At 30.6% G+C, this 72089-nt stretch overlaps 3 protein-coding genes and 1 pseudogene across 3 annotated transcripts in view; all 4 read left to right on the forward strand.

Moving 5' to 3' along the window:
* The first annotated feature begins 14327 nt into the window (after positions 1-14327).
* On the forward strand, positions 14328-21460 carry LOC126847661 (zinc finger MYM-type protein 1-like; annotated as a pseudogene).
* A 4069-nt stretch (positions 21461-25529) lies between these two features.
* On the forward strand, positions 25530-33348 carry LOC126847662 (major facilitator superfamily domain-containing protein 6-B-like). Its single transcript, XM_050588043.1, has 7 exons — positions 25530-25596; positions 25890-26123; positions 26906-27096; positions 29436-29569; positions 29802-29923; positions 29980-30222; positions 33248-33348. Exons 1-7 carry the CDS (start codon positions 25530-25532, stop codon positions 33346-33348), a joined length of 1092 nt encoding a protein of 363 aa, XP_050444000.1.
* Positions 33349-38865: 5517 nt separating this feature from the next.
* Positions 38866-50216, forward strand: LOC126847678 (uncharacterized). The gene is made up of 14 exons (XM_050588056.1): positions 38866-39024; positions 43665-43734; positions 43814-43843; positions 43939-43983; positions 44575-44628; positions 45079-45108; positions 45197-45232; positions 45345-45398; positions 45661-45687; positions 45912-46001; positions 46315-46344; positions 47959-48006; positions 48510-48599; positions 49912-50216. Exons 2-14 carry the CDS (start codon positions 43671-43673, stop codon positions 50214-50216), a joined length of 903 nt encoding a protein of 300 aa, XP_050444013.1. The 5' UTR covers positions 38866-39024; positions 43665-43670.
* A 20620-nt stretch (positions 50217-70836) lies between these two features.
* Positions 70837-72089, forward strand: part of LOC126847663 (uncharacterized) — a 1430-nt gene continuing 177 nt past the window's right edge. The window contains exons 1-3 of the mRNA XM_050588045.1: positions 70837-70920; positions 71002-71193; positions 71922-72089. The exon at positions 71922-72089 is cut by the window's right edge and continues 177 nt beyond it. Coding sequence (XP_050444002.1) covers positions 70837-70920; positions 71002-71193; positions 71922-72089 — 444 coding nt within the window. The remainder of the gene's footprint in view (positions 70921-71001; positions 71194-71921) is intronic.

Raw genomic sequence — 72089 nt, forward strand, 5'->3', positions numbered from 1 at the left:
TTTAGAAGGTAGATGATCTCTATGTTTATTATGTAATACTTATTTTATGTAATAACAATGGATTTACAATAAAGAAAAATATATCCGCAGGTTGCGGGTTTGTCCCCATTCCTTTCGTCTTATTTGTAAATTCTGTCTCTTCAGTCCTTTGCCTCGCTAAACTCCTTATTTTCGCTGATGACATGATGTTCCTCAACCACTTACTTGCATCTCATCGCCCATTTATTATTTCTACTATATGCACAATATTCCTGTCGTATCCGCTGGTGATTCCATCCGTGACTTACGGTTTACACTTCGCAATCTCTCTCCAAACAAACATATAAAAGAGATATGTTATAAGACACTCTAAGTTTTTCGGTTCATTAATTACCGGCAGAAAGCTTTTGGTGAATGTAAAGTTAGGGCAAACTCTTTAATTTCTTTTGTATAGCGAAAACTTGTACCTTTTTTACGGTTTTAAATAAGTCCAATATAGTACCTATTAGGTCAGCATAAGATATAAGCAATCCATTAGTATTAAATTTGTAAATTCCTGCAAAGAAGTACTTAAAAGCAGAAAAAGCAAGCAGTATATTTTATTAACAAATTTTTAAATATTGGTATTTACCGCCATCAATTAAGCCTTTACTTTTATAACTTTGTCTTTTCTTTTTAACTTTTGATATAAAGTTCTTATTTTTTTTTCAATAACAGTTCACCGGTGAAAATTTTAGCTGTTTGAACTTCCTTATTATTGGTAGTAGGAACTATTTCATCAGAGGTTCCAACTTTATCGTCACCTAATAGAATGTAATTTTCTGCTAGATTTGAATTAAATAATTTTTCCATTTGGTTTGTGTAAACTGCTTTCTTTTTATAGCTGCAATCCATTTTTTATTTAGATCACCATTGGCTAAAGGAAATCTATAATATTCAAAATATCTATATTAAAAAAAAATATTCTCAGATACACGAATTATGTATACAAGTAACCTATTAGTAATAACTAATAATAAATGAACCTACCGAAAAAATGAATTATCTGACCAGGTATCTATTTGTACATCCATTCGTAACGCATGACACTAGCATAATTCAATTTATAATATGAAGTACAATAAGTAAATCAATATAATAATTGTGTTTTAAAGAAATAAGAATCAAAAAAATGGTAAATTAACACCGCACATTCATAAAACCATATAATCATAACGATTATTCAAAATGTTTCCAACCATGAAATTGGCGGTAACGCATTATTACTGTTTGTTAGGTTCACACGATAACGCGAGTATCTTATCTAGTATAATTATAGATAATAGATTAATAATTACAACATAGGTAGTAGTATATCGCTATTATATACTATATTTTTACTTAATAAAAATATTTATTCATTCCTAAAAAGAGTATAAGTTTTGTGAACTTCTTTCTTACTGATCCTAACGAACATAATGTTACCGAACTATCAAATTTAATGTTAATGCTAAATAAATAATAACTACTTATATTATTCTAGTAATAAATAATTTCTGTTTTTTTCTTTTAATTTTTCAGACCTGACGTTAAATAATTCAGGTAACCGACCGGTTGCCGTAACCGCAGCAATGGACAAATGTTGTGAATTAATCACGGAATTCCCGGAAGACATCGAATGTGACGTGAGTCTTACTATAATTCACTTAGACGGTGTTTTTTATACACTAAAACCCTTTTTTTTAAATTTTTATATTCATATATTGTGTAGTAAAATCAACTTGTTCTTAGCACTTTCCAATTAAGTGAAAATAAACAACCAAACCCCAGATTTAAAAACAAAATTGTAATGTAACAGTTCATAAATTTCTTTTTACGTTATTTTGTGTAAAGATAAAAAAAACGTACCTTGTTTTATAAAATAATAATCTAATAAAATATCTTAGAACGTATACTCGTTTTATTAGGTTTTATGTTTATATTGGTTCGGTATTCCAGCATATTAAATTAACCGAAAGCGCCTTGGAGTTGCAAGCAACAAGCGTGAAAAATATAACGCTATTATATCAGAATATCGTAAGTATAAATTTTAAAATGCAATAAAGTACCAACTTAAACCACACGACACACTTTAATATTGGTGTTAAATGCAACTGAACGAAAATGAATGATACTTGTTAAGCCGAAATAAAGGTATATTAGTATAATAATTCTTGTGTAGGTATATGATTTTAATTATTGAAAAACATGTGTGATTTTTCTGAACTATTAGTAATATTTGACTACAATTGGATTATTATTTGTTTTTTCCCTGTACTTGTAGGTATTTAGGTATAAATCTACTTTACCGGACACCTTTTTTTTAATTTTTTCACGAACCGATAGTATTTTTCATTCTGATTAAGAATCTGCAAAAAAATTGAGCCGCTCGCACTTAGTTTGGAACTTATACATTTGAGGATCGTGCAATATTCTGATAACATGCGTGCGCTGTGCGCTCACTCTACATTAATACGGTTACTGCTGACGCTCCCGCCACGCCCTTTGTGTAACTTTTCTTTTTTTTTGGACAGAATGAGTAAATACCGATAATGCGTGTGGGTTGCATTTGTCCGGTGAAGTGCACAGTGCACTTGTTCGTCCCGTCTTATTGATTTAAACTTTTTTAAAGCTGTTACCTCCTCCTAGACTGTAGCCTGCAAACCTAGGATAATTTTGATTTAGCGGAGAAAAGCGACCGAGCCGAGCAAGCAAAACGAGCGAGTGCCTAACACTCGGTGACCTGCCGTCTGTGTCTCGCGCGCTGCATTATACTGGTGCAGCGTTGTTATATGGGTGATATTAAAATGTCTATAACTTTCAAACCAAGTGCGAGCGGCTCAAAATGTTTGTAGATTCGTAATTACCATGAAAAATACTATCGGTTCGTAACAAACAGGTGTCTGAATCAAAGTAAATTTGTTCCATGTCAATTTATTCCAGGAAGTCTATAGACCAGAAATTGTTCTGTTCCAAATTAGTGTTAAATATTGTTTAACTAAAAAATATCCTAAACTGTTTCGCCTAGAACGGGCAGGAACTTTTTCTTTGTTTCACTGTTGTTTAGGTTAGGTTTTAGAACTAAAGGTAAATCTAGTACGGGACTGTACCATTTACAATTTTCTCAAAAAGCTACATTTTTTTATTAAGGAAAAACCAAAAAAATTGGGAAATTACACTGACCTTTTCGGTACCCAAAAATCACAGTAACACGAAATAGACTGCAGCGATTATTAGATACCTAAATAATTAATTGATTGATTTTACCCTGTTATAACAGTATCCATACAATCGCCGAGGCAAGTGCGATGTTCGCATCTATGTGATATTTAGTAACGCTCCAAATTTAGAATCCAACTACCTGAGGTCCATTGAGTTCAATACGTTTCTTAAGCGAGAAAATGTAATTGGAATACGGAAAGGTAAATTGTGTCATTTTTAAGTTATTATGTATGTATACATATATTAAATTATCAAAAATAGTTTTAAAATTTGATGTAAAAATATTAAGTGTAGTATTAGATGGTATTTTCTAATACAGACAAATCAGGTGTGTTTCTTCAGAAAAGTCCAAGATGAAAGACAAATGTTGTTCAAGGAACTATTACCTATTTTACTTTTAATTGTATCACAGCCGTCTTTTTGATAAGTCTTAACAGAAATTCCAAATAATTAAAAATAAGATATCATTATAAACTCATAAAATATCGTTTTAGGGAAATAAAATTTAAAATGGGTATTTTATTAGATCCTACAATTTTTGCAATTCTTTTATTTTACTAAATTCTTATTATTATGATTATTATTATTATGTAAATAAAAGTATTTTTTAAAAAAATATTTCATAAACTTTTGAACATATATGTTTAGTAAAGAAAAAACTCATATGCGATAACCCAGATGAAGATATTTTAGATTCGTGTCTTCCTGTCAATTGTCACATGAAATATTCTGGAATAAGAGGCTACTATAGTATAATGGATAAAAAATGTATACCTATTCCGTTGTGTCAGCCGTTTAAGAGCATGGTAAGTAGACGGATAGTTGTGTGTTTTCAAATTGAAAATTGAATTAATATTATATAACAAATTACATACTTTTAAAAGCTTTTCTGTCGAAGGTAATACTTTTTTCACCACAGGCCTATATGTGGACTACAAACCAATGTATAAATATTTCTAGTAAAATGATGGAGAAGGATGTTCAAGACATTATGTTCGGCGTAGAAGAAGAACAGGCAGACAAAGAGGATTCATCAATACGTTCGTTCCCCTCCAATCAAGTATGATGTGTATTCAGTATTGTGATCCTATTCAGTATACCTAATAATTTAAGACCATAAACCTGATGCCTAAATTGTGACCTCAAGTCAAGTGTTCCGCTCTTCAAGTGGAGTATATAAAACATAGAATTAGCTTATGCTACCTTTCTTCCTTATTTAAGTATGGAAAGTTCGATAGTTATGATCTATTTTACCTCAATATAACCTAAACCTACCTAATTATTTAGTTTCGTTAGGTTTTTTGGCAAACTTTTCTTCACAAAAGCATATTCTACAATGAATGTAATGGTAGTACTATTAACTGCTTTGCATTACAAACGGTATATTTGTAATCTTTCATTCGAGGATCACTTTAAGCCATTCATCTGTTAATTGTAATAGAAGTGATAAAAATGAATCGTTAAAATTGGATATCGACAGTATATTTTATTGATTCTCACTAATCCATGTACAGTTCTAGTTAAATATTTACAGTTAATTCGGTGTCACAGTGGCAAGTACAACGACTCGACCGGGCTATGTGATTGTGATAGTGGTTGGAGCAGTTCAGACGATATAGACTGGAATAATTTGACACCATCGACCTTGCCATTACACATGTGCACAATATTCAAAGAACATACATTAAAGAAGTTCTTCCTATCCGAAGAATTTACATTTACCGTATTAGTATCCTTTTCGCTTCGTTAATTAACTGTAAATAAGTTTCACGACCTAGAATGACTGTTGCAGTTTTCCTCTTTTCTTTGCAATTGATGGGATAAAGTTAAAGTCAAAGATGCAAAGTAATTTTCTGAAATGTCTACCGAACTCTGTTCTACAGCTGAGAAATAAATAAGAAACTTTCTTTAAGTTATTCTGGAACACTGCGAAAGTCATTCAAGTATAAGCTGTATATGAATATCATATTATACACAAGTTACAATCGTATTTTTTCCAAAACGTACAATACTATTTAGATAATAATATGTATAATTATCAATATTGTAATAATGACGGCGGTGACAGTTGTCTGGGTATATTGTGTTGAAAGATGTTCTTCATAAATCAAAGGTGGACATTGATTAATATCGTATAATGTAAAAACTATACTACGTAAAGAATATGTATTATTTGCAAATTGTATCGTATTCATATTGCAATTATATAATATGCATAAAGATTGAATAATCCCTAATTATGATACTTATTTATAATTGTCATTATATTATTGTAGTTTATTTATTTCTTTATACTAATTCATATATGTATTATTACTGTTGTTATTATTTTTGTTTATTGTATATAATTTATTTTTCTTTACACCAATACCATGCCATATTAAGTAAAAAAAAAATACTTTTTAATCGAAATGGCTCAGAGTAAATCTTGAAAGGATCTCTCATCTCGGTAATCTACAAAAATCTGAAGGATAATTTTTAATTATTTATAAGTACCTATTTATTTCAGATCCATTTTGTGACAGCAGCCAATCTTGCTTTTTCATCGACAGCAGAAATTATTAGTTGGCCATCTGGTTTGACACCAAGTCTATCTATTGTGTTATTTTTCATTTTTATTGTATATATTATATTCTTTATTTACTTGTAATATGGACGCTTCGCCATGGACGATTTTGTTCAGAGCATCTTCGACAGTGGAATCTGGTCGTTCCCTAAAATCATTTATTGTCTCGTGGTCGGAAATACCTTTTCCAGAAGAGGTTGTTTCAAGATGTTTAACTTTATTCTTTAGAGTAGATACCCTATCACGAAGTAGTTCGTTCTCTTTGATCATTTTTGGAATTAGTTAATTGGCTTTTAAGAGAAGACAGACTAATACAGACGTCACATTTCCAATTTGTTCAACTGATTAGTTTGTGAGAGGCAACTAGAATGAGTTGTAGACTTTTTGCAGTTGGCACAGGCAATAGATGCAGAATTACGGTTGATGGTTAATTTACAGATGTTACATACTAATCCGGAAGGCATTTTATCAAAAGTAAAGTTGCAGTAAAATTATACAAGGGAAAGTGAGTTGAGATCGTTAATTTAATAACAGTATGATATATATTAATAAAAACGCATACCCAGCATATGACGAACAGGTAATAAGTAGTTAAACATTCGCACGTGAAGCCCGACAGAGATAATAATAACGACGTCCGAATAATGGTCGCTGATAAGGGAGCGACCAGCACGCACACACGTAATAAACGCACAACAGACTGTACTTTTCTTACTTATTTTTTTCTCTCTTGTTTATCCTGTTTCCTTCACACCAGAAATCCAAGACTATTAACCTGCGTTACCACACTTTCCCCTGGAATTACTTTACAATCCTTACACTGCTTTACACTCCCTCTCCTCTACATTATACAATCTATTTGTGATCTATTTCTTCCACTCTTGTAAGTTACATAATGCTCTTCTCTCTTCTTATAAAAAGTATTCACAACTGCCAACGTATGTGCCTGCGTAAAATCAAGTACTCTCTCGCCCATATCATTTCTGATGTCCATTCATATCTCCACCGATCAAAATTTCCTCTTGTCCTGGTATTCCTTGCACCACCTCATCCATCTCTTGCTAAAATTCTTCCTTCAAACGTTCTTCGCATCCTACTTGCTGGGCGTATGCACTTCCTACATTTAATACCTTACTCCCTAAAATTAATTTTACTATTATTACTCTGTCACTTTTTCTTACAACTCCTACCACGTTTGCTTTCATCCCCTCATCCACTATCACTCCCACACTATTCCTCGTACTAGTCTTCCCTGAATATATTATCTTATACACCTCCCCTATCTCCTTTCCGCCTAGTTTCCTGCACCAAGATTCCACTTCCTATTCTTCAATACTTCTACCAACTCCCTACTTCTACCTGTCAATGTTCCTAAATTCCATGTACCTACTCTCACTTTGTATATTTCACCCACTAGTTGGCGTAATTTCAAATATTTAAATAACTTTTGACAAAAAAAAACAAGTTTTAGGAGATTCCCTCAAGTATAAGTTGGGCAAGTTAAATGACTTACAAAAATTAAGTTACAGAGTTTAAAAATTGTTCATGAAATTTCCTAAAGAATGAATAAATTTTGAAGTATATTGTTAATAAATATAAGGTAACCTATATCCACTTTTCAAAGAAGTTCATAAGATATTGTCAAAGATAAAAAAAATGTCAGCCAAGGTCAATGTTCCAAAAATCTTTCTCGTTGTTCAAGTTGAACGCACGCCTTGCATTTTGGTACCATATACTTTTATTGTATAAGTATTTATTGATTATTATCGTTAAAAATAAAGTCGTTTTAAATTTTATCCACGAATAATTAGTTAAAATTTGTTTGCATAACCAAAGTTAAAACACTACATAACAATTTCATTAAAAAAGTTATAAAAATAATTTTCAGTTTCAGTTTCGGTTGTGACCAATCAGCTGTAACTTTTAACAGGCTTATTCGTATGTTAAGTATTTTTGTTTCATTCAAAGTTTTAGTTGAGGTGAATTGGCGTCTGGAGTTGATATATATTCAAGCATCGTAGACCGAAGAACATTGAGATTCATCGTCAGAGTCACTTGGACAGTCAATAACGATTATGTGCCCGTTATGGTTTATGTAGGTACATCCGTGTTGTCTGTAGTATTCTTCAATAAGCGCACAAGTACAGAGAGGCTGATCTTCAGTGTATCCTAGAGAGTTGGCCGTCTCAGACTCATCCTCAGTCCCTTCGAGTCGTTTTTCCATTTCTTTTTCGTACTTTGTACGAAACTGAAATTCTTCGGCCGGAAACGGTTTCATGTTTGGATCGGACCGTCGTTTTCGACGCACCGCCGACTGGCCGAAATTATTATTGGGCAGTCCGAGTCCGGTGGCGTTCAAGGGTCGTGCGGGACCCACGGTCAAGGCCCTTGGATCCTTAAAGTTATCCCTGTATTCTGTGGACGTGGCCGCACCCGCATATTTCATTTGGTTCTTTTTAACGTTCACGCTACCGGTCTGTCGGTTTAATTTCCTCTGACCGAAGCTCGCTTTGGCCATGTTTTTGCCTGCGTTCCGTTGTTGCTGTAACAAATGACAGGCGTCGCTCTCGCACACGTAATTCGGGTCGTCTAGCTTCAAATTGATCTCATCGATAAGACGGGCCACGGTGTTCAGCTTGCCGTCGATCGAGCTGTCGCCGCGGACCGACGTGGCCTGCGCCTCGTCTCGCAACTTAGTGAAGTCTCTGAGGGCATCGTAATAATTCTCTTTAAGGTCGTCTAAAGGCGAGGGCTCGTACAACGGGCACATGGACAAATGTCTGACTTTTGACTTGGTCGCCGGTTTGCGAGCAGGGACGGCGGCTGCCGGTTTGGTTTGTTTTTTATCGGCCATTTGGTGTTCGACGGGCGCGGATGCCGACGGTAGTTGATCTTCGTTAGCCACATACTTATAATTATTATCCTCGTTGGCCACAACGTCAAACGACCTGATGTCATCCACTGGGCGACCTCCTGCCTGAGCCGAACGTTGAACGGGCCCGTCATCGGGCGACCGGTTGGCCGCTATCGACGATTGTTGTTGCTGGGCCACGTAGGAACTGATGGCGGCTCGCATTGAGTCTAGCGTGCGCGTGACTTCCACCAGCAAGTTGTTTAAATCTCGCGCCTGTTGATCGTTATTGCTTTTGACGGTCGGTTGAGTTTGCAGTCGTTGCACATCTACAAATGGCGTTTCTCGTTTTTCTTGCGTTTGGTGAATACTAGTGCGGTCATTTTGAGATTCTACCGGTGCATTGTACTTGGTAGTATTGGGTACCGAGCTGATGTTGTGATGTTCTTTGTTTTTCGAATGATCTATCACCCTGGACTGTGGAGATTGTTCCAATCTATCTTCCAACGTGGAATTTAAAAGTTCTTCAGAAATCGCTGTAGATTCAGCAACAGTTTTTTTTGAGCCGGCGTCCGTTTCTATGGATGCCATAAAACTTTTATTGTCTGAACTTAAATTTTCATCCTTTCCCGAGTTAGACGTTTTTGATACCACGTTTTCCATTTTAAACGGCAATTAGTGTTTTATGTTATAGTTTACTGTCTGAAATAATAAATACAACGTCAAATACCTTGTGGCCATTTGATTTGCTTTGGCATACATAGTGAAAACGTCGAGTAAAAATTAATATAAAATAGGTTTGCTCAGAATCATTGTGAGAAACAATTCACAAATTTCGTAAAACACAAATGAGATTGTTAACTCTTCGTGGACAAGGTGGGGCGAATGCAACCCCAGAAATTGACGGGGTCGCAGGGTTAAAAATAGTCACATTTATCTGAACTTACCGAGTAGATTAAACTGTGTAAATTTCATGGCAAATATTTGTATTAGTTAGTTCGTTTCCCCTAACAACGATTTAGCAGTCTATTCTAATAGAAATGTATAAATAATACAAAATATAAAAATCTGTATTATTTTCAATCACCTAAAAAAAAAAGGAGAATATATTTTATTGCAGAATACGAAAGGAGGAATGGTCAAATTTATTTGTTCATTAGCTATGACTTTGTTAAGATACTACATTTTCTCTTAATAATTATCATGTTTCTTCGGTTTTCCAAAACCGGTAGCACATAAAGTCATATTTATGTTCGCATTGTCCATTTGGCGATAACACTCTAACAAAAACCAAAAAGTTTTTCAGCCGAGTCTGCAACCACGATAGATCATTTTCATGTCTCGTTGAAGTACCGAATAAATATAGATTAGTTATGGAATTATAATTAGAAAAAAAAAATTACATGAAGCTTCCAGTTACAGCATAAGGCCAAGGAGATAAAAAAATTATGTACAATCAAGTTTCTGGCTAAAATTGTAGTGTTTATTATCTGGCCAAAAGTAACTTAACATAAAGAATTAAATTATTTTGAATTTATTATTTAGTTCTAATTTGAACGTTGAACATACAACATATTTCTTATCTCCCACCCCCTATCTCCTATCTCATATCTCCCACCCCTGTAACGGCTTTGTAACGCTTTTGTAACGATCGTTTTTGTAACAAACGCTTTTTTGATAACACTTTTTTCGTTACGCTTTTTTCGGTTATGTGCCAGAGCTAAGACATGAAAATGTCAAAAAGTCACTGGTAGATTACCTATTCCAACACAAGTACCAACCTGTTGGTTTTACAAACCCACTTTATCAAATTATTTTAATAATTTGTTGTAATAAAATTACTCTTCTTTGTAGTAACGATTAAAAATATTAAGAAACACAGTTGAAAAATCAAATCTTTATAAAGTCATAACAAATGAACAAATAAATGAAAATTCAAAATTCAAACGCTAAAATTTTTTTTTATTTTTTGTCTACAAATGTATGTAATTAAAAACATATGTTGCCATTTAAAAAAAACTAAAATTCCCTTTTTTGATCCTTATCAAGGATTGATGATAAAAATGTTTAAAATATTGAAAAATATAGTACAATGTGTACCAAAGAATTGTTATTATTTGATTATTAGTTCATACTTCGTCCGTTTTAATAAAACTCTTATTACAAGATCCATATATTTATTACTTTGGTCTCTCTGCACTTTCATTATCACTATCATTATAGCTGATACCTTGTTTCTAGTATTAAAATGGAAAACAAAGATTATTAGTACTCAGCCAATAATAACATATTTATTTAAAAGTTTTTTTTTACCAAGTGTTAAATAATTATATTTCTCTAACTTAAATTTGTATCAAAATAAATATCAATACGGTCCAGTTTAGTCGGAACTGGTTTAAACTGGACCAATTCTATTTGATTCGATCCATTTCAATTTAGTTTCAGTCTAGTCTAATCCTCAAAAATAAATTTCCCTTTGATCCGGTATTCAATCTTTTTTACAAAAAAAAACGGTCTTGTCTAGTTCGGTCTCATAATTATATTTATTCATCCGGCGTTCCCTCCATCCAAAGTACCGTTTCCGGGACTTTCAAGGAACAATTTAAGCACAAAATTGCAGTTAATAAACAAGACAAAACCAAAAGACACAACAAATAATGCGAGAGAAAAATCAAATACCAGAATCAAGTTACGGTATACAACCTACACCCGTCGAAACAAATTCCTAAGTCAGGCAAACACGGTACGATCAACGTCGAACCACAGCCCTGAAGATGGAACTTGCTCCGAAACGTTAGCAGACAATTCAATCTGTTCAAGTAGGAGTAACCAAAAAATATGTAAATAGTTTACATTGTATATATAGCCATGTAAAATTTGAATGAAATAAAAACAACTTTCTATACAAAAAAAACCTAATATAACTTATAAAATTTAAATTCATTATAAAATAAAAACTTTCTCAGAAGTTGCTTGTTTCTTTTCAATGACATCACATTAAAACGTGGTTCTGTTAAGTGTTACGCGAACCTCTAAGTAGTCAATCATTTGACTTGTTGCCATATCGTCAAAGTTGCAACCATCCTTTTGACGGACAAAATTATGTAAAATACAACATGCTTATTATTAGACGCTGCCATCATCTAGCGATTAATGGCAAACATATTAGGATTTGGCATTTCACTACTTCAGATTATTCTTCTTTTTGATTAAAAAACACCTTTTTTTACACCCCCCGATGAGTTTTTTAGTCGATACATTGACACTGAGTTGCCCCCGAATCGGCACATTAGCCAGGTCGGCAATATTAAATAATATATTGATTTATATTATAATACTAGCCAATTTTTCATCTTTCGAAAACTGATGTACAGAGAATAACGAATTAAACACCACAAAAGAACAATAAATTGTTGTTGTTACTAATGTTACTATTCTAATAATATTACGTTTTTAGCAATAATAACTAATGTAGCCATAATGTATGATATAGGTAGATATAGTATAATAGACAGTTAAGTATATAAGTGTATGTGTATATATATATATATCGATTCACATTGCATGAAAGTATCAAAATATGAATTAAAAAAAATATAATAATTTAAATATAAGTATTTTTGGAACATGCATGTGATTCGAGTTTAATTGTGTCAGGTATGTTTGATAACTTGGAAAACCTTTATGTATTTTTTTCAGCTAGCAATAAAAGATATAGTGTATTAAATAAACAAATGATGGATTTAGATAACACATTAAAACTAAGAAATTCATCCAAAACAAGGTGGGCAGCTCATGCAGAGTCCATTAAAGCTGTGTGGTTTTCATTTGAAGCTATATGTTACACCCTGAAACATTTAATAAAAATACAAGAACAAAAGCATTTGGTATTAAAAAAAAGATGCATTATTTTGACTTCATTGTATCTTTGATATTCATAAAAAACATATGATGTTTAAAATGAAATCATTAACTTTGAGACTCTGGAAACAAAAAGTGTGTGCGTAAGTGATGCTGCTGTTTTAATAGAAGCCAGATTCAGAGAAAATTAATGATTTGATTGATAGTGCGACTTCCTTTGCATCAAATCTTGGTGTAGATTCAGAATATGATTTTAAACTTCATCGCTGATTAAGAAAAAAGCCAACTCGGTTAGATCAAAATGCAGGCACTCAAGCTGATATAACCTTTCATACATTTTATAAAAAATAATTTATATTTATACTCTCTACACTCATAAATTTGTCAAAAGACAATTTTAAAATATTTATTCATACAATAATGCCACTTTATAAAATCTTTTCATTCCCATTCAAGAAAGAAAATATAAACCTTAAAAATATACAAAACGCCTTGTTAATATTTCCCCCCAAAAGTGATTTTTCAAAGTGCAAAGACTTTGAAGCCATTCAAGCCGAGTTAGAAATATTAGAAACAATGTGCAAAAATGTAAGTTACTTTCCTCAGTATTATTGAAAAATGTAAAGAAGTAAAACAAATTCTACCATCAGCAAATAGTCTTTGTAGATCAGCATTGACTGCGCCGGTAAGTGTTGCGACTAATGAACGGCCATTCAGCAAACTAAAACTTATTAAAAATTATCTTAGGTCAACAATGAGTGATGATAGGTTAGATTCTTTAATGCTTTTAGGCATTGAAAAAGATATAGTAGACGAAGTTGATAAAAATAAATTAGGAACAGTGGTTTAATTTAAAACATCGAAGAATATTATTTTAAATATTATATATTTGTATGTTGTTTAATAGTTAATTTTACTGTTCTGTAAAAAAAATGTAATCAGTTATTAAAGTATTTAATTCTATGGTTGTATCCAAAATTGAATTATTTTACTTTATTTAGAGTGCATTTGCTATATTTTTAGCAATTCAAGACTATGATCATTCAATAGTAGTGCGTAAATTATATGTATCACTAGTTTATGATTTTCATCAAACATTTTTACCTTAAAAAGTTTGACCTAACCAGCAATTGAGGCTGACTCATTAATGGCATTGAATAATAAAATAATTTGTTCTAGCTTTATATGTGGATAAAATTAATAAATTTGAGATACACATTCTTATAATGTTATCAACAAAAATTTGAGCGTAGCGTGAAAAATTGTTTGAGTTGGCAAATTAATGAATCTAGCCCCCCTATGATTTATCCTTCAGGACGAGGGCCGTCTAATCGAGCAGGGCGCTCGTGCTCGGAGAATAACCGAAATCTCTTTTAACCACATAAATCGCAGAAGCCATTCAAGCTATGTACTTTCATATTTTTACTATCAACTCATTTACTTATTATACTGAACATGTTGTATAAATTGTACATAGTATATTAAATTCATTTAAAAAAAAATTGCAAAAGCGACATGTTTCTTCCATGTATAAGTAACACATTGTTGGTATCAGTGTACCGGTTAAGTAAAATTACTATACTGGCTGGTCACAGTTTGTAAATTTATTGTTTCGGTTAGGCTAGTTACATTCAATTTAAATATTATATTTATTTTTGCATGCACGATATCGTATAATTGTTTTTCGGTCCGATGTTCCGGAGTTTCTTTTTGAATGTATTATAAAAGTTGGTAAATAGCGTTTTATTGATTGCAAAGTATGGCTGCCCAAAGTTACCTGCTAACCTACTGTGTCAAGTGCCGCAGAAAGACGAATTGGATGGGAGCGGCATGCTTGAAAGTCACCAAAAACAAAAAGTATGGACTACGTGGAAAGTGCTGCAGATGTCAAAGTAACAAATTCTCATTTGTTACTTGCAGTTTTTACCGCGCCCAAATAGAGAGTACGGATCATTGGCAATTAATCAAATAGATATATATCATACATAAACGTATAACCGTTTGGTAATTTTATTTCACAGGCAAACGTAGAAAGAGCTAAATAAATGTACTTGAGTCGAAGTCGAATCTAAAGTCGAAGTTAAATTAACAAAACAACTGCTTCTAAAACACTGTTGATAGTATTTTAAATTCTAATAAAAATATAAATACATAATATTGTAGTAGTACATCTCTTCTACATTGACGCAACTAGAGGGAGGACTAGGAAAGTTCAAATCCTTCTAAACTTGTTCAGACTCTAAAAATTTCTGAACTTCGTTAGCTCCCCTCTAGTTGCACCAATGCACTTCTATTTATTTTTAATCTATTATAATTTCCAATAAAGAGCAAATATTTTTTAATTAGATGCACAACATAGTTAACCAAAAAATAGTTGTATTGTTCACACACGTACTTCGGTACCTATTAATTTTTATATTGTTTAAAATTGCATTTATAGGAAAATCAAGAGAAGAATTCCAATGCAAATGGAATTAGCTGTGGTGCATAACCGAAAAAAAGTGTTACCAAAAAAGCGTAACGAAAAAAGTGTTACGCTGTTATCTGATATGAGATATGAGATAGGGGTAGGGGATAGGGGTGAGTGATAGGGACGGAAGATAGTGGGTAGGGGATAAGGGTAAGATATAGATAAGAGATATGTTGTACGTTCAACGTTCAAATTAGAACTAAATAATAAATTCAAAATAGTTTAATTCTCCATATATTAAACTATGTTAAGTTACTTTTGGCCAGATAATAAACACTAAAATTTTAGCCAAAAACATGATATTACATAATTTTTTAATGTCCTTGGCCTTATGCTGTAACTGGAAGCTCCATGTAATTTTTTTATTTTTTATTATAATTCCATAACTAATCTATATTTATTCGGTACTTCAACGGGACATGAAAATGCTCTTTCGTGGTTGCAGACTCGGCTGAAAAACTTTTTTCGTTACGCTTTTGTAACGAACGCTTTTTTCGGTTATGTGCCAAAGCTAAAACATGAAAATGTCAATATAATACCTCATTCCAGAAACATCGCTAATGTAATGCATACAGACCTAAAAAATAGTTAAATAAGTTATACTTAAAATGACTTACTTTTCCGATAACCATAGTAAGCATCATATTAAAATTAATAGTTTCAAAATCTGATTTAAATGGTTCTAAAGCATTGATTTGTTGATTTATATATCCCTCTTCTATTATTGAAATCTGTTCAGTTTCAGGTTGTAATTGATATTTTATAGGTCGACAAAATTTAGTTGACGAGATTATGGATTTTTCCATACAATTTTATTGTTCGTAGTTTGAACTAAGCGAATTGTTATTTACGAAGAAACAAAGAAACGACCGAAAAAATGTATTCGAAGGACCAAAATAATGATTTATACAAAACAAAAAAAAATATTGAGTTGCCCCCCCGAGTCGGTCCCGGATAGGCAACCGAACTCACAACCTCAACGGGCTATGCGCAGTGTGTAGGAACGACAGCACATAGGGAGAAGAGTACAAGGATGAAAGAAAGGGAATCAGTTTATACGAAGGGAAAAAGAATATTACAGTTTAATTTATGCGACGATGGGTGTGGGAAAAAGTTTTAAAGGTTATGCCACATAATAAAACAAGAAAAATATGGTACATTTGATAGTGTGAGCGTGAATGGGGCTATGGAGAGCACGGGAAGGAGGGACGCGCCCAGTGCCGCAACTACCGGGGGGGCGAACAGGGCGACGCCCTGATAAAAGGGCACTATAAGATGAATTTTGGGGCATAATTTCTAACTTAGATACCCTCAGTCTCGGTCCTGATTTAAGAACAAAAGCAGTTATTAAAATAAAAAATTTAAAAGATTTATCTATTTGTCAAACAATTCTTATCGATTTTATAATAGTAGATATTTATAGTAGTTCTCTGAAAATCGATAGGCAGCCTATTAACACTGTTATTACTTATTAGTAATTGCTCTGTAGTTTAATAACCATGGTTACAGTATTTAAAACTGTTAAGATTAACTAATAAAGTTATAATAGCGGAAGTATAAAGTCAGTCTATCACGAAATTTGTTTGTTTTTCCGTTAACGAATTTCGAGGAACTAAATTCTGACTATTCTTATAAATAATTATTATAAAAATTAAAAACATGTCAACTAAACCTAAACAGCTCAGTGGTCATCAAAAACAAAAAGTAAAAAAAAAATAAAAAATAATCCTGAATTTAAAAATTGAAAAGATCGTTGGATGCATTTGTAAAAAAAAAAATTTAGATAATATCGGTATGTACTATATAGTATATTACTATATTCATAACTTGAATAAAAATGGAGTCTTTTAATGTGTGTTAATGTTTTGTTTATGGGAAAGCGTATTACGACCATTGCATGGGGTGTCAAAACTTTTACAACAACATAATATGGATCTTCATAATGCACGCGATAAATTAGCTGAATCGTTTTCATCAATAAAAAATCTTAGAAATGACTACATTAATATTGTGAAATATGCAAAAGAGTTTTGTGCAAAATGAGGCATACCATTAAATAGTTTATAAACTAGACAACGACTTGCAAAAACAATTTCTGATGAAGTGGATGGTGACCGTAGGTTAAATATCACAGAAAATAATTTTAAAATAAAAATATTTTTTCCCCTTATTGATACTGTATTGGTGCAGCTTAAATCACGATTTGAAAGTTTTCGAGATGTTTGTGATACATTCGAATTTTTAAGGCCAGAATCAATTATTAAATCTGAAGAAACTGAAACAATTAAAAGGAGTTATAATTTTGTTCAAAATTACAAGTCAGATGTTGGTTCCGAGTTAACATGTCAAATTCTCTTAAAGAAATAGTAAAAAATAAAAAATTGTGGTCTATTCGTGATTTAACATTATTTATTTTAGAAAATGATTTGTCTTGTAGCTATTCTGAAGTTTTAGGAGCTTGTATTATTTTTTTGTCTTGGCCAGTCACAGTTGCTACTGCCGAGAGACCTTTCTCTAAACTAAAAATAATTAAAAATTATTTAAGAAACTCAATGGGCCAGGACCGACTATTAAATATTGCAGTTTTAAACATTGAACAACAACGTACAAAAGAATTATCCTTAGATAAAATTATAACAGACTTCTCAAATTTAAAGGCAAAGAGGATAAAGTTTTAATTTAAATATAAATAATATGTAATTAATAATTATTCTGTTAATAGTTATGTTTTATTTTAAATTAATTTACTTATTTGTTTTTTATTATTATACTAGGTAAGTAATTGGTAATTACTAATACAATTTATTTCTAATGACACATTTTGTGTATTTTATGTTTTTTTGTACTGTTTAATAAACACTGATGTAAAAAAATATGAGAAATCATTCTAAGAAACACCACGGTTAAAGTATAATAATTGTGGTAGGGTTGAAAGCAATTTATTACAGGAGGGAAGATAATATGATGTATGAACAATGGGGGCAAAAAAAACTTCTGCTGCCCTGGGGCCCAAAATACTTAGTTGCGGCACTGGAAGCAGAGCCGATTACTGATAACGCAACGCGGACAAGCGTAAACAAACTGTTTATTCATAAAACAACCTAAAATCTTTAATGTTATTTTATCTTCATCATTAAATTTTAAAGCTTCTTTAATAAAATTCATAGTACAGGATTTTTTATCGTCATCTTTTCGTCTACAATTTTATTCAAACATTAACCGTGTAACTTTTAAGAATGCCATTTAAAAAAAAACAATTGCTTTTTAATCTTATATAGTGAATTTTCTGGAAATATACTATAAATGGGGTGTTAACCACATTAATGGCTTAACGAACAAATTAAAAAAAAAATAAACACGTAGGTATAAATAATTTAAACATAAATTGGTAAACTAATAAAATTATATAACTATAAAAAAACCCTAACCACAATAAAAATATACTTATCAAACTAAACGCATGACAATATTTGACTTTCCCGAAGTAAAACACATGCTAGTAAAATTAAAAGTTCCTAATATTATTACAGACCAACCACGATTAAGATCAACCCCTTTTAAGTACCACCTAAAAATATAACTGTACAACAAAGAGCCTATTATATCGCCTCCTCTCATCTGCAAATAAAATTATTGATAATGATTTTTTTTATGTACTACAACAGTTTAAAATTAAAGTTGATAATTTGTCATTGTAATTTTTTTTTTTTGCAATGCCGTTGTATTTTATGTTCCGTCTTGATATCCGTATCCTTATACCTATTACCTATATTATGTACCTAAATGTACGTTTATACACCTCACCCTTTGAGTGTCAATAAATAAATAAAATCCTATATAAAAATTTGGAGAATTGGCTGAGTGGGTAAGGCGGCAGTGTGTTAGCAATCGTCCAGTGAAAAAGAATAGCGAATCCTTCTAGAAACCATCATCTCATGATGGCAACATTGGGCCTTAAAGGCCCATTAAGCTTAATGATGTATAAAACCACAAGGGTATTACAAGGCTATCCAGTACTTTATATTTGAACTAGGAAAATTTATTTGTGGATAATGCATACTAATAATTGCAACGATTGAAATGATCAAAACTAACACTGATGATTTTTTTTATACAGTAGGTATACGTACAAAAATTTTATCAATCTACAAAATTTCATCAAAATATTTTATAATCTAATAAAACATGAGTATTGAAAAAGACCATAGCATTTAAGAGATTCGTTACAAACTAATAATGACAGTATTTATTTTTATTTCATAATAGTCTTAGCATTTAACAACATTATGAACACAATTCAAAATATCGCAAAACGCATACAATTACGTCCAGATTTTAGTTGTACTACCAACCCTAAAACAGATTCGGTGTTATTACGTAATAAAAACGAAGGCATTAAATTGACACGTATAAATTTGCTGACACTAGAAATCATATCAAATTGTACTAAAGCATATTCAGCTGAGCGTTTAAATAAGTTGTATCAAAAATCTTTAAACGATATATATCTATAGGTACTGATGTTAGTTGCTACGAAAATGCATTGTTTATACATCAAATTATAAATTAAATTATGCAAGAACTATAGTATAACTTCAAAATAGGAAAAATAATATTTTTGAGAGAGGGAAAACGCATACAAGTCGACTATTAAAATGTTTCGCTCGTTCAAGTTATGAAATAGTTGTCTTGAAGTGTCTTCCCATTTAGAATGCTGCTCGTGTCAATAGCGCTGTTTGTTAAAATACATAATTATTGAAGCAAGCAAAAATAGTATTTAAATATTAAAATAAAACTTAGAAAATTATATTTCGGTTGCAATTGTAAAAACGCAAAATCTCTGTCGTTCGAAACGCTTATAAATAAAATAATAACCTGAGTGTCCGAGGGTTATTTTAACCAAAGTATTTTTAATCTTATTATATTATATTAATGTGATTTTATCCGAGAGGACTAGAACAGTGGGGTCGAGGCATAATGGAATCAAAACATAGAGGGAACAGTGAGGTCATAGGTCTATTATTATTCATAAAAGTGATGAAATTACTTTTAAATAAACGCTTTGATGCTGATTTGTAAATACTGCACCTAACTATAATTCTTTTTTACTATGCTGGTTTATACTGTGCTTGTTTGGACTTTACTGGTTTGAAAATACTATCTACTGATTCGCATCCAAGCGTTTCTTTAAAAATAATTTTATCACTTTCAGTTGTAATACTTCATATAAACCTGTGACCTCCTTGTCCCCACTATGCCCCGATACCACTGTACTGGCTTTTTAGGATTTAAGGTGTATATTATGTTAAAAAATACGAAATTTGCAAAAAACACAGTTTTCCGACAACCAAAAAAAAACTGAAGTACCAACATTTTTCTTCGTTTAATATATAATGGATACATATGAGTTCTAACTACTGACAAAATTTCAACTTAAAGGACCTAAAAAACTTGCTCCCCTTGGAGGGAAGGTAAATGGGTATTTTTAAAAAAAAATTGTATTGTAAATCCATTGTTATTACATAAAATAAGTATTAAATAAATAACAATGAGATAATCTACCTTCTAAAAGCAAGCTTGTGTTGAAGGTAGAGAGCGACAGTTTACTTACAAATAATAATGGAATAATAATGAAATAAAAATAAAATACTAAGGTGTACATGATAACTACTTGTAAACCTATACATAACTTATTCTAAGTTCAATAATAACCGGTTATTAATAGTTATTTTAACATTTTTATGTTTATCGATTATATTCTTTTTAATAATAACAGGCATAGAATTAAAATAAGTAGGACTCAGGTAGTCCACGAATTTTTGACTAAAAGCTTTTTTAAAATACATCACTTTAACGTCGTATGCTAAATGCTCCCTTTTTGTTTTTTTCATTATTTATATTTCTCTAATTACCTATCTATATTTTTACCTACCCATAAAATGGAAGTATTTTTAAATAGAAATTCCACAGATAATACATTAAATAATTTTAAAGTTTTGACTTGTTAAACCTTCAAGAGTAGGTTTCTGTAAACATATTCGAACAATTTGTCTTTGTTGGATTAATAAAAATTTTAGGGAATTAGCAGAAAGGCCTCCCCAAATAAGTAGACCATATTGCATTAATGCTAAATATAATGCTAGATATACTGTTCGAACCACTTGCATTGGTACTACTCATAGTACGTTGATGCATTACTAAATTGTTCACATGCAGATTCCATCTTAGATTCTTGTCAAAAATTAGACCCAGATAACGAATACTAGAGACTCTTATTAACGTTTTGCATTTTATATCATTTTACATCATAGAATTCGAAGTAATGACTGGGCTCAAACAAGGTGATGCACTATCACCAATATTGTTCAACATAACATTAGAGAAAGTGATACGCAGTGTACAAAGTAATAAACTAGGAATTAATATTGGCAAAACCACGCTCGATGTGTTGGAATTTGCAGACGATTTGAATTTAGTAGGAGAAAATAAGTAAATGATAGTGCGAAACACAAAAACACTCATACATGAAGCTAAAAAGATTGGCCTAGAAATAAATGAAGAGAAAACAAAAGTAATGGAAACGTTGGCGGGTAGAGGTGGGGAAGACCTCACGGTAGATAACTATGTGTTCGAGAAAACCCAGAGCTTCTAGTATTTAAGAGTAACAATAACTGGTAACAACGACTGGAGTGCTGAAAAACCAGTCGCTTACTCAAAGCGGAAAGGGCTTTTTTTGCACTAATCAAATATTTTAAATCAAAACTATTCTCTAGAGGAACAAAAGTACGTCTATACGTAAGTATTGTGAGACCAACATTAACTTATGGGAGTGAAGTATGGTCGATGACAATGCAAATTGAACAAAAGCTAAGAAGCTTCGAGAATAAAGTACTAAGAACAATATGTGGGCCAGTGTTCGACACCACAATAAATAGATGGCGTATAAGAAAAAACGCAGAAAAAAGGGAAATCACCAAAGTACCCTATATAATAAGTTGCGCGAAGGGTCAGAGAATTCAGTGGTTTGGGCACACAATGAGAAGAGATGAGACAAATGAAGTTAGGGCGTCAATTGAATATAAACCTACAGGAAGAAGAATCAGAGGCAGACCCAAGAAACGATGGATGGATGGAGTCCGTCAAGATCTAGAGAGACTAGAAGTAACGGATTGGGAGGAAAGAATCCAGGATCGTAATTATTGGAGGTCGGTGACAGTGGCAGCCAAAAACTCTTACCGAGTTGTGAGGCTACATGATGATGATGATGATTTTATATCATGAGTTAGCATGAGTTATTATTATCGCAGACATGAAATTTTAATGTATCAAAATTATCTTCTCTATCATTAATCATGAAATTCATAAACATAGTTTTATTATAATTTATCGATCGTTTTCTATGATTTAGAAAATCGACTACTCTTTTAAAACCTTTAATAGCTTTAATACGTACATCCACCCATGAATTTCCTGAGAAAAGTAAGCACGTATCATCAGCATATGTAGTAATAAGTCCTTTAATTTTTGATTTACAAACACTATTTATGTATAGGATAAACAGAATGGGACCCAGAACTACCTTGTGGTACTCCGCAGTTTATTATCATTTCATTACCGATAAAGCTATTTATTCGCACTATTTGCCTTCTGTCTTCCAAATAACTCTTAAACCAATCTAAACTTGATGTAATAATACCAAATTCAGGCAAAATATTTAAAAGTGCTGAGTGATTAACTGTGTCGAACGCTTTAGCTAAATCTAAAAATATTGCCATTACTTTCTTTTTATCATCAAGTGCAGATTTAATAAATCGCATTTTCCGTACCTAGTCCTGGTCTGAAACCAAGTTGATTTTTAGACAGAAGTTCGAATTTTTCTAAAAATATGATGAGTCTATTTTTTCAAATATTTTTGAGAAATTACTTGCATAGAAATGGGTCTATAGTTGTTTATACATGTTTTATCCCCATTTTTGAATAGAGGTTTAATTATTGCCATATAAATTTCTCTGGAAAAATACTGTTTTTAATACTTAAATTAAAAATATGTGTTAAAGGACTTATTATTTTATTAGCCACATGTTTAATGATTTTAACCGAGATTCCATCAAAACCAGCAGCTGTTTCATCTTTTAAGTGAGTGAAGACTTTTAGAACATCAGATTCATAAATAATTTCCGTTAAGAAATTATTAAAAGAAACTGAACAAGCGTCTTTTTTATACGTCAAAGTCGATTTTACAATATTATTGGATAGATTTCTACCTACATTAGTAAAAAAGTTGTTGAAAGTGTTTGATACCAAGTGAGGATTATCGCAGGTATCTATTATTCTATCGTTTATCTTAATTTTTTTAATATCATCATTTTTTGTGTTCTTCATGTCTGTGATTTCTCTTATCACATTTTAAGTATGTTTAGGGCTAGAAGATACTTTATTAAATTTATTTTGACATTATTTTTGGTAATTGTTTCTTTTTATTCATTTTCAATAGACATAATTGTAGAAATGTGATCTGTGATGTTAGTTTGAAGTACCCCTGCCTCATTTTACACTCATTTACATTTTTAATAAATATGTGATCCAAACAAGACGGTCTCATACCTATCGGCATTCTGGTAAATACATTAATGAAAGATTTAAAATCGTTTTCCGATAAAATATCTAAATATTCGTTATCAACACAATTATTACCTATGATGTTTAAGTTCATATACCCGATAGTTATGACTTTTCCAGTAAAATTTTTAACTGAGGTAAATATACTATTTAAACTGGTCAAAAATTCGTTTCTATCACATGAAGGTGTCCTATAAATACACAAAATGCATAAAGATGTATTATTACTTTTTAAAACAATATTTAAAATATTGGCATTAACATATTCATATTTAAAAAAAAACAATCTAAACATAGTTGATCTTTCACATATATCATAACACCATCATTTAGGTTTTTTTTTCATTTTAGAAAAATATAGTTAATAACCTGGGATTAAAAAATTACAGTAGTTTACATCATGCTTGTTTCTGTTACGACAATTACAGTGGGTAAAAAAAGTATCTGTACACTGTTGTCAAATTTGTTCAAAAACATAAAATGATAATTCAAAAGTTGATTAACTTCATATTTTTGACACACATTTATTCAGAAACATATTAATATTTGTTTTTAAAAAAATAGAGCATATATATTAATTAGTTTATTTTATACATGTATGTATGTACAACAACTTTGGAAAATAACAGCAAAAAAGTCTCCGTACATTTATCGATGTGTATGAATAACAGATAAAAATAGTAGAATAGGGAAAACCCGTATGGACTGAGAGCTCTACATATCAACGAGCATGTTATCATTGTTTTAGTAGCCATTAAGAACGATAAACATACGCTTAGTCCGTTTTATTCAATTCACATACATTGAACAACGGAGATACCAATTGCTATTCGTAAATTAGTAGTTAAACTAAGAGAAGATGGTTATTCTTTCAGAAATATTACACAGACAATAAATAAATCGCACTCGACTGTACACTATATTATAAACCGATACAACGAAACTAATTCTTTTGAAGATCAAAAACGTACTGATCGTCCCCAAAAATTGAAATCACACCAAAAGAGGGCCATTCTAAGGACAATTGTGACGGAACCAAAAACCAGTGCACCTAAACTACTGGCTGGTATGATTGATACTGACTGATTTTGCGAAGGCACACATTCGTAAGGGAAATGATTTTTGGAAATCTGTATTATTTAGTTCGAGAAGAAATAATTGACCTAATTTTTACCTGACTCCTGGACAATTCTAGTTCAGAAAAATTTGCACAAAAGAAAAAAAAGTGTCTACGAGACGTTGTATGGCAAAGTCAGCAAACTACACTACTTATGAAAATACAAATTTTCTTATGGAATTTTTCACGCTGCAATGACTAGTTACACCGATTTTCATTTAAAATTATTTCCCACCAAGTTTCATTACTACGTTTCCATGGCATAAAAAGCAATCTCTATTATCAATAAGAAATTAATAACAATGAATGATATTAAATAAAAAACCATGACATTATTAAATTTAAAACATTCTCTAGACTAGAGATTTGAAAATGAAGATTATCGTTGTTAGTAAGTTATAAATAATTGATAATTTAGCCTAGTATGCGAAAAATTTAATTCGAATGGACCAGAGGTCAATCCAACAAACACAATTAAGATGCAACCATTTTCACCAGCAATAAAAGATAATTATGGTATCAGTTTTTTATTAGTTGATATTAGTTTTTTAACAGTTTTATTAGTTGAAAATTGTATTTAGAAATTTTTGAACAATTTAACAAGACAAATTGTTTTTTACGAGGATAAGTTTAATTGTTATGACAACAGTAGTATTATATTATTATTACTATTATTTTTTGACATTATTTAGTTTGCGTTTACATTTAAAGAACTCCCCTACAATTTACACCGTTCAAGTTTAATTATAAAAATTCTCTTTAGCTGTAATTGATGAAGTGGTTTCAACCGTTTAAGATTTTAAGATTTTCAATATTTGTGGTCGAAATGTGGTGTCCAGAAATTGATAAAGAACTACTTCCCATAAAAATGCATTACTTTTTTGGATTTGGCGGTAAATATTACATATATACTTAAATATATTTGTATAACTATATCTTAATTTAAACGATCATCGCCAATATGTTTATGTACTCTTAGTATATTATTCATACATATTTTTATCAGAATTATTTCAATTCTGAAATGGTCTGAGAAGCCTTTCCTTTGATTTTGCAAATGGTATATGGTGATTTTCGGTTAACGTGTACCAATTTATACCATTTCAATAAAATTTATAATATTATTGTATTTGACTTGTTAAAACAGTTAATGTAACAATAATGTTTTTGTTTTTTTTTTTTTAAGCATTAGCTCCCGTTTTTCCGTTTTTGACCACTATCAGCAAACAACGAGGTTATTCTGCATTAGCAATTGGCATCGCGTTAACGATCTTGCCAGTGCCCATCTTCTTTGTGAGACTACTAGTTGGAGCTGTCACAGATGCCTACGAATGCAGAAAACTTGCTCTGTTCATATCGCAGCTACTTATGATACTCACCGTCATCGGATTAATCTTTCTGCCAGGATCGGTGCACGAACGTTACCAGGACGATATTGCGGTCAAAACGCCTTTATTTTGGTTATTCTTCTCTGTCGTCGCTCTGCTAATGATTTCGAATGTAATAAGATCAGTTATAGAGGACACGATCTGTGTGAATTTATTGGGTAGGTCAGTAAGCTTGTTGCCAAAGTTACCGCCTTTCAGTAGATATTAGAAATAAGGGATACTTTTATGTCCTTAGATCTGATTTACGGTCTATTAAAACGTTGTTGGATTTTATAGCAAATCAAAATAATTTAATTTAAAATAATATTCTATACCTTAAATCAAAATACCTTATTTTTTATAATGTATATTTTAACAAAAAAATAAATACATTTCTTACTTGTATGGTAATAGTTATGTTGTACAAATATAATACTATAGTTATTGTTAAATGTTTTTGATATTATATTTTTACTATTCTCATACTTTCAACAACAGTTTTGACTAACATAATACACTTACAATAATAACAACTAATATAAATATTACAATTATTTGACTTTAGACAAGAAAATTACTTATCAGTTGAAAATAATAATAATATAAACGTCGATACAAAAACCTGTTGGTACCTTGTATTACAAATTAATTACATTCTTTTTGGGGGGAAAAATCCACATTTGTTGAAATAATTGTGCATCGTACGATTTATTCAATCGATCAAAACACTTTTGGATATTTTTTAAATTATACGAAATACGAGATGGGTAATAACCGTAATTGATGCAGATATTGTTTTTACTTTTTATTAAACGTTGAAAGTATATGTTTCTAGGTGAAAACCGACATAGTAAGTATGGACAACAGAGATTGTGGGGAGCTGTCGGCGTGGGAACAATTTCTATTTTTTCCGGCGCATTTGTCGATTGGTTTAGCAAAGACGAAATTCACAAAGACCAAACTTCCGGATATTTGGTATCGATATTTTGTGTACTGCTCGATATCTACGTCACTACTAAAATTAAGGTGAGACCATAAACAAACTTCAATAGGATATAATATAATATTTAAATACAGTGCTAAGAAACAAATGTAAAAAATGTATTAGCCAGCAAAATGAAAATAACATTTTCAATATGTTCCTAAGTACGATAATCACTAGTTTTACCAATGCATACTTTAAAAACTGCAAACCAAACACAAATATGGGTGGTTTCACAAAATTAGGGCATCTTTATTTGTCTTACGTGGATTTTAAGTGCTATCCAAGTGTCTTCTAAATGTTATATGAAAAGTAATTTATATATTATACAAATTTTAGGAACAGTCACTTAATGTAATATTTTAAGAGATATTCCTGATTTTTTTTATTTAGGCATCTAGGGACTGACGGGTATGGTTAGGGACTGATGAAATATTGTAATAAAAAAATTCATAATAATATTATTACTATTTTATTATAATATTTAAACACTTTTATTTGTAATATACAGTGCCAAGTTTGTAATGATCACAAGCTTCAATACAGAAACAGCTCAGTGATTTCATTATTTTTTTTTTAACTAAATATGTCACCAGTTAATGTACTTGCAAAGTTCTCTTAAAAGTTGTATGGTCAATTTCATTCTTCTTGATAAAATTTTTAATTTTCGCAATATCAGCAACTTCCATCACAGCAATTTTTATTCCGGGACAGTTTTCTGATAGTATATTAACAAAATCATGAAAATTAGTTATACCCGCTTTCTGCGCTATAATTTTGTCGGCAATTCTATTTTGCTCCTCCTACACTATCCGGGGCTCCTTTTCCGTGCCTGTCTCGTAGTTGTTTCTATATTGGGTAACTGGACCACCACTTAAAAAATATAGATTTGCTACACTCAAAGGCAATGATAAGAGCACCGGTTGCAGATGTGCCCAAATGGCACAAACGTTGTGAGCTATACTTAAAAAAGTAGTGCAATGTTTCCTCGCTTAAAGTCTTATTAATTAAAAGAATAATTTAAACAGACACTTTAATGAAAAACACGTTTATTAAAAATATGAAAAAACACAATTAGTGAAAAGTACAATATATCATCAGATGCCGTGTGGCTTAACAAAAATTTTTTTTTTATTGTTTTAAACAATCTGAAAGCAACGTAGTACACATTACTATTTATAAAATACCAAGTTTAATTTAAATATTTTTTAAATTTTTGTACGAGAAAAGTGCCTCGGACATAGTTGCCGTAATTTTGTGGAACCACCCATATAGAGATATAACCTTTATTAAAATAACGGTGAGCTGCCCAATTCATGAGTTGCCACTAGGACACAGCCTACTATTCAGTACATAAATAATGTATTACATAAGCGTTCATAAGTCACAATACTTCTAATAATTACAATAAAAATTTTTTTAAAAAATCTAACAGTTGTTAATCACAAAATATATATATAATCCAAAAAAACATAAATATAAAAAATAAATTAAACAAAAAAATAATAATGATAATAGTAAAATACATGACAATAAAAAAAATACATAGAAGGAAATGTTTAATAAATTAAAAAAAAAATACTAACAATAATAAAAAATGTGTCCAAATAATTCAAAAATAAAAATGGTAATGTATAGTGTGTTCTTCATTATGTCCAGACTTAGTCTCATGACAATGGTTTACCTCTTGAAGAACTCCACTAAAGCAGGAAACGCCGTACTTCTTGCCCCGAACCATAAGCTGATAACATTCCACTTGTTGATGCTGTATATCTTTTCCACTTGTACACATTCAAGATATATTTCCCGTTTTTTTTGGTTAACTAGTTTATCATAGATTCTCATCATTGATTTCCCGCCAAAATATATATATATATATATATATATGGGGTATTCTTAGTCAAACCACGCGGTTATCGGACTGACCTCCTCAATTTTTTTTTTGAACTTTTTTGGTCTAATATAAGACTTTTATTTTGTTGAAATTTTTATCACTAATTTTTGCCCCAAAAATAGAGATTTTTTAAGTTATTAAAAAAAAAATAGATTTCGACCAGTTTTAAATATCTGAAATTTTTATCATAAAATCAGAGATTTAAATCAAATCGTTTCGTTAATAACGGGAGTGGGCCGAGATTTATTTAAATTTTTTTTTAATAATAAAATTTTTTCCGGGTGGTCTCCCATTCTGGATCAAGCAGTAACGAACACAGCTTAACCTCAGATGCCGCGTAGCACACTGCGTCCACACTATGAAACTAAAATTAAAATTTTTTTTTTCAGATATTGAAAAAAAAAAATTATAATTTATTTAAGTAATAATTCTATTGATTATTGACAAATAACATTTTAGCTACACTCTAATGTATAATTTATATCACAGGTTGTCCAAGACAGAGAAGAAAGTGTTGTAGACGATTTAAAACACGTCATATGCAGTTTAAGAGTATTTGTATTTTTATTAACTGTCGTGTGTTTTGGATTCTTCATTTCGTTTATTTGGAACTTCGAGTTTTGGTATTGGAAATATTTTGATAATATTAAAATGTAGTTATTACAAATTAAGAATTATAATTATTAAAATATATGGACTTTAATTTGTGTCAATATATTACGTCTGTATAAATATTTTTTGAGTAATCCTTAAGTAGTATCCTGGGGAGGTTCTATCTGAATGTCTATGGATAGTCAACTCTATTTTTAATGTAAATAAATAAATATTTCTAATAACAAACTACACGATTATTAGGTACCTTGAAGACTTGGCACGAGTGTACCATCCTGAAACGAGAAAATGGATTAAAACTGTCGAAGGATTATCTCAAACGATTCAATGTTGCTTAGGCGAAGTGCCTGCTTTTATTTTTTCAGGTGTTTGGTTTTTTAACGAAAAAACAATTATTAAATAATTATGTTCGTTGATTTAGGTGTGATAATTAATTACTTGGGCGATATGAACGTGTTTACGTTCTCATTCATGGCGTACGCTCTACAATTTTATTTGTACTCAGTTTTCACCCATCCCCTTTGGGTTTTAACTGTCGAACCTCTAAATGGAATAACATTTGCACTGGCTTACACAGCCGCTATTTCTCATGCGTCTGATTTAGCTCCAGTCGGCGCCGAGGGAACAATTCAAGGATTCGTCGCGACGGCCTATGTAGGAATAGGTCAGTAATATTTTCACTCTATATTATTATTATTTATTAATTATGTAAATATTGTAAGCGGAATTTAATGTTAAACTGTGTAAGCTCTATGTAAATCTGCTTATAAATATAAATATTATATCTTTATATCCTAATTAGGTACACTAATTAGTGTACCTAATTAGAGAATCTCTTATCTGACAACTATTTATCAGCTCTTTCATTCAAAAAACAACCGCTAGATCACGCCACATGCACATATATTCTACTGTAACGTTCAGCGTGATGCACGCACAGATTTTTTTATGTCCCCCAGCCAAAAGACATAATATCCATGTCAAAAGAAACTCGTAAGGTGTTGCGGTTTACCTGTAGTGTTACAATTTACCTCATTTTACGGTACTATGTTTTACGACTAAAACAGAACTGACCTATTTTCTACTTAAACATGTCTGGTGGTAATGAATGCAAAAATGTTTTATTACCAATAGATAATTCTTCTGTATCCACATCAGAAAAAGAACCACAAAACCAATGTACAGCTCTTGAAAAGTGTCCATCGGTATATTATGCTGGTTATTTGGCGAATAAATATTTGGACAAATTTCAATTTTAAAAAAGTCAAAAGTGTTTATTAAAGTCAAATAAAGAATTAAACAACAAAAACCAACTAGTCATTTTACATAAAACATTTAAACACATTGAATTAAATTCCAATTCTGGATTGAAGGTTCCTACTAACGATCTAGAGCAATTTATAAAAATAGGCTTAATTGTTTTTTTACAAAATTGCAATAACTTGAAAAGTGAAAAAAAATGTAGTCGATCAATTTATGACTCAAGTAAATCATAGTATGCTCGAAAATATCGTACTACGAGTGTGATGTGTTAAACATTTGAAGTATATTATAAAATTATTTTTTACTGTTAAAATGTTTAAAGAATGTAAATGGTCCTCTACAAATTCTAACCGCAAAAAAATAACTTCCCAAAAACCGATTCAAAAATTAAGAACTTTACATTTTTTAATTTATTAATTAAACCTAACATCATTTTTCATCTAAATATCTAAAGCAGTTAATTATCTAATAAGAATGTTTAAAAGTATATTTTAAATTGTCATAAATATTCGAAATGTAAAATTATACTTCAACATTTGAAATATAATAAATTGTATGTTTTTTTTATAACATAATTTGTTTTTAAAGATTGTATTTAAATGTAATGAATTGAAGAGAAAGCTGTTTTTAAAAAAACTATCATTTGTTATTCGAATTTGAACTAAATGTTGCTCTGTTTTTAATCTTGACGGAAACCCGGTTTATTTCGCACAACTTCCATCGCGTTCAGACTTCAGTTATTGCTTGTCGTCGTCGTAGTCGAAATCAAATTAAGTAGGTTTTTATTAATTTCAATTCTCTTATCGCCCTCTACCGGCAGTAAAATGTCGAGCAGCATGTTTTCTATAGCAGTGACCTATCTATAGTATGTATAATCAATGATATTACGTAGGGAATACAAAGTTTAAGAAGTCTACGTGGGCGACGAGAGAACTTAGGATTAAGTTTTGGAAGAAAAACAAAATGTTGACTGAGGATGTATACTAGTTATTATTTATTTAGTATAAACTAAAATTATTGTTTCATTAATATAAGACAGTCAAACTTGTTTGGCAGACTGGGCTAAGTAACATCACATAAAACAACAATAATAGTTTACCTTTATACTTAACTTAGTATTGAAATATTATTAAGCAAAATAAGTAATTTATAGAGTGGACTGTACATAGATGAGAAAGAAGGAGTAAAATATTGTTGTCTAAGTTAGTCAAATGTATAAATAAAAGTTTAAGTATAAATGTAGTTAAACTCAAACTTAAAACTTAAACTTAAACGTTAAACTTAAAAAAATCTTGCAGATTTATAATCAGCATTATAATCGATAGTGTTTATAATGCTGATTATGAATCTGCAAAATTGTTTTGCCGGACGTACTTAGTTTGAGAGTTATAGAAGATCGCCGGTATGGACATACGCGGGCACCCGGCGGTACACGTCTACATGCGCTGCCGACTGGTCTTCTTTCCCTAGCTCTTCGTTGTCCTTTTTTAAAAAGGTGTGCCCGATAAATTACATTTGTTCCCCAATATAAAAATAATGAATCACTGGCTTCCAAAATTTGTATATAATGCATAAGAGAATATTATTAGTTATCTATCGCTAGACAACTCATTTCCCAAAAAATATATATTTATCACACCTGTGATGGGCAATGCCATCGATATAGTATAATATCAATAATGACTATACTATATTTCTTACAGGTAAAAGATAAACTAGGTATTTTTTAATATGTACTAGACATTAATCTGCCCAATATATAATGATAATGATCTATTGAAAAAAAAATTAGTTTACTTACTCTGTCGTTGATCAATTCTTTTGTAATTTTCAGGAGCTCCACTTGGAAACCTGATTGGCGGCAAACTTGTAAAAACCGTGGGAACTATCGAAACGTTTAAATTAGTTACTAAAATTTCGATTATCATCTCTATTGTACAAATACTAGTTAATTGTTTGGTGAAGTGTATTTACAAAAATGAATAAGAACCTGAACATTGAAAAACGTTTAATTTGTATTTAGTTTTAAACCAAGAAATTAAATTGTTAAAAATAAAGTTTTTTTTATTACACTATAATTCCTTAATAATCGTTTTTTTTTTATCGTATATGGCTTCGGCGTAGTTATTAACCTTAATCCGGGCGCGTGGGCTGTAGATTACCGACCCAATCTACCGCCCCATTGATAAAAACGCGAGCAGACAAAAATTGCGAGCAAGAAGGACGGGAGGAGTTCGTATTCTCAAATGACACAATGTGCTACCAGATAGCAGTGTCGTCATAGCCCATTGTTCACGGTCACTCGTATCAGTCAACGTCAAACGTGCGCAGTCCAGTCAAGGCGGTAGATAACCTGTCGCGCGCCTATTAGTTTTCTTACGATGCATATTGTATCTATTGTTCTAATGTTAGCTTTAAAAATCCAGAAGATATATGTGGACTTCTTGAGGTGGATTCGGATGAAGATGAGCAAATTGATGATCAAGACGATATTGATTTTGAACCTAAAGCCATTAAAGAAAATTAACACAACGGTGACTCGAAAGAAGAGTTGTGCATTTTTTCTTTTGAAGTCATAGATGACCACAAAAAAACAATTTATCTATTTTTTGTAACATTTTATATGTAAAAAAAGCTAATCCCCGTTGTGCCCCGCGTCCCCGTTTCGCCCCGGGTTCCCCTACTAATATTTATATTGCTCAAAAAAAGGCTGAAAAAAATAAATAGACTGACATTCCTGTTTGAGGTAGGGATTACAGACCCACCTCAAGATCGGAAACAAAAGCAATATTTGGAGCATTTTTTTTTATGAGTGTAAAACGTAGAAATCACGTGCTGATTTTTCCGAATTTTTCAATAAAGACGGAACAGGGATGATGATTATGCGCGCTAATTTTAGTGAATGTAGATTTCGACTTTTGCTCAGGTCTCTTCGTTTTGATGACGTCACAACTCGTCAAGAGCGATTTATAACTGACAAATTAGCTCCGTTCGGGATTTTCAAAATATGAAATGTTCAAATGTTGTGTGAAAGAGAAACGGGGATTGACAAAAATTAAATTCCCCCAAATTGTTAGTTGGAGTGCAATAAATCATCAACTTCAGTGGTCTTTATATCTTATATATATTAGGTCTTTATAGAGGTATTTTATACATTGGAAAATATTCTTTCTTTGGTATTGTCTTGTATTAAAAGTTCTCACATTTCTTGTGTCTGTTCACTGTTAATGTGTCATTGCCCGTTGGACTAATTATTAATTATATTATTATAATTTGTATTTATATTGAAGAGCTCCAAAACAAAGTTCTCCGATTTATTTGCTTTAAATGTAAAATACCAAGGACCCCCCACTCTGGATATGATGAAATTCTAAATTATTTAAATTAAAAAACATTGAAAGAAAGGAGACAAAATTCCTACGTGTCACTCATTAATAATTTACTAAATAATAATATTGATGACTCTTATATTCTTAGCCTCATTAATTTTAAAGTCCACCACATATTTTACGTAATAAAGATTTATTTTATATTCCATATCACAGCAATAATTACTTATTATATTCGCCTATTAATATTTTAATGACTACAGGAAATAACTTACTAAATAAAATTCAATTTATTTAAATATATTGCATGTTTATCATTTACTATATATTATGTAATTTTTAAGTTTTGTTTTATAACTCTTGTATTTAGATTTACCATGTTATGTTATTTCATTGTTAATTGGACATCTGTCCGTAATAAATAAATGAATAAATATTATAACTTAAATTGTGTTCTGTGAGTTGTGATTGTGGTCTCTAGATAATTACATTTATTTATGTATAACATTTAATAATAATAACTAAATTGAAATTTAAAACTGATAATTAAATTTCTTTATTCATAAAACTTATACTTTTTTTTTAAACCGAGTAATAAAATTTATTTATCTCTGAATATAGGTAAGTAGTATTTTTGATAGATTCCACAATATCTACTTAGTCTTTAATTTTTAATAAAAATGGTTTGTAGCTTGAAGCAAAATGAGCAGAGTATCAACTAATCAGAGCAACAGAAATAGAAGTTTCATAGATATCTCACAACAACACACAAAGTTTTTACTGTCCTAATATCAGTGGACTAGTCAGTTAATAAGCTGAACATCACCGTTTTTATTTTTTGTTGATTTTTTTGTATTTTGCTAATTACATTTTTTATGACTGCTGTAGTTTTAGACCTTTTCATGGACATTTTCTTGGCAATTTCTGAATCGGGAAATTTTTTTTTCAAAACGTCAGATGGGTGATCCGATGCTAAGAAAGCAACATTGTGCTCCACTAAATATGAAGCCAACATTATTTCTGCTCGTTGAACTGCTTTGTGTTTCTCTGATTCTGTAGCAGGAATTGTTGTAGTAAACGCAGTCATTTGCTTTTGTTTGGGCCCGACATTTGACATAACAGTAGACATTTTTTTCCCTTAGCATGATTTTTTATGACTGTTAATTCTGAAGTAAAACCGATTTTACAGTATCTGCATTTTGCTTTAAACTCACATGATTTGGTTCAATCCAGTTTTTAAAGTTGGGTCATTTTCCATTCTGCACGGTACTTTACTTTTGAGCTGTGTTTTGGCTTTTCGTCTTTTTTCAAATCACTGCCTCTATTCATCTTCCTTTTTTTAGGGTTACTACAACGTGGGACATATTCCATAATTTTATTATTTAAAAGAAAAAACCTAAAATTATCCAAGGAATTAAAATTAATAAATAAACATTACATAAAACAATTACTGTCTATAACAAATATTAAGTAGTGACTGGTGAGAACTGATAAATGAGATGAAAAATAATTATCAATTTTTATTTATATTATCAGTTTTTGATACCGGCTACCATAGATAAATACGGGCACAGGGCAGTTAGCCGAAAAACTATATGCGATTTTATCACCGACATCATGCACGAGCACCAAAGTCACAAAAAAAATATTTGAATATTTAAAATCCTTATCAATAGACTTAAAATGTATTGCATTTGTATTGATGATAAAGAATTTGTATTGCTGATAGACAATAGTGAATCATATACAATTGTACCTAAATTGTATTAAATAATAATTAAATTTATATTTTTAAGTTTTAACTATATTATAGCTGTTATTATCATGACAAAACAGTAAACTGCTTAATTTGTTGGAGTTGGGGGTAGTTCTTCCAAAAAATGATAACGCGTGATAATAAATAAATGTTACATAACCTATAAAATCTGTATTACTACAGATAGTACCAACATCGATTTTACCAAAAACCCGCCAAGAGAAATTTCGTATTTTAATATCAAAAACATTGCCTTTAGTTAGGTTCTTATCTTTATTGCAAATTGTAGTTAGATCTTTATCAATTATCTAATTTAAATCGTATACACTATACACGTAAAATTATATAATGTAAAATTCATAATAAATTACATTATATTATAGTATATACCTATAGTATATGTTATAATTTAATATTATTTGGTATAAAATAATAATAATTTTATTAAAATTTCCCACAAATTGTTTATATTACTACTATATTTAAATAAAACATTTTTACTTTTTACCTAAATTAATTGACGATTTAAAAATTTGGCTGTCAAGTATAAATTAGTTATGCCACATCTTACATCTGTATTCTGTAGTTAAAGAATACAGATAGGAGCTTATGAGCTTTGTCTTTAGTCTTGTATTTTAGAAGATATATTATTAACAAAATTTGGTACCTAAAGGATATATTAGAGCAAGGAAAACGGAACATATGACACTTGTAGTTTTAATACCTAACATAAATAACTAGATTAAGACATATGTTTAATTTTCAAGTTTCACAAATCAATATATACATTATAAGTAGATAGTCCAAAGTGAACCTATTGCCGGATAAAGACTTGTGAAGAGAAAAAAAATTGTTGGCCTTTTTTGCATAGGATAATAAGAATATGGCATAATATAAAATTACTGTAAACTAGATTAACACAATTCTGTTATATTAATAAATATGATCAAACTAGGGTCATAATCGTAAAAACATCATACTTAATAAATATATAATTTAATTTAATGCAAAATTGCTTATATGATGGTGAGATTATCAAATCAGATTGATTGTCTTACTGAATTTAAAAAAAAGGGAAACTATAACTAAATATTATCTTGCACTATACACATTTTTTATAAATAATAATTAAATAATTAATAACGAATTATCAAAAATAGTATTCAATACCAAATAATGTATTTAAATGTTGGTACAAAATACCTTGCAAGACTGAATGTTATTTATAATCTATTAGTAGGTTTTTTAAATAATTATTATTCACTTAATATTTTACAAAAATTAGTTTATATTAAGCTACTCTGGATATATATTTTTATTAAATAAACCAAACTAAACAATATGAATTTGTTCAGTAATAGTTATTAAAATGATTAAAAAATATGATGAAATTTTTTAGCTTTAAGTCGCGCACCGTCCGTTTGCTTTTGACAGTCGGTCGCTCCTTGTTTCCCGAATAAGTTGCGCTCTGCCCATCTCGCTTTTTCTCATTTCTACAATCACTAATGGCATGTCCAGTTTTTTTACAATAGCGACAGTACAGCTTGTTTTAACCGTAGATGACGAGGTAGGTCCCGCAGTTGCCCTATTTGTGGTATTGTATTTCTTTGACCGGCAGTTCTTGGTACTGTGTGTATTTGTTCTACAATGACTGCAGTATTTCGAGTTTCCACTGCCGTTAGGTTTTGGATTTTTGAAGAATCGCTGTGTTTCTCCATCTGATTGATATTTGCGTTCTTCCTCCAAACTTTCTTTTATTGCCGCTTCCAATGAAGTCGGTCTTCCAGCTTTTATAATTGTTTTTACTGGTTGTCGTAGCCCCTCGATAAAAGTGGCTTTTGATATGGTCGCGTATAATTTTGGCTTCGGCGACCGATTTTCCCATTGCGCTTGCGTTGAACAGTTCATGAAATAGCGTTTGTACTCTCGTCGAGTAAGTACTTATGGCTTCATTTTCGCGTTGGCGCGTTGAATTTAATTCGATCTGTAGATGTGTTGCCGTGCGTTACGCGCAATATACATCCTTGAATAATTTTTCCAGTGAGTCCCAATTTTCTATTTCCCTGTACCGCGTTTAGCGAAAGCGTTCTCGTGCAATTTTGTTTTTATTACTTTTAATAGAATGGGTTTTGCTTCGTCTGCTACACTAATTAGTGCGATTTCGCAGGCATTAATTAAAGGGTATATATCGGACGGTATTGTGCCGTCAAAAATTGGTATAAGACGTAACGCCTCGACGAGTGTGAGTGTAGATGCCATATTATTAGGTGTGTTTACTACGGGCACGGTGCGAGCGGTGTTATTGTCAGCGCGCGTAATATTTGCGGCGGCGGCGGCGGTGGTGACAGTTACAGTGACGGGAGATCCAACGGCGGCGACGGCGGCGGTGGGCGAGGCGACGGTTGTACCGGTGTCCTCCTTGGGCGCTCGCGTTGCGCTACGTGTGACGCGCGTTCTTTTTCTGATTTCGCGTCGGCCATACGAGTATTTATGCCTTCGCCGGTGTTTTGCGTCGGCTCAAGTGAATTGCGTAATTCGCGCACTGAACTATCAACTAACTGAAATAAACGAGTCGGGATTTCCGGCGGCGATTGACCTAGTCACAGGCCTGTGGAAATTTTGTATTTGATTCCCCCCGTCCCTACTGTCGTCGCTGTCGAACGCAATATTGTTCAGAATATTGATATATTCCGAGAAAACGAGTGTCTTACCCAAATAGAATCACCCTGTACATATATTATATTACATATATTTCCAATAGATAGCGATGAACAATATATATATATATCACATATTAGTAGTATGGTTTTTTATCCGAGAAACCTATAAAATCACGTTATAAGAAATATGTATTGAAAATAAAGTGATTGACGCATATTTACATTGGATTTTTTTGTTCGACAAAAACAGATATTGTTCGACAGTTGTAAAAAAACCATTAAAACGGCCGGTTTAACTATCATTGCAATTGTTATAGTAAGTAATCCTACCAAAACTTCCAAAATTTTAAAACTACACACTTTTAATATATTTTTCTAATTTTCAACGTTTTCCCGCATCTAGAGTTTCTATAACATTTAATTCACTAGTCCCAATTCATTATACATCAAGGCCATAAGTAAGTAATACTATCAAACTTCGTAAGTACGCATTATATAGAGATGGATGAATTTTAAACGCATTTATCTTAGAATAATATACAATATTGTAGTGTAGCATATTTGATAATATTTTGGAATGCTCTATGTAGCATTATATTGGTATTAATACTAATATCCGATTACAAGTGTCATCGTGGTTTTGTCGAAACCTTTGGTGTCGGGTGTCATGGGCCCGTCGGTTGACACGAGCAAATCGCCTAGTTAGTCAGTCGGAATTCAGTAGTACATTATAGCAGAACCTCTCATAAAAATCTACAGTATATTTAAGTTCATAAAACATATTGGTTATTCTTTCTTTTACGAAAACACCTTTTTTTTGTCCGGCCTATCCATTTACATCATCTGGTGGCAGCGGTAACCCATTAGTTAAATTATAACAGTGGGCAAACTTACGGATTCCGGCCTTAAAAAAGGGGTGTCTGTTTGCCATTCAGATAACCAATTTCTTTTTACATAATATAATAGTGCAAAAAGTGGGCATCCGCCTTTTAGTTTTGTGTCGACGTGTAATTGTCACCGCCACCGTTCGATCGTCCCCTCCTTAATTCGATCGTTCAGCCTAACCGCGGCCCCCGCTGACGGAACGCCCTTCCATCGTTTTGCGCCCCCGAATATCAAACCGGTACGTTTAGTAAGTGCCGCCGTAACCTAGTTTTGCGCCGCCGTCTTGTTTATTAATAATATTCCAAATATCAGAGCATCTTTACTTTACACATGAAATCATCTTTAATTTAAACGGCAGTTCAATCAACAAGCAGCGTCTTGATTTCAATTGACAGAGAGTTTCCCATTTCGAAAAAAAATGTTTTTATTTTAGGGGAAAAGAATGCTTAATTTGTAGTACTAACTTGAATAAGATATTTATCAATTATTATTATACACATTAAAATATTAAAGTTTTTATCAACACGTCCCTTAATCGCTGTATACCGTTGTATAGTGGTGTTACATAATAGTTTGTATATATATACAGGGTGGCCCACGAAGATATGACTAATGAAAAAACTTTTGTTCTAGTGAATATTTTCAAGTTTTTTTTTAAAAAAATTATTTATACTCATTTATTTTCAAGATTGCCATTTTATTTAGAATAGTTTTTAAAAAAGAATAAGTGAACAAAATTGTATTTTTATTCATACATTAAAAAAATATACATTTGAAATTAATGAAAATTAAAAAATTTCTCTCTGCGTTTATTGTGTCGGCCATTTAAACGTGTTATTAAATCACAATTGTTCATCTTTTCATTTTACCAAAGCTTTTTTTTTCTGATTAAACGGATACCTACAATATAAAAATGATTGATATTGGACTAACCACACTCGTATAGACGTATTTTGCAGGGAGTTTATAGACTTTGAACACAGAATAGATAACATTATTTAAATTCCGACAGTGATAGACAATTTTGCGGTGTTACTTAATTTCGATATATGGTTGGCTTTATTAAAGATTTTTCACGTTGTAATTGTTGTTCAGTGAAGTTTTGTCGGATAACTTTATTAAGTGTAATCGGTGTTTAAAAGACAAAAACTAATAACCTATTTTCCGTATAACATTATCATTTATCAATTATAAAATACAATTTTATATTATTATTTATTTTTATTAGTTTTATTTACAAACTAAGCGAAAATATAATACAAAAATAAATAGTTATGAAATTGTATTTTTTTCAAATGTGTCTTACAATTTATACCTTTTCCGAATTCCGTATAAATCTCAGTTAAAGTTTTTGTCACTGATAATAATTTGATTTTAATTATTAGTGTGTAATTTTCCTAAATTAATAATTTGTGAGAAACCAATTGTACATATAAAACAACTTAATTTTTTTTTTATAAATGAGTATTTATAACAAACTTGTTTTAAGTCTTCCAACTCATTAAAGAGACTTTCATAATAGTCCGTTTCAGACATTGGGTCTGAAGATTTTTCATTTACGCTTATTAAATATTGTTCGTAACGAGACATTAAAAAATAAATAGCAAAAAAAAACAGACTTAGACAATAAGTCAACACTCAACTACTATGTATTTACTTAATTAATAGGTACCAGTTTACCAAAATAAATATTTGGTCATTATCATACATTTTTACCCACCTAATAACGCTATCATCATTAAGTAATTGATCCAAGAAGTGTTCTATACCAATTTAGTATCATGTTTTTCATAATAGCAAATACACAAATTTATCCTAAATGCCTACCTCAGTGGTAAAAAAAAAAGAAAAAGAAATAAAAAATACATAACTGTCAAGTACTTGTTTTTAGTTTTTTTATTTAACATGCTAAAAAATTAATACTTCACAGAACAAAAAATATTAAATCTTTTTAAATTATACAATATTTAATATTTAAAAAATTAAAATCTGGTCGCTTTTTACTCTTTAATTAGTCAACACCGATGTCGAACTAATTTCAATGACATGCATATGACAAAATGTCCATAATGCAAAATCCGGGTAATATCAAAGCAAGCATGGAAACTAATTCTAAACCGATATAAACTAATTTTAACAGAAAAATAGCAACTAAATATTATAAATAAAAACATTTCTTTTTAATTGATCAAGGGAATACGATAAGTTTTTTCTATCTTTTCTTTGTTTAATCAAATTAAGGATAGATTTTACTATTTTTATATTATCATCACTAGTTACAGAGCTTGTTACACGTTAAGCACATTAAAAGGTACATATTGACTTATTATTTTAACCAATAGTTACTGTAAAGTAACTTGTTCAATACCCAAATATTAATAACAGTATAAAAATTAACTAAAATTTCAGCTCAATAAATAAGTAATTAATCATACTATTACATTCTTTTTGAGATTGGTAATGTTAAATAATGAAGTATGCTAAAGTAAGAACTTGATTTTTTAAAACAAATTATTGTAACAAATGTACATCTAGAATTGTAACACACGACCAATTATACCAACTCTTTGTAATATCCACTATATAACCATGAAATCCGCTATGTTGAATCGTTTGTCCAAAACTAACACTTGGTTACTTTTGGCCAAAAATGAAAGCGTAACCATAAAATGTAATAACGGTGAACCCCGTATAATAAGATTAGATGGTACACGACAGGTAACACTTACCAAACATGTAATTTGTATGCAAATCAAATCACTCTCATACCTTCTCAAACCATTTTATTCTCACCTTAACAATTGTAATTTTCTCTACTCACTCTATGTTTTACTTTATACTGTTTTGCCAAGTGCAAAAAGCGTAAACCTGTTGTGTACCAACCCCGAGACGTAGTCGCGGAATCGTCAATTTAGTTAGAAATTAATATACCTAAACATATATTTAATTATGTACCCCTTAGGTTTAATCATAGTAAGTAATATAATTAGATATAAGATAATAAGCACGGAATAGCGGTATTGTAACCCGTGCCCCCATAAGTTAAGAAAATTATAATTATTTATTGGACTGTCCAATCTTTTGCGGGGAGGGATGTAGTGTAGCATATTTTATAATAGTTTGGAATGCTCTATGTAGCATTAATTTTAATATGCGATTGCAAGTCTCGTCGTGGTTATGTCGAAACCTTTGGTGTCGGGTGTCCTGGGCCCGTCGGTTGACACGAGCAAATCGCCTAGTTAGTCAGTCGGAATTCAGTAGTACATTATAGCAGAAGCTGTTATAATTACAGAAACTCTTAAAAGTTAAGTTTTATTTTCAAAGTGTCATCCGTATTCAAGTGTATAAGTTTAATAATAAAAATCTACATTTTATTTTAGTTCAAAAAACATATTGGTTATTCTTTCTTTTTCAAAAACACCTTTTTTTTTGTCCGGCTTATCCATTTACATCAATATTATATTTTGTATTCGATATTTTAAAAATATGAGTCCATGCTGTTTCTTTGTACAATATTTTTTAAAATAGATTTTAAAACCAAATGCCTTTTTTAAAAATTATATTCATGCGAGGGAGTGTAGGATTAAAATTGAAAATTGGATTTGAGGATATTTGTGTATTAGGGCATGCCTGATCAATATTCTAGTACAATTTTGTTTCAGTTTGACACTTTTTCGCTAAGTTATAAAAAGTTGACGTTTGTGGGAGTGAAGAAGTCTACTTTTTCGACTTTTAACCTAACAAAGTCACTCAAAATTTCGGATATTTAAGGTTAATCGGGCCGTACTGAAACATGTAGTCGTATTTGCTGATACAAAAAAAAAACAGATATAGAAACACTAGCTCGGCATCAATACAAAAAAAAGCTTTGCAAATAAATTAGCAACGATAGGCTGCAAAATATGTTTTTAGTTTATTGTATTGCCGAAATATAATGTACTCAAATTTAAAATGTGCAATATATATGAAAATTTTATTTTTTGATTTTGTAACTTTTTATCTTATATTTTAAGTTCATTAAAAAATACAAAAAAAAAATGGTAAATTCTGAAAATAAAAGATATTACTAGAACACTATACCTTCTTAGTGGTTAGACATTTTTGAAATACGAATTTTTTTCGAAAAAAATTAAAATTAAAAACAAATAATATATTTTCCTGGAGCGCCTGAGCTTTAAAAAATGCATATATATATATTTATTAATGTTTCTAGATAAAAATGAAAATTTCCTGTATTTTATTATCATTTATCTGCGTAAATGTTATGGCTAAAATAAGTATAAGTAAGTATTTTATTTTCGTATTTACCCACACAAGTAAGATGAAATTCTAAAAAAAATAACATTTTACTTTTCTTAACAGCAGAATATATAAATATGGTTGAACTTCTGAGTAAGTAAGATTTTATAATCATACAGACTAACACAGTACATTTAAAAATTTTACTATATTTGTATAAAACTATTTTTTAAAAACATTTACTACAGACTTGCAAATTCAAAAAGCTTCTGACATTAACGACGATAAAGGAAGTAAGATAATAATAATTAATATACTAATATGTAATTGTTTTGGTATGTTGGCCTACTTATCAAACTATTTGTACATCAAAAATAATATAATATAGTAACAGTGAGCTAAACACTGTACAAGTTTTTAAGTTTTAAAAATAAACTAACAAATGTTTGTACTCGTATTTACTAGGATTCCCCAAATGCATCTTTACGGTTTTAAAATATGAGTTGGCTTTTATAATACAGCAATTAAGAAAATTGTCTTACAAGAAAGATATCTATACTAGTTTAGAACATTATCTGTGTTTTTAAGTTAAGACTATAAAAATAATGCTAACACCTAACTTCCTAATAAATGGGCGGAGTGGTATCCTCTTAAAGTGGTAGTTTTATATTTTAGATTGGGTCTGTGCTCCATCACCCTTAGGCACGGGCCGCCCTGAAAGTCACTGTATTCTACAATGAGCATACTTTACCCCAGGAATGGACTAATTAGGGAACTGGGGGAGTTGCCTAATGTATGGTGTAATTTAATTTTCTGCTTTTTATACACATTTTGAATTTATTCGGAACTTTTCTTTAGTTTAAACTTTTATTTGTTTGTTCTAGATGGATTGGAGCATGCAATTAAAAACATTGTACATACAAATTGCAATCCAATGAGTAATAATAATTTTATTTTCATAAAAACAAATCTTGCTAATATAATAATTGTATACGAATAACATTAAAAAAGAATTTTAAACCCTTTTACTGCCGTTGTGTTTGTCAAAAACGCAACGCAGTTTTTCGAACTGCAACACGTCCCAACCATCACTTTAATAATGGTAACCTGTTTCGGACTTCTTTAATTGATTAGTGCGTAAAAGTACGTCCACGACAGTGAAAGGGTTAGAAAAAATGATTAGATTACATATATTTTATTTTATCTTATTCTACTCCCCAATACGATTTAATACAGCTATTGTATTTTCATTAGATTTCTAACTTGAACTAAGCATTTTGTTCTAAATTACTTATACACATATTATTTTTTTTTTAACTTTGCTTTAGTTTAGTTTATGATAGAATAAAAAATTAAATTCAATACCATTTTTGTATTGTTAATTTCAGGATTTTTGTTTGACATGTTCACTGTACCGGGTAATATGTTTATTAGAATTTTATGGAAATATTTCCACACAATCGTATAATAATCATTAAGTATACAAGGTTTTTGCTTTAATTTCAGAACTTGCACTAACTGGCAACTTTGAATTTCTACAAGGTAATCAATTACCACTTTTATACATTATAAATTTATAATTTATAATGCATTGCATAGAACTATTTGTACAACATTGGTTTCTATTACAAGTTTTAATTTTTTTCAAATTTAGGTTCAATAAATACACAAACACATACTCTGCAACAGAAATTATTTAAGTTTTTAGGTAAGTATAAAACGTTCAATTTTTTAGAAAACAATTTTTAAAGGCCAATAAGCATCATGAAATGTGATTGCGGCAAAAAAAATTCAGTGAGCAGAAAGTATTTATTTAAACGTTGCTAGAGAATAATTTAATGTTAATAATCTATTTTGCATTGAATAATTGGTAAAATAAATACCGTTTATTCGTTTCAAAACGAATGTTATGGATAAATATAACGACCTGGTTTGATCAACTGTATAATGATGTTATATTTTTGTTACAGGTATTCCTATAATCTATCCAAACCAAAGTAAATACAAATTTAATCGTTCATTAAAAAAAAAGTTATAGTTTGATTGAACGATATAACTTTCTTTATTTGATTTTATTTACATTATATTTTTATTAAACTAAAATTTAGTTGAGGATACATAATATATAACATCAGGGCGTACAATTTCAAAATAAAAACATAAATACGAATATATTAATAATTTTTGTATTATTAATACGGTAATATCTTAATTTATGCAGGTTATGAAATTATAGGAAAGACCACACGTAGAAAAACAAGAACTTATCTTACTGGAAAAGCTTTAGACAATTTACTTGACCAAATATATGGTAAGTATTTAAGTATAGAGTTTGAGTGGTATTGTTTTTCTGATAACATGTATTCTTACAGGTGTTTCATAATTGATAACACAATCAATATTTTTTTAACTAAATGATAAAATTATGGCTTTTCTCTTTGGAGACTCATTAATTTTTGTTATTTTTCAATATTACACGATATTTAAACTATTTTCTAGAGCGGGGGGGGGGTCGGCTTTATGTTAATACTCAAATATTTGACATTGATTAGCTGGCACTGTCATGGGTAAATAAAATAAACCAGGTTGATTAACCATAAACAATTTTTATATTATTATTACAGATATTCCTCCACTTGATGATGAAAACCAAAGTAATTACAAAGTAATCTCTTTCTGTTATATATCCGATTGTCATTTGAAATCAGGGGTTCGGAACTAATTCCGGAACGTGTTCGTTCATAACTCCCTGTTGTAATCGTTCCGGAACTCGTTCCTCAAGATATTCGTTCTGGAGCAAATACCCTGAACTCGTTCCTTTGATATTTGTTCCGGAACAAATAAAATGTAATTGTACCTTGTCATTATTAATAATTTATTAATGGAGCAAAATGTATTTGTTCTACGTATTATGTTGTTTCATTCGAGTTTATTGAAGGTGCACATTTTTTTTGTTACTTCAGCCTTTGTGTGTGGTATTTTAGAAACAATAGACACATTTATGTAAGTTAAATGTTAATTAATTTACCAACATATTATAGTTAATGCATTTGATATAACAATTAATGTTATTTTCAGTGTACATAAATGTATATAGTATATACATGGTGAAAGTTAATAGAGTTATTATAATACATTTATACATACTAAGAAAAATGTATCCAACTAATCCATCAAAACCATCAGTCCTTTAATCATAAATTAAACTTGCAAAGTTAAAAAACACTTAACTTATATTAATTTAATACTTTTTTAGATATATACGGGCTATAATATATGGGTAATTTACAGTATAATTTTTTACACGATATATACAGGGTGATTATTTTATCATGGACCACTCAATATCTCATAGGGTTTAATAAGAAATTTACTTTTTTTTCATATTGTTGTTATATAATGTGATCTCAATTTTTCACAATTTTTTTGTTTTTACTAAATTCGAACGAAACAACATAATACGTAGAACAAATACATGTTGCTCCATTAATAAATTATTAATAATGACAAGGTACAATTACATTTTATTTGTTCCGGAACAAATATCAAAGGAACGAGTTCCAGGTATCAGTTCCGGAACGAATATCTTAAGGAACGAGTTCCGGGTATTTGTTTCGGAACATAAAAGAGAAATGAGTCAAATAGGAACGAATTCCGAACCCCTGTTTGAAATAATACTTACAACGTTTTTCGTTAGAATTGAATATTACTTTTAGCTTATTTGAAAGATATATATTTAGTTTTATATATATTCATTTGTCCACACAGTAATATAATAAAATAAAATTTTAGTTTGGGAGACTTAAAACATATTACTAATATTATATTAACATTAAAATTTTGAACAGCGTGAATCAATTTTTAACAATACAATTAAGCTCACGAAGCGGTTTCTGATTTTTTTACATAAATAATTTTTTTAGTATTACCTTATCTGTGAACTGTTGCCTTTAACATACTAAACTTAATGTTTTTCTTGACTGGACTTACCTTCTTGGTCTGCCATTTTATGTTAAAAAATGTCATATTGTGATATTTTCCAACAAACCGCATAATTCTTTCACGATTACTTTTTTTGTTCTATTCTAAAGTTTAAAGATCACTTAATGGCGGTAGCTAACATAGCCTTAAAGCTATATTTTTTTTGTAATACCAGATTTTGCGTTAATTAATTGGTTGAAATAATGGTATTTTTCGAGTGACTGTTATACATAAAAGTTACAAACATTGTTGATTTACTATATAATTGTTTTATATTTTTGTTACAGCTGTTACTGTACATGATGATAAATACAAAATAATTTACAAAGCTACTCGTTAGTATTAAATAGAGCTTACAGCTTGTTTGAAAGATAAAATTTGCTTTATATATTCTTTTATTCACACAATAATTACAATTAAGCAAACTTTTAGTTGAGGAGACTTCTTTTAAGGGTTCTAGGATATGGAGTAGTCTTTTAGCAATCTTACCAAACAATGGTTCAGATAACAATTTAGCAAATACAGAATACATTTTTAGCCTATGTCGTCTTTTTACTAAAAATACAGCAGCCTCTTCACGACTACATCGCTGTCCACACTTTCTGTAACCTAATCATGGATGATCTTCGGACTAACAAATCGAACTCCATTTTATTTTTGCACCCCTTCTAGACTCCACCAACGCTGCTAATATTCTTTTTATCATATCTTTTTACGTTTCTTCCCACTGTTTTTGTACTAATTAAGACGTTAAGTTAGAAAATTAAAAAATATGCGAATATATTAATAAATATTATATTTTCAACCCAGTTTTTCAAGTTTATGTATATTTATGCAGGTAGAGCAATTAATAAATTGAACGAACTTGGAAAGGCGAGAAGAGTTCTTACTGGAAACGCTATACGAAATGTACTTACCCAAGCATTAGGTGAATATAAATCGACATTTTTAATAATATCTATTTCTTCAGCGTGATTTAATATGAATAACACAACCAATTTTTCTTAACTACTAAAAATGTGAGGTTTTGCAGTTGGAGATATTTTAATTTTTGTTATTTTTCAATATTACACATTTTTTAAACACAACTTTAGTGCGTAAGGGGGTTTTTGGATTTATGTTTTTACTATAATATTTGTTATTGCTCAATTTATTTTTAAATAACTACAAATTTGTAATTTTTATGTGTTGAACCACTTTAATTATTGTTATTTTGCAATATTTCTCACAACATATTAATTTTTTCATAATTTGTTCTGGAGCTCTAGCCTCTAGCAACAAGAATAATTTGTTGAAAATTTTGATAGGCTTTAATAGTTTTGAAAATAGTTTTGGATAATTACTTTAAAAGTATTTTTAATGAAGTTCCGAATTTAGGATGAGAATTCAAAAGCCGTAGATAAATGCATGCAGATGATAATAACTATACTTCATCCTTCCTCTTTTTCTGTTAATAACTTTAAAAATAACTATCCACAAATGGTTATCGTCCAGTCCAAAGTATCTTAAAGGAATATTGTAGAATATTTATTCATAACTATTTAAACTATTTTGATTACTGTAGTCACTTTTCCCGTTTTTTCGACTTTTCTATGAATTCACTTCTCTTATCAATCATGTTTATAGAAAACCAGTTTGAAATGAATACATTTTCAGCTTTCTAAAAACGTGTTATAAAATTGCACAAACCTTGAGCAACACGAAAAAAACCACACATTTTAGATTAAAAACTCAATTAAAATGACTTTTTGTGACACTCACAAAAAAAAAATCAGAATTTATTCTAAAAAACCGATATTTTTTTTCATAAAAAACTGCCTATTTATTACGTTTTGCGTTTGGCAAAAAAAAATGATAAAAGGAAGAATAAAGAAAAAACTAATACTTATATATTATAACATTTTAATAAAAAAAAAAATGTTTAGAACATTCTTTATGCGTAACAGACATGCAGGGTAAGTTTCAAAAAGTTCGGCGAGGAGGAGGTGGTAGCTCTTTAAATATTCGTTTATAATCAGCGTTTTAATCAATATACATATTATATATTATAATTGTATTAGTTGACTATCTGACGGCCCTTCCCGGACAGCGAATCTGTCTAGAAACCATCATGCTTGATAGTGATGCATTGTATAAGTTGTTTTATTTACGTTTAGTAAATTTGTCTTGCACAATAAAGTGAAATAGTTACTAGTAAGCTGAATTTGGCAATTTTTAACTACTATTTTCTTAATTTTTAGCTGAACTGATTTCGTATGACAAGATGCATTCTGTTTATAAATTTTGTATGTTGATATCATTGTGGATTAGTTCAAAAACGGCTTCAATACTGTTAGTTTCTGTAGGTCATGAAGAGAATGATAATGATACTTGTGTAGTACATGATGAGGACGGGAATGCTGTAAAATACAGATCATTTAAGGGTATATATTGGCAAGTAAATGTCAATAAAACGGATACTAAAATAAAAGAATTAAATGTACAGCTACTCGACGATTCCAGTATCCCACGATTTGAGAAATCGAAAACCACCACAACATTTTAGACTAGTATCACATGTATGTTTCTATAATATTAAAAATAATTTTTACATATTGTACTAACATCCAAATTGTTATATTATGTTATGGTTTTTCTAAAATAAACTGTGTTTGCTCACAGTTATAAACTCATATTTTGTTGCTTAAGAGCTATTATTATTATTGTTGCGTACCTATTGATTGGTATGATTTATTTTTACTGGGAGAAAGTTTTTAGGTCTGAATTGGTAACCTATGAGAAGGAAAACGGTAGGCTCTCGCCAGACTATTTATTGCCCAAAGAGAGATAATTTATAATATTTACAGTTCAATATTCAATTTTATAAGAACGAAGAATGTTTTTAGGCTTTTCCCTAATAAACAAAAGATTTGCGTGTATAAGATAGACGTAGAAGCAGACAAGAGCCAAGTAATGGCAAAAGCTAGAATGACAGTAGAGCAGTCATCCAGAGAGTAGAGAAGAGATATCAAACCTGTAAGAGTAAGAGTGCAAGAATTTTCTCTGAACTCTTTCGATCATGGCGCTGGCATTAGCGGTAGCTTGGTCCTAGCACACTGGCATACTCAAAGATCAGACGGACAAGAGAACAATAAGGGAGTTTAAAGGATAGAAAAATATTAAAGATTTGAGTGGAATGACTAAAAAACTCAAGAAGCTTTACTCTTTAGTGCCTTGCATAATTTTTTTTGGATATGAGCCACTGGGGAAACATTTCAAAAAAAGGATGAAACCTAAATCACGGACGGTCTTATATTACAAAGTTTAACCGTTTTAATTTCCATTTACTATGACTTTGCAAAGGTAACATATTACAAAATTAAAAAAAATATGTTCCATTTTGGACAAACGAAGAACAAACTTGTTTTACGTATAGTAATAATAATAATAATAATAATAATAAATATATTTATATTTTCCAAGAAAATGAGTGTCTTACACCTGTAATAAATATTATAGTATAGTATATAAACACTCCAAAAAGCGGAGACTACTGTGCTAAATGTTGTTGACCTAATTCAAGTGGAATATGTATGTATTTTGATTTGAATTGTAATTTAACATTGTAGTGTAGCACAGTTGTATTATTTACTGCACATTAGTTGTATACATATATTATAATATATACGATTTTTATAAAAACTTTATACTCTGTTTCGGAATTAAATAAATATGTTAGTCTTAACGAAAAATTACCATACTGCTTATGTTAATAAATTCGTCAAAACCAAACTGTAAAACATATTTACATTGTATTGTATCGGTCAATATAACAGATTTCATTCAACAAGTCGTAAGACAACCATTGACACACTTGGTTTAACTATTGCAATTGTTTAAAGTAAGTAAAACTACGAAATCTTCAAAAATAGTAAAACTGTACTCTTTCAATATGTTTTTCTGATTTTCAACTTTTTTTCGCATCTAGACGTTCGATAACATTTATTCTACTTATCCTAATTTATTATACATCAAAACCATAAGTTTTTATAGTAATTGAATTTATTCGACAATATTTTGCTAAGTAATAGAAAGTTAAGAGGGCGTCACACCACTTTTTTTCGGCGCGTAAAACATGTCTCAGGATATGCAACTTTCTGGGAAACCGAGTAGGTTTAGCGTATACTTGCTAATGAACAAAATTAAAGATTAGAAGTTTATCTACATATTAACATAGGTTTTTTTCGATTATGTTACTAGGAACCGAGTTATAGATCTTTGAAGTTTTCATTTTTCAATAGCGTATATCTTCGTTTTAAAACATTTTATCGAAAAAACCCTCTGTCAATATGTAGATAAACTCTTCATCTTTAATTTTGTTAATAAGCAAGTATGCGCTAAAACCACTCAGTTTCTCAGAAAATTGCATATCCTGAGACATGTTTTAGTCAAATTTTAGTAGTTATTAGTGCCAGTTTGTGGCGATCCTAGCGGCGACTTTAAAACACATGCGGTGTGACGCGGCGGCGGCAGTGGTGGTGGGGGCAGCTCCTAGCGGGTTGCAATTCACGTGAACACGAAGGCGGCGGCCGCCGACCACGACCAAAACCGGTTTTAGGCGGCAGGTAATAATATTACATATTTCCTCTTATCTACAATAGTTTTTTTATTATTTATATTGCATTTATCGAAATCCGATATTATTTCTGTTACTTTATAATATTCTAAAATACTGATTTTTAGCCCGGACCGGGTTAGGTGAGCTGTGCTGTGCTATCCGTACGCTGTACCTAACTTTGAACTACTGTAACTTTTAACCCGATATACCGATTTAATCGAGTGGCACATCAATCGATCAGTAATTAGATATAGTTGGTACATAGAGGGGTAAGATTTGGAAGAATCTACTCCTTTTCCCCCAAAAATGTTAAAACACAAAAAAAAAAAGACCGGGTAGGTGTTGACTGCGGCACTGCGTTATAACACTCGCTATTGCGCAAGCTCGCGCGCATGTCTCGGAATAGTATTTAAAATAGCTACTGTTTATTCAAATGTAAGAAACAACAAACAGAATAGAAAATACAATATCCAACATAGTTTGAATCATATTGATAGCTTTATTACTTTTGTTATAATAATGTATCATTGTTGGATAAACGTATTGGTACCTCTTTTTGATTATTTTGTTTTTTACACAGACTTGCTGTAATTTAGCTAAAAATAGTGAAATCGACTCAAATCTAGTGTGGTAATTTTATATGTATTATGATAGTAAATAACGATACATTAAAAGATCAAAAATATTTAATTTACAACTATAATAAAAAAGTATAATTTAAGTACATTTATACATATATATTATTGTGTAAAATATAAAATAGTTTCAATTATAATTGACACACAAAATAATTAAAACTTTTTTTACATTTATAGTAGGTATATAATAATATATATTGATATATAAATATAAAATAAAATACAATTAATTTTACGTTGTACATCATGACTTATTTTTCGCGCATAAAATTATCAGGTGCATAATTTAAAGGGTTATTAATGGTATCCAAAGGATCACGTCTACCTAATTCTATGACCTGAACATTTGAAACTGGCTTTTTATTTACAAAATATTTATAGTATATTATTATACATATTAAAACAAGGATTATAATTATAAAAAAAATAGTCACAAAAGAAAAATCTAAGGCCTTATCAATTAAATATTTATATATATTACCGTATAATGTTGTAGCTAATTTTCCTTCCTCATCTAACTCTAAATTTAATTTGTGTAAAGACTGTTCATTAATTTTTATATTTTTTAGAACTTCTAAGTGAACGGGTTTAGGAATTGTTTTATTTTTTATTTCTGAACAACATTTATCCTCTATCAGCGAAATCATTATAGGTAAGGATTTGTAATTAGAGGTATACGAACTAATTGGTTTTAAACTACTACTGGGTGTAGAGGCCATGCAGTTTTTTTCTAACCACAACTTGCCAAAATTTTCTATAATTATTTTTTTAATAAAACTATATTTTTTGCAAATAATTGTCAGTAGAGTAGGCTGACTACAAACGAAATACCAGTGGTTATTAAAATATGATGTATACCACGTCTCCGATGTAAATTCTGTAACATACATATTACAAGTCGACGGTATTTTATAATAATTATTTAGTAGGTCAATTTCACAGTTTGTTTTATTCTGTCTATTGTACTCTATGTTGTCTGTTTCGCAAATAAAAAAATTATCTATTATTTTACAAACGCTTTTTATATCATTAATTTCTACATACGTATCTACTTTTATATCGGTAATTAAATATTTGTTATGCTGAACTAGATGGACAAATTGGTTGTTCTTATTGATAGGAATATATAGTGGTAAAATATGGTACATGGTGTAATTTTCGCTATTACATAAGGGTAATTTAATTTCAAATATTAACCTATCGTTGATGATGAAACATTGTACTCCTAATATATTTAAAATGTCATGAAAATTCTTTATATTTACAGGAATTTCCAAATCTTTAGGGATATACTGTAAAATGTTGTTAATTTCAATTAATAATTAGTAAGTTATAAAAAAAATATAAACAATAAAATTATGACTAAGTTTTGTATTTATTAATTATAAGGTTCTACAAAGAGTGTTTACTCCCAGAAATTATTAATCCACAATACGGGAAAAGGCTGCAAACAAACGATATAAAAGATCCAAAACTCATAATGGATTGTATAAAAGAAAAAAAAGGGAGGTAACACATAGTTATAAAAATAACATACATGTAAATAACATACATAAAATAACTACATGTTCATTTTGTAGCCTTCTACTTAGTAGTATATGTATTATACTTTTTTTTAGTTTTTTATAGGTACAATATTATATTTTATGTTATAATTACTAATACTAAATATTTCATAACTATATATATTATACTTATTATCATTTAAATCAAATTAAATTATTATTATATGTTTCTATGTTTGAGTATTTATACGAGTAACTATACAACTCAACATAAGTTGACGTTTTACATTACTAACAACTTCCCATGTATCCGGTTTCGCCCGGGATTATACATACAACTGCCACAAAGTACTCACAAATTATATTTAAACTATCCTCGTGAAACACTCCTTTTATCAGTGAATACTAGAATACAATTCGTTCAGTATTTACTGAAAAAATCGTGCACAGACACGGTAAACAAATTTGTTTTATAATATGTAGAGATTTAAAGTAGATAATAATTAAGTGCTTTTTGAAACTGGTCGACGTGTATTCGCATATAATAAGTAATACTCTAATAAGCAAGTACGAGGTATCAATACGTTTATTCTGATTTCTAAGAAAATTATTCATAGGTTATATTGTCATAACAACAAAAGTAATAAAGCTATCAAAGTTATTCAAACTATGATAGCTATTGTATTTTCTATTTTGTTCGATGTTACATACATTTTAATGAACAGTATTAAAAATAATACTCTAGTTTGTAACAAGCGGGCGAGCGCAATAGCGAGTGTTATATTATAGTGCCGCGCCAATGTCCAACGTGATAGAGCATACGTTGCGCGCGCATAATATTAGTTTTTACTAGAACGGCTGTCCGTAAAAGAATGATGTGCTACTCCGCACTGGCTGCAACGCGCAGCGTCGCAGCAATCGTATGAGCGTGGCTATATGCCGCCGCCGCCGCGCCGATATGGAAAATAACGCCATCTCTTGAGCGTTGGTTTCGTTTCACTTTTGCTTTGACGCCCTCTTAACGTTGAAAGTTAAAAACTCGACAATTTTTTTTTTAGGATTTTTCTCAGTTGTGAGGGGGGGGGGAAGAAGTCGACGTTCCCTAATTTAATAAATTGAATATAACAAAAAAATAATAGCGACGCGTCACAACGACATGTCCCAAGTTAACTAAACACCATTTTGTACTGAATAATCTTTCAAAGATGAAAGTTAAATATGCAGTCCAGGTAGGATTTATAAGTTTGTATAGTATATTAGTATTATAAGTATCTATAGTTGTTATGTACAATAGTTTACATTCAATAAAATACAAATAGTTTCCAATTTTTAATGGCAAATTTATTTTATGGTTGAATAATTTTAAATAAGTTTTTAGTAAATCCATGGCGGTAGGTATAAATGTATACAAAAATAAAAACTATGATGGTTTTAAAGATTCTGAAGAAACCGTTAAATTTACCACCACAATTAACGATATGTTTGATGCATTGAATAGATGACATAAAGCTGAAGAGATCAGAAAAAATAGTCACGATTATAGGTTTTTGTTTATTGCTTGTGTTTATCTATTGCATGTGTGTTGTCTATGTTTGTAGTATATTAATATTGTATAGATTTTTTATTTAAAAATGAAGTCCAACTTTGTATATTACTAATTAACCATCTAAAAAACTGTTGTAAACTGTATATAGAGGCTAGAGCATGATAAAAATAAATCGATGTTTAATTTTAGACATTAAAAAATGCTGTGGATTGGTTAGATAACTGGAAATTACATTTAGAAAAATGATTTATCAGTGCAAATGATTTTTTAACAATATCTATGAGGGACTTAGGATCTCCTTAAAATCTACGATACATTTAGTGGAATATCTTTTATAAGAATGTGGTTTTAACTATGTTTTGACTGCAAAATTCAATTAAGATACATTCGAAGTAATTCAATTAATAGTTCAAAATGTATATAACATTGTAATATGTATATTCATTGTTATTATATAACTTATTAATCTCAAGTGAACAAATTATGAATACTTACAATATTATATTTCAGAAATTCTTCGGCATTATAAGACAGGTAGCAGGTCCAAATGACCATCCTACAGCACCAACATTTCTCCAACTGTACCGCACGCTGTCTGTTTATTCTGTTATCAAACCTCCTAAAACAGGAAATTGTACTATAATTGAAGGTTAAAATATCAATTTAAAGTTAATTTTATAATATCTTTTTTAAATTTATATTATATAAACTACTTAATATGTTACAAATTGGTCGTTCATATTTTAAATAGATGCAATTCCAGTAATGTCGGTTAAAGATCTAAATGAAATAATAAATGATCCTGCAAATACTTCAGAAAAAACAAATAAAATTAATCATCTAAAGGAAAAAACAAACAAAATTATTGAAGAAGATTGTTGGGATCTAGATGATGTGTTATCTGAGCATGATTACTCAGACTCAACTGTTTTTGAATGGGTTGTTTATTTTTTGGTAGGGTAATATAATATACTACTATTTACTTATTTTTGGTTTCAAAGTCTTGACGTCGGCAGCACGCACTCTCAGAGACTGTAGACGACTTGGCGTAATTGACAAACATTTACACATATATATATTTTTTTTTAATGCATATGGCTTCGGCGAAAAATATTAAGTAGTACGAATTACAATTACAATAACAATAAATAACAATATATGAATATAAATTAATTAAAAGATATAAATATAAATTTAATTTTAACTAAGTAACAGTAAAAAATTAGAAGAAAAATAAGTAGCGTACAATATCTTGAGGTGAAAACAGGAGTAAACAGTACGATGTTGTGGGTAGAAATAGAGGACTATAGAGGCACATCCAGTCCACTGCCTCGGAATCGCACCCATAAATGCTTTCAATCCCACCTTCAAATTTTGTTTGAGGGCATTCCTGCACGATGTGCTTCACTGTTTGTTCCGCACCGCATGTGCAAGCAGGTGATTCTGTGAAACCGCATTTGTATAAAAGGTAATTACATCTTCCCTGGTCAGAACGGATCCTGTTTGGTGTTGACCAGATTGGACGAGGCAGCATAGAACCAGGCGGTTTTATGTTTGGGTCGTCAACCAGGAAGCTGTTTTTAACGCCGGATTCTTTCCATTGTTTTTTCCATAACTCTTGTGGGGTTTCTTGTCCTATATCCGCGCTCCATATTGGATGCCTTGATTTGAGTCTTTTATCGGGGTGGAGGAAAACATCATTATGAATTGGTAGGTCCGTTTTGTTTTTAATTTGTTCGAGGATAGCTGACGCCGCCTTTTTCCTACGTAGTTCGGGTGGTAGTATATTGGAGAGAAATGGTAGCCATTGCGTTTGTGTGCTTTTGACCGTCCCGGATATAGTTCGCATGGCTTGGTTTAATTGTACGTCGGCCTTGTTACAGTGAGCGCTTTTCATCCAAACTGGAGAGCAATACTCTGCAACACTGTACACTAATGCTAGCGTTGAGGTTCTTAAAACATTTGCATTGCAGCCCCAGCTCGTCCCAGCTAGCTTAGCGATGATGTTGTTTCTGGTCTTAAGCTTATTCTTCATAGCGTCTATATGTTGCCTGTAAGTGAGGGTTCTGTCTAGATTAACTCCCAGATACCGGGGGCACTCATCATTAGTTATAACGGTATTGTTTACAGATAATTGAAGTAATCTTCTTGCCTCCCGGTTGTTTAGATGGAACGCTGTGGCCACGGTCTTGCTCGCGTTTAGTGTCAGATGCCATTTGTCAAAGTACCTCTTTAATTTAACTAAATCCTTACCGAGAGTCTTCTCTAATTCTTCAAACGACTTTGCCTGTGCCACCAGGCCCACATCGTCGGCATAAATTAATTTTCTTGAGGTTGTTTTCGGAATGTCCGCTGTGTAAACGTTGAAGAGGATGGGAGAGAGAACCGAACCTTGCGAGAGGCCGTTTCGGAGAGGTTTCATATGGCTTACAACGCCATTCAGGCTGACTTTGAATTTCCTATCTGACAGTAGGCTTTCCAGTAGAGCTAAGGTCATTTTACATTTTATGATTCTCGCCAATTTGAACAGTAGACCTCTCTTCCAGACCGTATCATAGGCTGATGACAGGTCTAGGAAAACAGCACCAGATTTTTTTTTCGCTTAGAACTCGTTTTCGACGAAACTGGTAAGTGCAAGCACTTGTTCACAACAGTTCCTACCATTTCTGAAACCCGCCTGTTCCACTGGTAGTGCTTTCTCTAAGAGTGGCTGAATTCGTTTCAATAACATCCTTTCGAACATCTTGTAGACTACCGACAAGAGTGATATGGGCCGGTAGTTTTTTTACGTCATCTCCCGATTTATTGGGTTTCAGTATAGCAATGACTTTTGCTTCTCGCCAAAGTTTCGGGAGGGTGCCTTTCTTGCTAACCGCAGTGCCCAGTTTTTCTATCCAGTGTCTGCCTCTATGCCCTAGGTTAATGATGAATTCAGGGAGAATCCCATCAAGGCTGGCTGCTTTGCCGCTCTTTACACTTTTGAGAGCTAGGTGGGGGTGATGATGTACCTTCTCGTGGTCCCTACAGTCAGTAGCGTCATTTTCACACCAAAGTATAGCTTACAACACCATTCCTGTGAAACTAAATGAAAATGTCACGAAACGAAACAGCATCAAATCGGCGGCCAAACGTCTTCGGACCTCCTGGCCATTTCGGCAAAAAAAACCCTTTTCAGGGCTACCCTGACGACGGGCCACAGGCCTCGATCTCATTAAATTACCATACACATATTTAAGACTACCTATTTTATTTTAAATAGGTACATAGCAAAACAGTTGGTAAAAAATACCAAATGTGAGTTATGCATTACAAGTATAAAAAATTTAAACACTTCTACTGTTGGAAATTAAGCTCATTTAGTAAAAGCAAAAACAAGACGCTTCTTCACACATCCAGATCAAAACTTGATCAGAATTCTTAAAAATCTCGAGATATGTTTTGAAAAACATAAGGATTCAAGTGATGTGTTTGAAAATACACACAATGAATTTTTTAAACTAAACATTGGCTTAAAATTTCCTTGTTCAGAACATCATGTAGAAATACTCACAAACATTTTTTCATATTATATAACTATGAGACTGAGGCAGTATACATACATTTCAAATCAAAATACAAAAAAAGAAAAAAGGATAAAAAAGAAAATAGTTTCGCTCCATATTAGTTGCCTCGATTTAAGCCTTTTATCTAGGTAGAGGAAAACATAATTTTTAACTGGTAGGTCCGTCTACTATTCAATTTGTTCGAGAGTAGATGATACCGCTATTGCGTTTGTGCGTTTTTGATCGTGTCAGTTATAATTTGCATAGCTTGATTTAATTGAACATCGACCATATTACAGTGGGCGCTTCTCATATAAACTGGAGCGCAGTAATCTGCTACATTATACACTAAGGCTAGCGTAGAGGTTATTAAAACATTTGCTTTGCAACCCTAGCTTGTCCCAGATAGCTTAGCGATAATTTTTTTTCTGGTCTTTAACTTATTCTTCGTGGCGTCGATATGTTGTCTGTAAGCGATGGATCTATCTAATTCAACACCCAGATAACGTGGGCAGTCGTCATTTACTATATCGGTGTTGTTTACAGTTAGTTGGAGCCATCTTCTTGCCTCCTGATTCTTAAAGTGAAAGGCTATAGACACTCTCATTCAATTTGTTTATCGTTAAATAAATAATGCATATAAGAAGTATACTAAGTATTTGAATTCTACCGCGTTAGTTGATAAGGTAGAGTACTGATAAAACAACATGTGATAGGAGAAGGTGACTAAGCTGATTATAAAGTAACTATTAGGTTTAGAGCAATATTAAAAGTTAAAATAATTTGTTAAAATTAATTTGTAATTTGTGAGAGACAAGATTGTGATCAATAAACATTGAATGTTGTTTCTCATTTTTACAGGTTTGTAAATTATCTTATAAATAAGTTGTAAATAGCCTTATAATAATATAATAAACTCATTTTTACAGAGAAACGTTTCAGTTTGTTGTTATATTAATCTTGCCCCAGATTAACAATAAATAAATTACATATTATAAAACAACATTCTCGTTTAAAGAGAAAAGAAACAATGGACAAATTGAAATTTGAATTTAAAATGAAAGGTAGCGCAGATGGAAAATCAAATATACTTTGCATAACCTCAACTGAAACGCCAGATGAGAGAAAGTTTATTTTGCCTAATGAAATACAACCAGCATCATTACATACAGTGATATCAAACCATGAATTATTTTTAAAAGTAAAAAAAAGTATAACAAAAAGAAATCAATTTAGGAAAATCTGGATAACAGTAACTGAATAAATTAAAGAAGTCTACCTAGATGAAGAGGGAAATTTACAATTCGAAGATTATTACTTAGAAGAATCAACGATAGATAGTATAATAGCGAAGGAGTCTGCACAAACAACAACATTAGAAAAATTAATAGAAAAATGTATTTAAATTAATCGAAAGTCAGATGAGAAACCTATTGAAAAAATTGCAAAAGAGTTAACTATAAATAAGTTTAACAATAAAACACAAGATGCTAGTCAATGGTTGAATGAATTTGAGGATGAATGCAACAGATTCAATGTGACACAAGATGAGAAAAAAATTAGATTATTAAAGCTTTTCCTAGACAAATCATGTGCAGATTGGTATGAATGTGTCTTAATAAAACTGGCTATTAACTCACAATGGTTGGACTGGAGAAAAAAATGTTGTGATACTTTTGCTAATAAAGGTTGGAGCCCAACCAGGTACGCAATTAACTTTAAATATCAAACAGGATCATTGATAGAATACGCATTAAGAAAAGAAAAGTTAATGTTAGAAACAAACAAAAAACTAGTATACACACCATTGATTGAATTAAAAGTTACAATATGTAAAGAATTTCTTATAAATGGAGTATATGATACAGGATCAAATGTATCACTTATTAATGCAAAAACACATATACATACGAAGCTAGAATTGATCTGACAATAGACAAATATTGCAGCAAGCGACCATACAAGTGTACAAGGGAAGATAAAAAAGAAATAGAGCAACAAATAGCAAAACTATTAAAGAGAAACTTGATAGAAGAATTATATAGGCCCTTTGCAGCACCTGTGACACTTGCATTTAAAAAAGATGAAAATAAAAGGTCAAGACTGTGTATAGGCTTTAGAGAATTAAACAAAATAATAATACCACAGTCACAACCATTCCCAAGAATTAAGATTTAGTAACAAAAACTAGAAATTGCCAGTTTTTTTTCAAAATTGGATATTAATTCTGCCTTCTGGTCAATTCCACTAAGAATAGAAGACAGAAGTAAAACAGGTTTTATTACACAAGATGGTCATTACCAATGGACATGTTTGCCTTTTGGAATGAAAACATCATCAGCAATATTTCAAAGAATTCTAAGCAATATAATTAGAAAATATGAATTGGCAAATTTCGCAGTAAACTACATTGATGATGTATTGATATTTTCAAAAACATTTGAAGAACATTTAGAACACCTAAAAAAATTATTGGACGCTATAACAAAAGAAGGTTTCTAGCTGAAGTTATCAAAATGTTTTTTTGCAACAGACACAGTAGATTACTTAGGTCATATAATAGGCCATAATACAGTGAAACCTATGACAGATAATCTAAAATCAATAATGGACTTCCCGACACCAATTACACAAAAAAACATTCGTCAATTTCTAGGTAAAATTAATTTTTATCATGAATATGTGCCTAAGGTTGCAACTATTTTAGAACCACTGCATAGATTGCTTAGAAAGAACCAAAAATGTATATGGTCACAAGAATGCCAAAAGGCCTTCAATTATTTAAAAAATGATCTATGTAAAACACCAATTTTAACTATTTACGATCCTAAATTACCAATCAAAATTTATACTGATGGAAGTATTGTAGGATTGGGAGCAGTATTAAAACAACCTCAATCAGATGGTAACGAAAAACCAGTAGCTTATTTTTCAAAAAAATTAACAAGTGCACAAAGTAAAAAGAAAGCGATATACTTAGAAGCATTAGCTATTAAAGAAGCTATTCAATTTTGGCAATACTGGTTGATTGGTAGATCTTTTGAAGTGTATTCCGATCACAAACCTTTGAAGGACTTAAACATAAAAGCTAGACCAGAAAAAGAACTGGGTGACTTGACTTATTATATGTCTCAATTCGACTTTAAGGTTATATATAATTCAGGGAAATATAATATAGAAGCGGATTGTTTAAGCAGGAACCCAGTACTGGAAGCCGATGAAAATGAAGAAGATATTCTGAAAACAGTAAATGTAATAAGTCTGGAAAGTATCAAGAAAGACCAAGAAAAAAATAAGGAATTACATAAAGGAAAAATTATATTATCAGAAAAGCTTAGTAAGACACTAATAATAAATGTACATAAAGAGTTCAATCATATTGGAATAACTCAAATGACAAGTATGATAAAAAAATATTACACAGCCAAAAATCTTTTAGAAAACATCAAAGATACATGTAAAAAAATGTGAAATTTGTATACAGAATAAAGCAAGAGGCCAATATAAATATGGATTGTTCTCACAACTGGGTCCAGCAAAAGAACCCTATGAAATAATGTGAATTGACACGATAGGAGGATTCGGAAGCACTAGTCAACAAAAAAATATATGCATCTACTAGTAGATCATTTTACAAGGTTTGCACAAATTATAACTTCGAAAACTCAATCAGCTAGTGGCTTCATAAAATTGGTAAAAAAAGTAGCAGATAACGAACAAATAGGAAAAATCTTAGTCGACCAATATCCAGGAATAAATTCCTATGAATTTAAAGAATACATAAAAAACAAAAACATTCAGCTAATTTTCACAGCTGTGAATGCACCTTTTTCTAACGGCTTAAATGAACGGTTGAACCAGACCTTAGTGAATAAAATATGATGTCAAGTGAAAGAAATTAGAGACAGAAAAGCCTGGACAACCATAGCACAAGAATGCGTACAAAAGTATAATGAAACGGTGCACACAGTGACGAAATTTAGTCCAAAATATTTGATAGAAGGCACTATAACTACCCTTTTACCAAAAGAATTAGCTACAAATCAACAACTCACAAATTTAAAAGAAAATAGAATCAAGGCACTACAAAACAGCATAAAATACCATGAGTATATTAAAAAGGTACCTATATGACAGAAATAGAAAAGATCATGTTTTCCAAACTAGTGAAATGGTATATGTAGAAAACGGACACCGTCTCAACAGAAAAGAATTCGATAAGTTAAGAATAGGACCATATAAAATATTAGAAAAGATCTCGGAGACGATGTTCAAAGTAAAAACTGGATACAAGAAAGAAGAGTCTAACATTTTTCACTACTCAAAACAAACTCCACTGGAGGACGACACGGAACAAGCTACTGAAGACGTTTCTCTCTCCCGAGGGGGGAGATATAAGAAGTATACTTCTTAAGTATTTGAATTCTACCGCGTTAGTTGATAAGGTAGAGTACTGATAAAACAACATGTGATAGGAGAAGGTGACTAAGCTGATTATAAAGTAACTATCAGGATTAGAGCAATATTAAAAGTTAAAATAATTTGTTTAAATTAATTTGTAATCTGTGAGAGACAAGATTGTGATCAATAAACATTGAATGTTGTGTCTCATTTTTACAGGTTTGTAAATTATCTTATAAATAAGTTGTAAATAGCCTTATAATAATATATTAAACTCATTTTTACAGAGAAACGTTTCAGTTTGTTGTTATATTAATCTTGCCCCAGATTAACAATAAATAAATTACATATTATATGCATATAAAATATTTTTATTAATATTCAAATACTTAAAATACAGTCAAAATGTCTTCAAAAAGTAGTGATTTAACTAGTTGGTCAAAACGAAGAGGAAATAAATGTTGGTAATTCTAATGATTTAACATTGAGAGTTTACACAAGATACTCAACGGCAATGGACTACGGAATCATAAACTTTGCGGCATTAAAAGACCTTATAATAAGTAGCACGTACTTCTTAAGGAAGGACATACACAAACATACATGGGTATCTCCGGATGCTAGGACTAAAAGTGAAATGGATCATGTCATTATAAACAAAAGACACAAATCCTGTATAAGTAATGTGCGAAGCCAAAGAGGAGCGGATGGTGATACTGATTAAAACAGAAAAACCAAATCACAAAAACAACTCGCTAAGAAAGAAAAACCCTAATAGTACTAAAAAAATTAAATCACAAAATTAACACATTACCTAATATTGCATTTGAAAAGTTTTTTATTTTATACTTACATAATTAATGTTTACATAGGTACATAAAATATTATTATTAGATTTACTAGTAGTGGTTCCAAGAAAAAAAACATATACAATTTCTAAAATACACTTGTTACTTGCACCCAGTAGCAATGTACACATTCCTACATTCGTATTATTTTTCCTGCCTTTTCCCCATTAGTATTTAATTATTTTTTTATGGCTTCTTGTTTTTGCATCTTAGATTGTTTTCATGATGGCTATTACTTAATCGGGGCCTTAGTAACTATAAAATATATATTTCAGGTCATAATTACGTTGCAATAAATGTATTTCTAATATAATGGCCAAAACGATTTGTGTTTTGTTTTACATATTGGTATATCAATTTATTTTTTCTGTTATAGTATTGTGTCAAGGACGTTTAGTTCAAAAACATTATTCAACATCCATAATACGCTGTAACTGCTAATACAGTTAAATCGTATGATGTCAACCCAATTGTCTAATTATACAAATATATCTAACGATTATTTATATATATATATAATCGTTATAATTGTTGTAATATATATATGTTACATGAAGATAATAGAACATATAGGTAAAATCAATGATGTAGTCAAATTGTGTTTACGGCGCACGAGCGAACTAAATGTAAGTGAAATCAATTTTAACTTTTTGCCATTTTAATTTATTACAGCGTGTTAAATACAAATATCATCCTTTAATAATTTATTCTAACAGTATTGCTATTACACAATTAATCACTGAAAACATTGAGATAAAGAATACTACGTAGCCAGAATATAAAAGCATCTTACTGGAATGTTTGTTATATATTATTTAGACCTTATAAAAAATAAATCAAAATGCTAAAACATATTCATCGGAGATTGGAAATTTAGTTTTTAATTACAGATTAAAGTGTTAAATGATTAGTTATATTACAATTTTGTTGTTATTTCGTTTTTCAATAAAACATTTTGCTGATTCAGGAGGGAATAGAAGATGTTAAGAATGAAGTATCGATGAAGGTGGAACAAATGCAAACGTCTGTGGACCAGAGCACGCAGACTAAAACAGCTAAAAGTACCGACAATTCCGTACAAACAAATGTGTTGATGTCGTGCCGCAGGTCTTTGTACAGTCGCCAATCGCAGACCGACGGACATGTATCTATGGAGATTAATAAAAACTACACGGAAGTAGTATGCAAGTCTAACACGGATATGGTGACCAACAAGGACCAGAGCACGCAGACTAGAACAGCTAAAAGTACCGACAATTCCGTACAAACAAGTGTGTTGATGTCGTGCCGTAGGTATTTGTACAGTCGCCAATCGCAGACCGACGGACATGTATCAGGGATATCACAGTATTGCCAATGTGATTTAAAAACCGAAACAGATGATACGGGATTCGTGAAATTATCCCAACAGTTGACGGTTAAAAAAGATGTCAGATCGTATGAACAGAAGTTGGTGGACCAATTGACGAATGTTTTAAAAAAAAAAAATAAAATAAAAAACGAGAACGAATTGCTAAGGAAGAATTGTACCAAATATTTCGGTCACCGGAATACCACATGAAAAATTCCAAATAGTTGTTCAAGATGAAGTTCTTAGATAGTTGTTCTCAATAATCCGTTTGATGGGTTGTATTTTCACTCAAGTAACATTTACTACCAAATGTAAATAATTAATAAACATTGGGTGCGAATTCATGGAGTTACATCTGATACCCTTCCTGCTTCTTCATGTGTTCCTCTAGGGGGTCACCTTTCTCCACTACTCTTTTCGTTGGTTATTAATAGTTCTAACTTTGTTTTACAGCGCACGTACGCCATAGGTTGTATTATACATTTTTGTTTCTAAAAAGTAAAATTTATTTTGTTATATGTTTAGTTCATATGATTATTTGAATAAAATATTATTCATTATTCTTGAATAAAGAGTTATTCTTAGCTTGGCTATTTATTATTTAGTAAAATAATTATTTTGATTTGTGTAGAATTATTCAGTTGTGTATTTATTCATTATTCTTAAATAATTCATATATTCTACTAACCTGTCATTCTTAATACGGTTATTCATTATTCTCAGTTTTTATGATTTGTTTATAATCATTCTTTATTCATTATTGTGATTACATTTTCCCCAACTCTGGTCTCAATACATGTCCAATTCATTAATTTCTTCTTTTCTGGATACTACTCCATAGAGCTCTTCTCTCAGATATTCTTTCAGTACTTCCTCGTTTGTTACCATATCCGTCCAACTTATTTTTAGCATTCTTCTGTAGTACATCTCAAAAGCTTCTAATCTTTTCTGTTCCTCTTTGGCAATTGTCCACGTTTCGCTGCCATATACCATTATACTCCATACGAATGTCTTCAAAAGATTTATTATACAAAATAATAGTAAAGTAGTCGTAATTAACAGTAAATGTTCGTTTTGAATATTCAAAATTTCAATTTGTAGTAGTAAATTTTTCATTTCAACTGTATGTTTCTCCGCCATCATAACTAGTTCCTTATCATGTTTTTCTTTCATTAAATGCATTTTCATCTTGTACTGTTCAATAAAAGCAGACTGTTGTTGCTCACATAATGATTCTCGAGTTGATGCTTAGCTTGTAATTTTATCCTGGTATGCTTTTTGACGTTTTGTAACAGGACCATCTACACAAAATCATTATTATATTTTTTATTTAATCGTAAAAATATTCGTAATAACTAAGAATTATCTTTTTAAAACTAACTACTAAGCACAAGGATTTACTTTAAAATCAAAACATTCATAAATAATTTTAAATGCATACCAGAAGCTGAAGCTGTTAATGTTGACCTGGGTCTAAGGTCATCTGGAGTGTAGTTTGCCAGTTTCTTTTGAGAGTAGAAGAAGATGGTTTGTCACATCACATAATATATAGAATTTATAAGTTAACTGACGTAACTTTCCTACCACGTTATGTATGTGTAAATTCCAACGTAAATTATTATCAAATGTGATACCTAAATATCGCGTACTTGAGACTTGTATCTTATTTTTAATCATAATTATCATAACTATTTAGATTACTGTGGTCGTTTTTTACAGTTTTTTCTATGAGATTTGAGTCTATGAGTTTTGACTTATATATAATACACATTTCAGATAATATGACAGTGACTATTGTTAGATTCCGAGAGCGAAATAACTGAAGAACAATTTACTACATCTAATGTATCGTCTACTGTTTTAGTTCCCCTTGTACTAGGGTTACTTCTACATCTAATAATTATCATGTAAATAAGAAATATGCATTATCTTATGACACTGCATCTGCTGTAGCAAGACCTGTGTCCAAAAACCGTTATGAACTGATAACACAGGCAATGTGTAAAATGATATGTGTAGTTATTATGTCAATAAAAAACCTTTGAACACGATGGCTTTAAAATATTAATTAATATCTTAGAGCCGAATTATAAGATACCGTGGAGGAAAACAATTATAACATTATATTGGAAAATTTAGATAATTAAAGCTAAACTGTCAGTCGAGTCAGTAGGCTTAAGTGCAGACTGCCTGGACCTCTAGATGTATAGATTCCTATATAAGTAATTGGGCATTACTTTGATGATAAATGGAAATTAAATTCACTTAATATTTAACATTTTGAACTTATCCAGTCATACATATGAACATTTATCAGAATCTATCGAAACTACTACTGTTAATATCTGATTAAGGTTTGGAAAATAAAATTTCAGGAATTAGTCATGACAATTCTGCTAATATAAGTAATGCAGTCCAGTTGTTATCTTTAAGTCACATAATAAGTAATCCATGTGCAGCTTATACATTTCAATTGTCTATAAACAAAAGTTTAGATATATCTATATCCGATGTCTATAGTTTTTCTAATCATGATTTCAAACAAAATAAAGCATCCTGTTATATTTATCATTAGAGTCAAGCCAAGAAAGGGCCAGACAATGTATGCTCTTTTTTATGGGTTTATTTACAAAATATACCCAATAATATAACAGAAATTCATCTATACTCTGATAACTGTCCGGACAAAATAAAAATCATTCTATGGATAGATTTTTGCTTGTTTTAACTAAACAAAACGTTATAAAAGAAATGTTCACTTTTTCCCAATAAGAGGTCACAGGTTACAAGATTTACAGTATTCATCAGTTACAGAATTTATTATCTACAAGTAGTTCTACAAGAAAATTCACCGTAATTGAAATTAAATTTCCTGAAGATCAAATGTTAAATTTTGGGAAATTGTGGTCTAGTTTTATGAACGAAATTGTGTTTCACTTAAAACTAGACTATCGAAATGAAACGAGAAGCAAGATTTTTTCATTTCTACTTTTAGCCAGTTTATATATGACAGTAATTTGCCAGGATGCATTACAACTCTCCCTTTTTGTGGAGGTATTATAAAATACACTTTTCCATTTCACATATTAAGACGTCAAATTTTACAGATGAACTACCAAATGAAATATTATATCCAAACGAGAAAGTTTCTAATAAAAACTGCAGGACATTAAAAAACGTATGCCATATATTACTATATTACTCTACTTTGCATTAGTACGGTCAATTCTTGAGTTTGGGGTCGTGGTGTGGCACCCATACCTTGCAAAACACCAGCATAAGCTAGAACAGGTGCAAAACCGCTTGCTAACCTACTTAGCATTCGTGAGTAAAACTGATGTACCTCCCTACGACTATGTCCGATTGCGTAAGTTGTTTTACATCCCATCTCTCTCTTCTCGCCGCGCGTATGATGAACACTCTTTAGATTCCCTTCTAAATGGTACCTTAGATGCTCCCAATTAACTTGCTGGAATTCCATTCAAGGTTCCTACAAGGGGAATACGAAACCCAGTCCAGTTTTATATCCCGCTCCACTCTTCTGTCTATGGCTGCAATCATCCACTACATAGAATGCTCCGAGTGAGTAGTTTAAATGTGCCTTAGTTGGTTTAGCTGCGTTCTCCGACTAACTGTATCACTTGTACGTGTTTATAATTATTGTTTTTCTTATTGTTATACTATAGCTGTTATTATTTACTTAGTATGATTGTCACTGTACATGTATTCTTGCTAACTGCTGATTGGCGTGAAATATATATATATAAAATATATATATATAAATATATATATATATAAAATATAAATATAAATAAATAAATATTAATAAGAAATACAAACAATTTTACAATGGCCTGTGATGACTAGTTTTTATTTATCTTTTTATTTTGATAGAGTATTCTAAAATATATTATCTTTTATATTTTGTTCTTAATTTTATTGTTCAAAGACTGACAAAACCAAAGTGCTGTTATTTTTTTTAGTGTTAATTGTTAAAATATTAGAATTTTTTAAGTTTAACAAAACATTGTACTTCATCTTTAATTATATTATATTGTGTCTCATTACATTATAGAAATTATGATCTTAATATTTTATTATATTAATTACGATAATAATTTGTTAATCAAAGACTGATTCAACAAACTTACATAAGGTTTTTTTTTAGCCTTGACTGTTTGAGGCTTTATTCCCCAATATATGGATTTCATTTAGATTTTTATTGACGATACCAGTGTCTGTTGCAAGTGGAGAAAAAAGCTTCTCTAAATTCAAATTATTAAAAACCTACCTAAGGTCAACCACAGCACAACATACCTTAACATCCTTAACTACACTAAGTATTGAAAATCCTATTGCATAAAATTCTGACTTCTAAGAATTGATTAAAGTATTTGCAGATAAAAAAGCGGTAAAAGTGAATTTTTATTAGCTCTTAATATTTTTTAATTTAGTACCTCTATAACGAAGTATAAAATTAACAAAATAATTAGGAACTTTTTTAAATTTTAAACACAGTTCATCTACATAAGCGTATTACTGGCCACCTGTTATCAACAAAATATTATTTAAAGTTTGTTTCGGTTATGTCGTTGGTTTTACTATGACTCCCGAGTAACGAAAACAACACAAGTACATTTCAGTTTCTAAATAGTTTTTAATTTTGTTTTTGTGTTGTCATTTTATTTACTTTTCCATTGTATTTAATTCAGTGTCATTGTCATTGTCCGATATACAATGTTTAGCGACCGGTTCCAGGGAAAATTAATGACAGTGTTTTATAGTGTTGGCAGTAAGCCTTTGGCAATTTGGAAAATAGAAGTTGGTTTATAATTACTCGCCGCTTTTTTAAAATTATTTTTAATGGTTTCTTCTATTTATCTAATCATAATTTCTTGTCAGTCGAAAGAAGGCGATATCAGAACCGTCCAAGACGAACATCTCAAATCAAACGTTCTACAAATATTGTCTAATAATGTTACCACATGTTCTATAAGCACACCACCTGATTCTGCCGCTTCCCTAGGTATTCGTTTACCATTTATAGTGTTGCTTATGAAAAACCTCAACAGATACTTTACGTTTGAAATAACGGTAAGACTAAAACATAATGTAAAGCCATATAAAAAAACATTTATATTTTCTATAATCTTTTTACTAACAACCTTGCTTTATATCATACCTATGTGATTCGGCGTGCCTCAAATAAGTCACTTGGAGTTTCCCTCTATTTGACGGCGGTATAAAGATCATTATAATAATCAACTTGATGTTTTTAACTTCAACTTAGACGCTATTGGATTTACAATGATCTGAGCTTTTTATTTAGTTTGTACCTGCTGTAACTTTTTTTTATACTGGTCTAAAATCTCTAAGTTGTATCACAAAGAAATCACAATTTTTATATATATTGTACCCGGAGGGAGTATAAGTTGAAAAAATCAATTTCTTCACCCTTTAAATAAGTAAAAACTTTACGAATTTTCAATTTTGATTAAGTATAATTTCGAGAAAAATGGTCGGCTCAAGTTTATAAGAAATATTTATTTGTTGTGCCTATACGGCAATAGCCTCAAATTAAAATCATGACTATTTCCTACTCCCCTCATGTATTTAAAATTTTTAACCGGCTTGTTTGTTGTAAATATGAATTGTACACAGACGAGTAAAAGAGGTCTGTTAGGTAGGTAAACCTTAACAATGGTTTATTTTATTTACCACTTCTCCAATTCCTTTATTCTCCAGCTACACTTACCCTGAATTTTGAATTTGAATATTAAATTTATATAACTATGTTTACTACTTGCTTTTAAATCGCTTAGGTTTTGGATAACGTTAACGTCCGCCGCCGTTTCCGAGTCAGCAACTACCAGTCTGCCACCAGAGTGAGCATGTATATGTGCACTATGCCTCTGTGTCTCAACAACGATTGGAACCAAATACAGTTCAACTTGGCCAACTTCACTGAGCGCACGTTTAACACCACGTAC

Source organism: Adelges cooleyi, unplaced genomic scaffold (genome assembly GCF_023614345.1).
Source record: "Adelges cooleyi isolate 19-005CV unplaced genomic scaffold, UGA_ACOO_1.1 ACOO_flye_CR_arks_rails_tigmint_CR_PRNA_115, whole genome shotgun sequence".
Lineage (NCBI taxonomy): Eukaryota > Metazoa > Arthropoda > Insecta > Hemiptera > Adelgidae > Adelges > Adelges cooleyi.

Bases quoted from the DNA above. Each gene is read 5' to 3' on its own strand.
- LOC126847678 (XM_050588056.1), top strand. From the start codon at position 43,671: ATGAAAATTTCCTGTATTTTATTATCATTTATCTGCGTAAATGTTATG. The intron at 46,002-46,314 runs GTAAGTATTTAA...TTATTATTACAG, and splicing joins TTTACTTGACCAAATATATG to ATATTCCTCCACTTGATGAT. The intron at 48,600-49,911 runs GTGAATATAAAT...CTTAATTTTTAG, and splicing joins TGTACTTACCCAAGCATTAG to CTGAACTGATTTCGTATGAC.
- LOC126847662 (XM_050588043.1), top strand. From the start codon at position 25,530: ATGTGGTGTCCAGAAATTGATAAAGAACTACTTCCCATAAAAATGCAT. The intron at 29,924-29,979 runs GTGTTTGGTTTT...TCGTTGATTTAG, and splicing joins GCCTGCTTTTATTTTTTCAG to GTGTGATAATTAATTACTTG. The intron at 30,223-33,247 runs GTCAGTAATATT...TTAAAAATCCAG, and splicing joins GACGGCCTATGTAGGAATAG to AAGATATATGTGGACTTCTT.